Genomic DNA, 72089 nt, shown 5'->3' on the forward strand with positions numbered 1-72089 from the left:
AGATGCATGCCAAAAATCAGAGCAAACGGAGATGGTTAGGCGGTCTCGAATCGAGGCACACGACCAACGATCTCGAAAAACCGGGAACCAGACTCCGAAATGGGCAAAATGGCCTACGGCCACCAAATGTAGCCTACGACCACTGAGAGATGGTCTACGGGACCTCTCCCTCCCCTCAGGGAAAGAAACAGAGAAAACTGAGCCTGGTTCGCAAACCGAGACAAGGCACAAAAGAGGATTCGGAAGTCCGGAGGCAGGGCTCACGGCCGCAACTCTGAAACTTCTGAACGAGCACATTATGCAACATCACCAAGCGCTCAATCGGTGACGTCTGAGTCTTAAGGTCGGTCAAAAATGGGGTGTCTAACCTGTCCTTATTCACAAAGAAATGATTATAGGTTCCTATCTATGTCTTAGGCTTGAATTTGGTTTTCTTTATTCATTTAATTTGTTGGATTGTTGTAGATGGTTGTGTGATGAGGGTTGTGGCCTATCTACCTCCTCTTTAACTGTTCTCTGCAAAAAAGAAGAGGTAGAAAGGATGAACACCTCTTAGAAACTGTGCTTTTGTTTTGTTCTGTCCCTTCTTGCACAAAAACAGTGTTCGTCCCCGAGGATTGGATCAGCCGAACCTTTATTTGGTTGGCTGGATGATTTTGTAACTGGCCTAATAAGGCTTATTTCCAAGTAGAGCAGAGTAGAACATGACAGTTTCTAGGGGAGTGATATCATGGCATTTTGAGTTACTATTTCTTAATTCTTTGTTTATTTAGTATGATTTGTTAGATTCAACAGTAATTTAGCTGGATCAAATTCATTTGTTGTAATAATTCCAAACCCCACGTCTTATTTATTCATTTGTTGTAATAATTCCCCTAACCCCATGTCTTATTCATTCGAATTGTTGTAATAATTCCCAACCCCATGCTTTTCTATCCCTTTTATTTACATGCTTTACGTGGATGTTGTCTATCGTATCATGTTTTATTTATCATACCTATATTGTGCATCCATTTTTCATGCATATGGATTCAGTTCATTTGCATGGATGGATTTTATCAATTCAAAAGGTGGTTCTATACTCTATCTCATGTCTTGAAATAATACACATGTCATTTGATAGTAATTGAATCCCTAGTTGCATATTGTGCATGTACTGCATTAGTCATCTGTATATAGGATCACGTATGAGTTTCTAACCCATTCTTCTTACTTATCGTGGAGTACTAGGTGAGCATTTTTTCATTTTAGCATTTTGTGTGTACACATTATCTATCATACTCATTGCTATACCATGAGGTTAGATGCTTAATTGGAATATCTATATGGATGTTAATGGATGGAGGTCGTGTTGCTTGTGCTAGAATGTTGTTGACTCTTATGTTGCTGAGTTGTTTTTTTTAATATGCTGAGTTGTACAAAATGCTTTCCAAAATGCAGAACATCAAAGCATAACCAGAACAAATGACATAATCTATATTTGTATGCCTTAGATAGTAATGTTAGCATCGTTTAAAACCAGAATACGGATATATGAAGACTGTGAAAATAACATCATGACTTAGTAGAGGTTGATCTTTTGATCGCAAGAGTGGGTTGCTTAATTCGTGACCTTCCCCTCTCACACTTAAGTTCTTGAACCGAGATACTTTGGTTAAGACGGACTGTGGTCTTTGACACAAGTCATAAGTTTCCTAATTTTTCCAAAAGATTAGGTGGCGACTTTGAGATTTTGTGATGTAATCCATTTTTTAGAAAAAAATTTGTAGTAAAATGGATTTTCTGTACAAAATTGTCGGATCTGGCTATTTATGTTTCACATTGCGCTTGTAGAACTAGATTAGGAGTCCAGACTGTTGGACAATCCCGAAAAGACACCTCACAAGGGCTCATAATGTATATTATCCATGAAAAATTTTAGTTCAATATGATAATTGTAACTTTTTCATTTTATTATATTTGTTTCTGAAAAAATTGATTTGTTGTCCATTTTTTTGAAGACAAATACAATGAAATGAAAAAGTTATGATTGTTAGATCGAACTAATTTTTTTATGGATAATATACATTGTGAGTCTTACAAAATGAACAGTTCGGATCATTGAAACGAGACTCATGTTAGGCTTTACGGGCCCGTCACATTCTATCATATTGAGATCCTAACATAAAAGAAGTCTCATCCTAAATTATACTAAGGATCGACACAAACAATAAATAAACAAAAATAGAAACAAATAATAAAAAAATAATATCGCATTATATGATAATATAGATGATTACCTACACGTGGAATAGTGAGTCAAGAAACCACAAGTCATATAGATAATTTATTAGGACCATACTTCAGCCTACGAATAAACATAAATAAACATATATTATGACTGTATGAAGACTTGTAGCATAGTTGCTGTTTTAGATTTGCTTTTTTAATAATTTTATTATTAATTTATTTATGTTTTTAGTAAATTTTTTTTAAAAAGTTTTAAGCTTCTATATTTGTCATGACCCCATTCCGCCCCTAGTAGAATGGTGCCGTGATGGCCAGTAATCCGGAATTACCGAAGGCCAACCTCCAGAAACCCACACACAATCAAAGTATAAATATATATGGGGCTCACAAATACGGAAGCAATAATTTAAAAATACAAGTGGTCCAGAAGAGCAGTGCGTAAGTTACATGGAATGGCATACAACTTTACATAATATTACAACTTGAATACAAATATAATGAAGTACAAAATACATATTACATCTTGATCAAAAGGCTTCTCCAGCCAACATGTGCAAATTACAAGCATCATGAGCCGAGAAGCATAATTTTCAAGACTGCCGGCATGAATACAAGTTAGGCCGACATAACAAAAACCTAAAACAAGCTTGCGAGTCACACCTAGGCGTCACCGCCTTCCTGCTCATCACCTACATATACATATAGAGAGGGTAAGCTTGGATACTCAGTGAATGGTACAAGTAATAAAGGGTTTGCATGTATGACATCCGTGATCTTTAGCAAAACAATGCATAATCATAGCTTATGACAAACGTGGGATAAATCGTGTTCATCTAACAAATCTATCGAGCTTCATCAATCAAGGTCTTTCAAATTTCATGGGTGACATTAACAAAGATTGTGATACAAATGCTTATAGTCCCCTACCACGTACGGACTTTCAAGGATTGTGCTACAAATGCTTATAGTCCCCTAGCACGTACGGACTTTCAAGATTGTGCTACAAATGCTTATAGTCCCCTAGCACGTACGGACTTTCAAGATTTCCAAGATCGAAGCTAATACTTGATACACAAATAGGGATAGTCATTCATGCTTAGCAAATACTTTTCAAAACAAAGCAAAACTTTATAACGTAGCTTTATCAAAAATACCACTCACCTAGTTTTTCAACGTCGGGGTCAAGCGAGAGTCCAAGTCCTTAATACACGAATCTAACGGTTAGATCTCTAGGAATCAAGCTCGAAGATCCACTCCTCCACTCTAAAACTCCTTCTTCCTTCTAGAGCTTCTCCCTCTTAAGGCAAAGATATGATACAAAATGATAGGTTCTACTTACTGCCGGCTGATTTAACATTCAACTCGGACACGTGGCAACGGCTGGTTGGTTCTCTCCAAAGAGGAGGCTGACAGACCAGACAAAGTATGGCGAAAGGGTGTTTAACAAGTAAAGCGGCATGACATTCTGACAAGGTATTGACATCGGGTGAAAACATCGGCTCCGGTAGGTGAGGTACCTATGATCCCGGCTAAGACGGACAACACTTGGCCTAGCTGTGCCACACCTCGGCCTAGATGTGCCACACCTCGGTCTAGGTTACACCAATCCGGAACAAGATCACTTGGGTTCAAGGATAGCATCTCGACCTAGATGATACACCTCGGCCTAGAAAATGACATCTTGGCCAATATGCCAGGACGAAGGTAAAGGTCAACCAAAGTGGTTTCAAGGTGGTTTTGGCTTTAAGGTGACCTCGGCTAGACTCACCAGAAAGAACAAGACTCAACAAGTAAATTTCACATAAGTACAAACCAAGACAAAAATCTCATTCTAGTTAAGACAAGTCAAGAAAATTCACTACTGTAACTTAGCAAAACAAGATTATACAAATGCTCATGCCCGAGGCTAAGGTGGGGAATGAGGGTCACTACAATATTGGATGAGGTGAATTCAAAAATTAATATTTTTCTAAATTAAAAAAAAAAAACAGTTTAGAAATGACAATTTTTTATATTTTTTTTTAGTATAAGTCAACCGTCAATTTCTGTTAACTAGTTTAATTAAAAAATTATTCTACAATACAAATGACCCTCTTGTTATTTTCCTTGGATATTAATATAAAATAAATTAAAAATATATTTCATGAAATTTGTTTAAAATAGAATTGTTCTCTATAATTCTCAAAAGAAAAATGATTTTCCCCCCGATTTTGAGCCCCCCTGAACAGCCAGAATGGAGAAAGAGAGAAAGAGAGAAAGAGAAGAGAGAAAGAGAAGAGGGGAGACAGAGAGAGAGAGAGGGCCCCTCCTCCACCTCTGCCGCCGCTGATCGATCACAGATCGACCGACCGATCGTCGCAGCAGCTCGTCGCAACAGCTCGTCGCAGCCCCACCTCTGCCTCCGTCCCCTGCCTCGTCTTCGCCTCCGCCTTCAGCTCGATTTTGTTGGCCCCTCCAGTTCTTCTTCCTCCTTCTCTTCTCCTTCTTCTTCCTTCTCTTCTTTTGATTTTCTTCTTCTGAAAAAAAAAAAAAATCAAAACGACGAAACAACGTCGTTTTTGAATTCAGGGGGATTCAGGGGCCTCTCTTTCGAGCTACCAATCACTTCTGTTCTCAAAATTAGATTATGCCCATCAAAATTTTTAATTTCATAACAAAAGACTCTTTTTTATTAATAAATCATAAGGGATTTTTTTAAGGTCCCTAATATTAAGATTTTATAGCATAAAGGACATTCAATATTTTCATAATGTCTAAGGTTCCTCAACATTGATTCAAAGAAAATTCGAACCACTTTCCAGAGAAATTCTGGGAATTTCTCTAGACCTCCTAGAGAATTTCTCAGAGAAGATTTACACAATGGCCAAAATCCTAGAGAAGTTCTCTCGACAGAAATTCTCTCTAGAGAAAATGGGTGGGCCAAAAAGTGGCTTTGAGTCCCAATTCTACGAAGGAAGAAAGAAAGAAAAAAAAAAGAAAAAAGAAAAAGAAATGACATACTCAAGAAGCCAAACAAGCCTCCCAGAAAAGCCTGTTCTTTTCCATCTCATTCATCAACTCCATATTTGAATTAACACTTGATTTCTTGTGTAATCCAGCTTTAGCAGTGCTGCTCAACCCCACTTGCTCATCATCATCATCATCAGTCCAATCTTGATCCAATTCCCAGAAAATTTCTCTGGACTTCCCAGACAAATTCTCTATTTCTCTCTAAAGAAATGTTGATTTTGTTGAAAAAATCGCTAATGCAGATAAATCCAAAGTTAGAACCATAAATGCAATATAAACAATGAATTTGGAGTTAAAAGTAGAAATCAAACACAGAGGACATATCATAATACATATATGTTGTCATTCATTCTTAGAATTTTGTACAATAGTGAAGAAGAGAGAGAGAGAGAGAGAGAGAATGAGAAGAGTTTTGAAGAGAGAAATAGTACATGGGAGCAGAGTTGATATATACATTTATATATCAGCAACTGGAGAATCAAGAATGTTGACATGCGTAGCCAGTTCGAAGCAACCCGACAAGGAATCCTTCAATCAACCTCAACAAATTAGCTCCCATGCCACTATAAATACCAAGCTTGCCATCAAATCTCTCACTTCTCAAGCAATTCACCTCTCTCTCTCTCTCTATATATATATATATATGTACACACACATGCGTATCAAGTGAATTAGGGGAATGAATTTGGTTTTGTAGATCAAGGACATGGCATTGAAGGCATCGAGGGCGTACCAGAACTGCAATCTATGTACAACGACGACTTAGCAGCAGCGACACAACAAGGGCTACATGGAGTCGTCAGCGTCGGAGAGATTTCGGTATCGAAAGACGGCGAGCTCGAGCTCCAGTTCCACGACGTCGGGGCAGTAGGGAAAGGCAATGGAGGTGAGGTTCAAAGGAATTTCGAGTGGCCATTGAAGGGAGTGAAGTGAGGTTTGGATTTAGATATATATATATATATATAGAGAGAGAGAGAGAGAGAGAGAGAGAGAGAGAGAGAGAGAAATGAGGTTTGGTTTGAGAGAGTCAAATTTCTCTGTGATATATGGGTGTAGGGTTGAGGGACCTTAGATATCATAAAATAATATTGTGAATCTGTTCTATTACTAAAAATGAGAGAAGGACCTTAGACTAATTTTTCCTAAATCATAAAGTTAACTAATAATTTTTAATAATGTCAGAAATATATTTTAATTAATAATTTAGATAATGTTATTATTGTATAAAAGAGTAATTAGAAATTTTATTTTTATAATTAATTCTGTTAAATAAAAATTTTTAGTAAAGAAATATTTATAAATTTTTAAATCACAAAGAGTCATTATAATTTTTAAGTAAATTTGAAAGCGTATTTACAATTGAGAGTGACTTGTCTCTAGTTGAAATTTCAATTAGACTAAATTAGAGGTGAGTAGCAGATATACCAATTCGTGCAAACCGATCGAACGGATCCGATCCGCCGCATTTTAGATGGATGCGTGATGGCGAGCGAACGGTTGCGGATTGAAAAAATCAATCCGCTTAGTTTTGGACGGATGGCGGATTTGAGGTTCCTTTGGCCGTAACCGAACCGCCAAACCGCAAGCACCCCTAGTAATTTGTAAAACTTTGTGTTTCAATTTGTTTAGATATTCTATTTGTGTTTTCAATTGAAAAGAAATTTAAAAATTCTATTGAAAAATAATTTTCAACTTGAATATATTTTTTGAATTGAAAAAAATAAATGTATTATTTATCTATATTTTTTGGTTTTTAAATCTAACTCTAAAAATAATAAATAAAAAAGATGATATATGCTAGTTGATTTTTGTTTTCAAAAATAGATATAGATGTAACAATAAAGAGGCATACAATCTCTACTACTGTTCTGTTCATGTTTTGGTGGTTTGAATTGTTTTAATATTTTAAGAACCATAGATTGTAATACTTTATGTGGATGAGGCATGCTGTGATTGTAATATGTAGATGAGATATGCAGTGATTGCAATATTCTAAAGTTTCAAACTTTATTTCTTTGGATGAGGTATGCAGTGATTGTAATATTTTTTTAAGTCATTGACTATAATATATATATATATATATATTTTAGGAAGTACATAAGTTGAATTATGTTAAAAACTTATAAAATTTTAAACCGCCAAATCGATTCGCATCCATATACCAATCCGCCAATCTACTCAATCCATATCCGCTAGATTGGCGGACGAATGCGAATTGATTTTCTCCAATCCGTCAACCTGGCAGACAAATGGCGAATTAGAGGTTTCCGTGGCCGCAACCGATCCATGTCCACCCCTAGACTAAACAGTTGAGATCTATGATCGGTAGGAAATATTAAAAGAAAGGCTCTGATCTATAAGAGGCCTTAAACAAAAAACTTTTATCAATAAGAGTCTTTGAAAAAAATTTAACTAGGTCTTATTTTCATAAATTCTTATTAGTAATAAACTTTCGTTTAATAACTGTTATTAGTCCGAGATCTCAACTATCAGATCCAATTCAACTTTCAATTGGTGACAAGCCAAATCTTTTGCAATTTACCCTAATACTACTAAGTCCTTGTTTGGGAAGTGTTGGCTAGTTGACTTCTTAACTATTTTAACTTGACTAAAATAGTTATATTTGAGAAATTAATTTTTTTTAATAATTATAAAAAAAAGAAAAAATTAGTCTAAGGTCCCTCTCTCAATTTTAGTAATGGAAGAGATCCACAATATTGTTTTATAATGTCTAAGGTCCCTCAACCCCACACCCATGTATTACAGAGAAATTTGGTATAAGCTTTAAACCTTCACCCCTCTCTTTCTCAGACTCACGCCTCACCTCTTCCAAACCCACCACCCAATTCACAAATCCGATCCCACATTTCATTCGGAACCGGCACAACGGCCAATAACACGAGAGCTTATCAAATACTATAAAACTATTGTACAGTAGGTTTCTTCACCATAACAGAGTGAGAGAAGTGAAGAAGGTTCAATGGCTAGTCAAACCAAACCCAAACCAGCCCTTCCATAGAAGATCAAACTCTTACTCTCCGCCTACACCTTCTTCTTCAACACCTCTCGCCGCCTCAACGGCACCGTCAACCGCCGCCTCACCACTTTCCTCGACCTCAAATCTCCTCCCTCCGCCACCAAACCCATCCACGGCGTCACTATTTTATACATGAAGTTCATGATTGCTAATTGTAATTTGTGACTTCTATTAATTAGATTTAAATAATTAAAAAAATTGTTGCATGCTACTGTTTGTTTTCCGAAGCTCTGGAGCACCGAACCACCTGTAGCATATATGATATAGCCCACTGTTTCAATAATACATGATTAGGGATTTACATTCATTTAATTATTAATATTTGATTTTGCATGTTGTTTGGTTCCAGAGAAATTTAAATTTTCTCTAGTTTATAAATGAACCCAAAGAAATTTGAATTTGAACTTGAATTTAAATCTAAAGAAAATTGGTCAAAATGAATCCCGAGAAATTTGAATTTTCTCTGGATTGAACCCAGAAAAATTCTTTAGGAAGTCTAGAAATTCTTTGGATGAAATTTCAAATGAGCAATTCATTAAGAACAATGCCCACCAAGTGTTTTCAGAAAAGTACCAAAGCTGTGTTATTTGAAATTATGTCTTTAATTTTCTTTCAATGGACTGTTTGGCTTCTGAGAAAATTAGAATTTCTCTGGGAAGAGAATTTCTCTGGTGATGGATCCAAAATTTCTCTAGAATGGATCCAGAATTTCTCTGGGAACAAAATTTCTCTAAGATGGATCTAGAATTTCTATTTGTTACAGATATGTGACGTATTCTCAGCTGTGAATATGGACTGCTATAAGCGATTGCCTTTTGGAAGTGCTTGAGCTCGTAGATTGGAAGGAAACTTTCTTTTGCATGCCAAGGTGGCTGCTTAGAGTGTAATTTATGCTTTGCTACTGATATATCTACAAATAGGTTGCTGGAGTTGTGTCAAGCAGCTCTTGCTGTTGTTGCTGTCAATGGTAGCCCAATTTTGAAGGTAATTAGGTTCCTGACATTTTGTTTTATAACCCAATAGATAGGTGGTCCTCAAGACAACCTTGAATAACTTGGGGTTTGCCCTTGTAGATTGTACTCTTTTTTCAACAAAATCGAAATTTCTCTGAAAAAAAACAGAGAATTTCTTTGGACAAAATTTCTCTAGATCAGAATTTCTCTGGATCAAATTGAGGGACCTTAGACATTATGAAAATATTAAATGTCCTTTATATTATAAAGTCTTAATAACAAGGATCTTAAAAAAAAAACCCCTAAAAAAAATGAAATAAATATAAATTAAATATAATATTTTAATTTATTTAAAAAAAATGCTTCAAACCTCCACTGGGGGTCGACCCCTAATGAGGTGGCACGTCGTGATTGGACAAAAAACAAATCATTTTTTTTTTTTTTTTTTTTTTTGAGTTTCAGTCAGTAAGAACTCGCCACGTCACTGGAGTCTGCCGCATGTTTGCTTATTTAATCTTTAATAAACTATTTTAACCGAACTTTCTTTCTAAACACGTCCTACAATTATTTTGTAGGTTTATAACCATCTACTCCATCACAACTCGCCATGACAAGAGTCTCCATCATCAACACAATGGTGAAGCCTACACAGGATCATAACTCTTTTCTTTATTCCCCTACTAACCAGTCTCCGGCACATCCTCCATTGCCGAGCGGCGGCATAAGGCGGCTCCGTCTTTTGTCTCCACCGTCTGATTAGACGTCCGATCTCAGACCACTCATCGTCACCGCTTCCATTGAAGCCCTCGGATCTTGATCATCGCAGAGGCTTATCTCCATCTTCAATCAGAGAACTTGTGATTCCATTTTAGGGTAAACATTTTTATTTTCTCTGATCTTGATTCTTGTAACTTCGTTTTCTTGAGCAATTCCAACATGTGGCTTATATATTCAAAATTTTCCTGCGAATTCCCAACTTTAACCCATTTTTTGATTTCCCTTTTTCTGTGAAATCCACTTTGCAATTTCCCATTCTTTGTTTGATTTGGTGGTTGTTTTGATTTGGTGTTTCATACTACATACAACTTCGAAATTTGTTGAGATTACTCTCATACTATTATATTTTATACAAAGAGATTGCTTTCATTTATTAATTCTGATATGATATTTAAATCCAAAGTCTTCTTTTCAAAACCCAATAACCTTGTTAAAAATACAATTATGATCTGGAATGGAATGTGCTAGGAGATTAACTTGGAATAGGATCTTGGAACATGGGCTTCATTCCCATTATTATCTATTTGATGTGATTTAGAATTTTAAACTATGAGTTAGTTAATGAGAGGGAGTTTATTTGTTTGTACGTTGTATGTCTATGTAGTGTTCTTTTGACCCATATTACTCATTTCTTGATCTCCTCTTCACCCCGTGTTGGGTAATTGAATTTTGTATTGGTATTAGATGCAACTGATATGGGAGTGAAATATGGTTTGAGGCTTTCAAAATAATGGGAGGTCTAAGATTTTACTTTGGAGTAAATTAACAACTATGTTTCAATGAAAATTCTCCATGATTCTTTGAAATATGGAAGGTTCTTATAGTTTCTAAAACTTTGGAGGGTGACTTGAGCACTTATTCTACAGAACCATGCTAGCTACATATCTGATAATGGTTCTAAATCAATCTTGACCTTGTTGGGTGTTGATGTTGCTGCTTTTGTTGTGGGTTTAGGGTTTTTCCATGTAGGGCTTTTGTTGTTTTCATATGAGTGATGTGAGTTTTCTCTTTATTAGTTGCATTTTCCTCTCATCAGTTCTCACTCTCTACCAAACCTACACGCCATCATTTTTGGGTTTGAGGAACAACTTCTAATTGGGTATGTATCAAGCAGCAATCAATAACAGCTACATTCCTAATCTTCATGTGTTATAGTTTACAGAATATTTGCCGTCATTTGATACAAATTTTCAATGATTTTATTTGGGAATTTTTTTTCTCTCATTCTTTGAATTTGGAACTCTATTAATGATAGTCTTGTCAATATACCATCTTTGGCGATTTTCTTTCCCTCTTTTAAGTGTTAGTGGTGGTTGTCTTTAGTTTTTATAGAATTTTCCAAATTACATAGTTAATTTTGAATTGGTTTATGTCTTATTCACCCAAGTTTTTTTTTTTTGAATTGTTGAAAAGGATTGGTGATTCTAGCATCGATCTCAGAAGTAGAGCAAGGGCAATAGTTTTTCCTTATTTAAATATTTAGTTTCAATTTTATTCTTGTGGTTATTGTTTATCTTCTTGATTAGCCACAATGATTTGTAATATATGTTGTTGTTGGTCTTACGTAGACTTTTTACTCTTTTTGTACCTTTTAAAGATCCCGAAGAGCTTCCCAAGTGGAACTATGATGGATGTAGCATATGCCAAGCTCATGGAGAAAAGTGTTAATTGATCATATTGTATGTCATCTTGTTTTCACTTTTTTTTCTTATTATATTGATTGCTCTTTTCTGGTATTATTTTCCATCTTTTGCTAGATTTAAATTTAAATGAAATGGGTGCTTGCTTTTGTAATTTGGTTATATAACATGACAATCCTGAACCAATTTTTAAAGATCCATTCTGGTGGGGTAACAATATATTGGTAGTGGTGAATTAAACCTATATTTTGCATTCAATTTTGTTTGGTTTTGGGGAATTTCCATTATGATGTGGTAAACAAATTTTGTTTGGCTGTCTTTCTCATTATATTGTCTTCTTAATTGGGCATGTGGCAATATTTTTCTATACTCTATTTTATGTTTTCTTGCTATTCATATTCTAAGTCTATCATGTTTTTAAAAAAATTATAATATTGACTTTTTAAATACTTTTTTTTTTCCCCTCTCTAAGAGTTCTTAAACATGTTATAATTGTACACCCAATACACGTGGACGTCAGGATCATGCATCTTTAACAAATTATAGTTGAACAACCAGAATTTTGCTTTGGGTATTTATTTATGTAATTAATTAATTAATTAATTCTTGTATATAGTAAGAGGGAGTTGTCATTGCTGCACTGCATTGGCTCCCTTTTCCAGTTGCCAATTTTACTCTTGCTTTTGTGAGCTTTCCATGTGGACTTTACTTTAGGCACTTTGGACTGTTTGGTAAATTCACATGCTTTTCTATTGGCAGTTCGATTAGCATCTAATAAGATAACTGTTGGATTAGCAAGAGAAGTAACAAGGATTGACTGCTGAAAGACAAGTTCAATAGCGGGAAAGGCGAACTGAGCAATGGTAATCTCCATTGGCTACTCTTGATTGTTGTAGGTAAAATTTGGCATTTGTCAAACAACCAACCATCACGTGTTGCATCTATTAATCCGACAATTGTATATGATTCTTTGAGATTATCTTTTCACTTTTGCTCTTAGTGTTAATCTTATTGTTCTTTGTTAACTGACTCCAAAATTAGGGTTTTGTAGAGAGAATTGGGGATATTTTGGGATAAATAGAGGTTAATTTTACGTTGCCAGTTTGTTCTGTTATTCCTGATTTTTTTATGGGACTTGTTAAGTTGAAGTATTTACTAACATAAACACGTTGCTGTGCATAATTTGTTGATCATGTAGGCTTTAGCTGCTCACAAATGCTTTACCTACTTTTGTTGGTTTGTCAGTATAGAGGCATAACTTGTCACCATGCCACACATATTTTGGATTATACATGCTCAACACAGAAGTCATATACCATTTGCTAGAATGCTTATCTAAAGGAGAAAAATACTATTGACATTGCTCTTTAAAGGCTAATGGCTCACTTGGCTACATATGTATGCCACTATAACTTGTTAAAAGTATGCGAAGTTGTATTGCTTCCATTATTCCTGCAAATGGTTGGATTAACTTTTGAACTTTGGTTCTATTACTGTCACCGTTATATCATAACTGGTTTGCATATACCAATAGTGTCATTCAGTTCCTTGATATGTAATAATCACTTACTTCATGTAAAGTAAGCCGAAGCCGTATGGCATTCCCTCCATTTAATTGCAGATTTTTCATGGTATAACTAAGGTCATTTGTACACTGTAAAGATATTATGGCCTCCAAATATAACTAGTTACTTAGTTGCAAAGGTAAAGCATGAACCTGATCTCTAAGAGGCAAACCACCATAGTGCCACACCCTAGCATTGACCTCAAGAAACAAGGCACTATATAGATCTCTGGTGGCAAGCCTTGATGGCACCACAACATCTCCATTGATTGATATCTCCAAGGGGAGCCATCATAGTGCCACCATATCACCATAAATTGATTATTGAGGTTATGAGCCTAGCCTAATTGGGGGCACATAAACCATCAAGACTGCTATCTCTAACACGATAGTCATGAGCCTAGCCTAAGCGGGGGCACATGAACTACCAAGATTTCCATGCTAGCAATCTCCCATATTCATGTGCCTAGTCTAAATGGGGCATACAAACTATTAGGATCACCATGATAGCAATCTCCCACCAAGCCATGATCCCTCTAGGCCTTGTTTCTTTCAAAAGTGATCAACTAGTACGCTCGGTACTTTACTTGCAAGTCACTTACTCTAAAAAGAAGAAACAAATATACTACCTTAGATCTCCCCCATGCATCTTCCATCTTGGGTCTCAAACCATGAACCCTTGCCATTAGTACCTCCCATTGGTGAGCCATAGTGGCAACACACACTTCTAGTGATCAATATTTCCAAGTGGCAAGCCATCACAACTCCATGATGTCTCTACAAATTAATTGTTGGGGTCAAGAGCCTAGTCTAAACTAGGGTACATGAACCACCAAGCGTGATAGTCTGATCCACTAATGTGCTTAGCGCTTTAGTTCCTCAGCATTGAGCAAACTTTATGCTCTCCTTTGTGACAGAAACATTCTCTTACTCCTCTCCATAGTCAAGGGCAAGGCCATACTTTCGTTCATCTCCTAGATTGAGTCAACATATTCTCCCCAACAACTAGAGCTCAATTCCCTTTCAATTTCCATAAAATGTTAGTTTCGATATGTTTCTTGTAGTACAATTGCCTAGGATGTAGCACATGGGTTGAGAAGGAAATAAAGTGTGCAACACTAATTCAAGGAGATGTCTTGGCTTTCGCAAATCTGATGAGGTTGTGGTTCATCTGCCATAGCCCATTGTCTAACGTTGGTCTTGGTCATATGTCTTGGAAGAATAGGAGAGCATGTAAAACTAAATTGTGCTCATAGGGGTCATTCGTTGGTGGGTAGACTACCTCCCATAAAGCTTCTAGCACTAAGAAAGGAAGATAATTTTTAACTAATAATAGATCTTGTCGTAGATTATACAACAATGATCCTTGTCTTGCTCTAGCCATGCCCATGAGCACATAATCAAGATAAATGCATTGCCTAAATAGCATGAGAATGAAGCATCCGTCAACCAAGAACATTTTCACAAATTTTTCACTGCTTATTTCAATGTTCTCTGCATAACATGGTCGGACACTTTCTTCCAATTGTTCAAGTAAATTAACGAGTCTTTCAAAGTCTTTCCTGGAGGCAGTTGATAAATAAAAGCATTGAGGGTCTATTTTTTCAACTCATCGTTTATAGAATCCAAATTTGGGCTTGAAGCATGCAATGGGCCTATCAAAACAATTGTCAAATTGTAGTGTTTTTCATTGTCATTCCAGAGTTCGTTGGGAACCTTGAAGACATACGGAGATGTTCGAGGATGAGATAAATTATTTAAACTCTCGTTACGAAAAGTAGCAACCTTGAAGTATTTTTATGAGATAGATGATCATCTTCAATTTCATGTGTCATTGTATGTCAAAAATATTTTTGAGATGCTACAGCGCGTGAGATAGAAGATGATCATATGTCTTATACAAATATTTCAAGGTTGTTACTTTTTCTATAGGAGAGTTTTAAGTAATTTATCTCCTCGAACATCTATGTATGTCTTTAGGGTTCCCAAGGAACTCTGGAATGGCAACGAAAAACTATAGTCCGACAGCCGTTTCAATAGGCCCATTGTGTACTTGAAACCCAACTTTGGATTCTATAGATGTGGAGTAGAAAAAAATGGCTTATCGATGCTTTTGTTTATCAATTGCTTCCCGGAAATACTTTGAAAGATCTCATTATTAACTGGACCAATTGGAAGAAACTGTCAAACCCTGTTAGGCAGAGAACATTGCAATAAGTAGTGAAAAACTTGTGAGAATGTTCTTGGTTGATGTATGTTTCATTCTCATGCTATTTAGACAATACCTGGCTAAAGCAAGACGAGGACCACTGTTGTATAATCTACGACAAGATCTATTATTAGTTGAAAACTAGCTTCCTTTCTTCGTGCTAGAAGCTTTATGGGAGGTAGTCTACCCATCAACGAATGAGCCCTACGAGCACAACTTAGTCTTACATGCTCCCCTATTCTTCCAAGACATATAATTAAAAGCAATTTTAGACAATGGCCAATGAACCACAACCTCGTCAAATTTGTCAAAGCCACACTTTATTTCTTCTGTTACTTGAGAAAAAAAATTTCACTTAGAAAAAAATAGAAAAAGCGCCATCAGGTGAAATAAACAGATAAAATAAAGGAAAATAAAAAACAAAAACAAATAAGATAAAGATCATAAATTAATACAAATATATGCTCATACCTTGTGAATTAGGTTGTTTCTCTTCAACATGTACAACAAAATACCCCCAAAAATCCGCGACTTGTGGAACCAAACAAAAATTTTAACCAGCAATCCAGCCATGAGAGGAACTAACAAAGAAATAAGAATTCATGATTTTGTAGACTTGTAGCACTAATCCACAATACATAAATAACTCCAAATTATTGTATTCCAGATTTAACTGTAAATCTTAAAGTGAGAAAGAGTGAGGAGAGAAAATGTAAATTGAGTTCTGAATTAACCATAAATATGAAATCCAAATTATGTCCTATTGACACTTGAATTTATTCAAGTCTGTTCCTAATGAATATCAGTTGAATTAATTTCAAATATTTACTTAAAACCATTAAAATTTACAAGAAACTTTTCCTTTAGAACCAAGAATTATGTTCATTTAAATTCTCAGAATTTAATAAAAATAAAATTATGCAAATTTTTAAACATCAATGGACTTTACTGACAAAAAGAGATTGAATCCAAATATAAACATCAGTAAGTGATTCACATAAACAATACAGTTCAACAAGAATTCAATTCGTATATCTATATGTGTGTGTGATTGTGTGAAGGGGTACTAATGAATTAAAATGAGGCTTTATTAACTCATCAAACATACTCTTGTTTATGGTCTTAATTTCCAAGTCAACTAGTGGGTCAACCCAGAAGAATGCAAGGAAGGTTCAATGACTTTGAAATTTCACTTTCCACAACATTCAATTTCAATTATAAAAAGGCAAACAAATTGTCAATTCAACTTCAACAATTTCGTTTCAACATTTTGTCAAACACATGGTGAGCAAGAGGGTGGAAAACAACAACAATAAAAAGCATAGACCAAACAACAACAAAAAGCATAGAACAAACAACAACAACAAATAAACTACCAACAACAACAACAATAGCAACATCATTACACCCAAACTAATTGATTAAAAGAAAATTAGAATTGAATTGAAGTACGGTTAAGAATCATTATGTAGGACAATAGAAGAATGAATTGGATTTAATAGGGTGTGCTCCAATGGTTGAGAGAGAGAGAGAGAGAGAGAGAGAGAGAGAGGGGAAGAAGAAGGGGAAATACCAGGGTGTGCTCCAATGGTTGCTGCGAGCGAGAAATAGAGAGCAAAAACACTGCTCTTGCCACAAACAGATAGAAGAGAAGCTCCAACCCTCTGATTTATAACCAAAAAAAAAAGAAAAAAAAAATCATTTGTTATAAAACCCTAGAAATTGGGTGAAGATATATATATATATATATATAGAGAGAGAGAGGCCAAAAATACCTGGTGTGCACTGGAGGAGACACAAATCAAAGTAGCTACTGTTGTCTGTCGCTGGTGGGGAGGTGGGTTGTACTGTCGCTGGTGGGGAGGTGAGTGCTCGTGTGCGACAGTGGTGGACGGTGGCTGGTAGGAGGGTCGCTTGCGATGGAGAGAGAGAGAGAGAGAGAGAAGAGGGATGATGAGAGAGTGAAATGGAAGAGGACTGACAGAGTCTAATTAATGGACACAGTTTGATCAATGCTGACTAAATTTTTTTTAGTAGCCAAAACCTTAATTAACGGCGACTAAATATTATTTTAGTCGGTAAAAGTAGTAATTTGGCAACTATACATTTTGGTCGCCAATTAATTTTATAAATCCCTCTAAAATTTGAAATTTTTCCTCCAAATATTTTAATTCTTTGGTGACTAAAATATTTTTTAGTCACTAAAAATAAATTTTTGGCGACCAAATTTTGGTCGCCAAAGATAAAAAGGAAATTTTTATTTTTTATTTGGCGACAAAAAAATTTTAGTAGCCAAAACTAGCATACAGCGACAAACATTTTTAGTTGCTGAAAATAAATTTTTGGCGACTAAACTACCAAAAGTTTGAAAGTAAATTTTTGTTTTTCATTCGCCTACTAAAAAATTTTAGTAGCCAAAACTATCTATACAGTGACAAACATTTTTTAGTTACCAATTGTGCCATTTTTAGCAACAATTTTTTTTTAGTCACCAATAATCAATATTTCCTGACTAAAAAAAGTTAGTAACAAACTATTGTACTTTTGCTGACTAAAAAAAATTTTGGTTGCCAATTCTACAAGTTTTAGCGACTAAATTTTTTTTAGTCGCTAAATTTGGTCGCCAAAAGTGCATTTTGTTGTAGTGTAGGGTTTTATTATCTTTCTCTCCCTTGTAGAAACCCTAGCGTTGAAACTCCCATCCCCAACAACAACAATGACCATCAGCGTTGGATCTGCCATCACCGATCCGCCGCTGTTGCCCGTCGCGCAGCACCTCCTTCTGCTGCAGAACCACCACCTCGGTGCCAGTGATGGCAAATCTTGAAGGACGACCAAACCTTAGAGAGCTGCAGGTAATTCAATCGATTCTCACCATACTCGTTTTTTTATATATGTGAATGTAGATATAGGTATTAGCATTGGAATTTGAGTTAATTTTGTTGGAATTAGCTGAATCTACGAGTCTAGGTGTTGCAATTTCTGGATTTATTGTGCTTTGATTTAATTACTTACAAGGGATTGCAATTTGTATAGTTTTGGTAAGGAGGTGATTAAGTATTGTTTGTATGCAATTTCTGGATTTTTTGCTTTTTTATTTAGTACATGATTGTTTATTTGTTTGTTCTTCATCTGTGTGTGTTTTGTACCCCTTTTTCTCTATGTTCTGTTGCTATTTGTAATTCCATTCACTTTTATATTTTTATGTTGGTGACTGATGTGCTGCTAATCCGGACAAGAAGGTATGTAAAATTCTTGCCTTTCACTTTTCTGTCTTCTACGGAAGTGTTGAACTGAAAGACTATTTCATTCAATCCCTTTCTCCAGCCACTCAATATTTTAGATTTGGACTCGTTTGAAGAGTTGAAAGTGCTTCCAGCAAGGAAATCATGTTTCAGGTTAAATTTCAGTGGCCAAGTTATAAAGTTTATATGAACAAATATAAATAAAATATTGATGATTTTTTATTGTTTGTAAAGCCGGCACATTTACACTTCTATCTGCACTTCGTGGACTAGTAATTATGATCTGCTTGGAAAAATAATATTGCTCTTGCATATATGTTGCTTTTTATACTGGTTTCGAAAGTGGAATTCCAAAAGAAATCATAGCTTGCACCAACTTTAATATTATCAAGCTTTTATTTTGTTGTGTTCTTTGCCCAGAATGCTTAGTCAGTATCAAAACTCAATTATTTCCTTCATTGATAATCTACTTTATTCCTTCTGTCATTTTCAGCTTGTATGAAAAGATTGTGGAGGGAATCAGAGTTTAGCACTTAAACAATCTCCTTTATTAAGAAAGAGATAATGATAGGACTTCTGCAAAGGTACTTTAGTTGAACTTTATTTTTTGTGTGATTATTGTTGGGTCTTGCTTTTCCAGTTACTTCCACTGTTAGTATTGGCTAAAGTTTTGTTTTTCCGTAATCATTTGATGGCCAAGAAGATAAATGAAAGAAAAGAAGTAATTGGAAATTTACAATGGTTTCTCAACAATTATAAAAGAATTCTATTATTCTTCTTTTATTCAGGGGAAATAATCATTTCGAGAGAAGTTGTATATAATGTTTGTAAAATGACTGCAAAAACACCCAAAACATGCATTAGTTTCTTCAATTGTCATATTCTTTTATTAGTTTTTGTTTTTCTTTAAATATAAACGTTTTCATTACTCATTTTAAGGAAGGACTGTAGATTGTATTAGTGGACATGATGACAATTAATTGTCATACAACTCACAGGACACCCTACTTTCTTCTTGGATTACAGAACAGGATGCCATGACAGGGCACTAATATTCTTTAGTCCAAAAAAGCAAAAGATTTGGGTTGTGTTTGGTTAACACTTTAGAATTACAAATTACTTTTTTGTATACTATCAAAATGCCATTAAAACTGTCTCTGACTAGATCACTATCTTGTCGCTTCCTTTTTAATAATTGACTACATACTCCTAAGGCCAATCATGATGTATTGGACCAGATCTTTTCTTGTGATTCACCAAGATCAGAGGGTTTATCAAAACCCCAACGAATACATGGGCATGGCAGGGCAGAGAAGAAGGTGATGATGCACGGAGAGAGAGGGTTTATCAATTCTTCAACTATTTGTTTACAATGGTTCTTGTATTGCAGTCTTGGAGGTAAATTTTGCCTGTTAGTCCTGAAGTCATAGAAGGTGTATTTCTCATTTTGATTTCAATCTGAGAAATGTGTTAACCTTGAATTATTGTTTGTGTAGGTCACAGGTTATTATGCTTAGTAGAATCAACGTTGAGTTGAGAAATGAAAATGTTGATGCCAATTTATTGTTTTCCTGCAGAGAACGGATCCAACCCTACAATGGCAGTTGCAGCAACTGCTGCGGGTGATCAGCAATTGCAACAGACTGCAAATGTATCTGAGAGAGAGAGAGAGAGAGAGAGAGAAACAGAAAGAAAACATCAATAGCAAGTAACGACATTGGCACTGGAAGTGGCAAAGAAAGCCCCCATTTGCATGAAGAAAGTGATTTACCAGAAAGGTATATTACTTTTTGGATCAACAGAAGTGCAACCCATAATAACAATCCTCATGTTTTTAATTAGATTGTCCTAAATTATTAGCTTTTTGCAATCCCCTGGCTTTTCTGGGTTCATTCTACTTTGGGGTTTGAAATAATCTCTTTTTAAGTTGCATTTATTGTTTTGAAAATGTTGTTGTATTTGAATGTAGCTTGGAACACAATGTCCCTGATAGTCCCTTTGCATCTCCTAAAGCTGCTGTGGACTTCTTTGATGATAAGTTGGCCATAATTGGATGATTTAGTTTAGTTTTACAGGGATTTTTTGTGGCTCCTTTTCTTCAATCTCACTACTATTGTTACTCCTAAAGGTATGAAGAACTTCTCCTCATTCGTTGTTATTTAAATCCTTTTATTTTCATTTCAGCTTTCAATCTCTTACTCAATTCATTGTTATTTACATGGCTTATTCCAAATATCTGTTTTCCATAACTTATGTTGATTGCATAAAGTTAAGAAGCAAACTTTGGGCGATTGTCAGATCTAAATCAGCACAGCAACAGAGGTTAGGTGCTACTTCTCAGCTCATGGCTTCTACTTTCCCCCCTTACTCTGCTGTAGCCGCAAACAAATGCATGAATCTCCTCCTCCAGCAACAGCAAAGTGATACCCGAAGGTACATATATACATCATGTATTCTTTCACAATTTAACTCATATGTTACTCTCTTGTGAAGTGATCACTTGTACTTGCACTTGGTTTGCTCTACATGTTGAAGGGCCGCCACGGCGTTGATGATGGGTGAGGATATGCACAAATTCGGGCAATCCCGGCTTGATAGGAACGAGTTTCCGATGAACGGTGGGCTGGAAATGGTGAACCCCGGTTCAAGACAGATCTACTTTGACTTTTCCAGCTGATAGCACATTTAGAGAAGAGGATGTTTCCAATTATTCCAGGTATATATGTTTAGATTTGGCTATTTGTACTCAATTGAATGCCCTTTTAGTTTCTAAACGATTTCTTAATTGGTTTTTCAAGTATTTATGGACCAGTTCAAGATGTGAGGATTCCATATCAACAGAAGAGAATGTTTGGGTTTGTTACCTTTGTCTACCCAGAAACTGTTAAGCTCATTCTTGCTAAAGGGAACCTCATTTTGTATGTGATGCTCGGGTGCTTGTGAAGCCATACAAGGAGAGGGCAAGGTCCCTGACAAATACAGGCACTCCCTCTTCTCTTCTGTCTGTGTGTGCGTGTGTGAATTCTGTTTCTGTAGATATAAGCATTCTCTTGTTTTCTTTGTTAATGTCAATGGGAAATTGCAGGAAGCTGCAGCATCAGCAGCAACAAATGGAGAGAGGAGAGTTCTCAACATGTGGGTAGCCCTACTGGCTTAGATTCGAGAGACCCTTATGATCTCCAGCATGGTAAGCAAAAATGTGTATTGTTTTCGCTTCATTCACACATACATTAAAGCTACCAATGTCCTTGGTTTCATCCCTGATTGTTGCAAACCCAATCATATTATGTCACTGATGTTTGGGGTTTGTTTTTCAAATTCAGGAGCAAGGATGTTTGGAGATACTCCCAAGACATATTGTGGAGAAGAACTGGAGGAACAAGCTGACTTGCAGCAAGCCATTGAGCTCCAAGGTCAGAGACTAATGGGTCTGTAACTTCTTGATGTGAAAAGGCACAATCACCACCGTATATATTTAACTTTTTATGGTAGTGAAACTTTTTATTCCTTTGTATATACTTTTAAATATATTTAACTTTCATTTATGAAATATATGAGATTATTCTATTCAATATGTGGTTTTGATTCAAAGTATAGTATATAGTGTTTATTATATTCTCGAAATACGCGTACAAAAATAATATTAATTATTCTTCAAAATATGTTAAACTCTTTTTTTATTACACGCATTAACTGTGATATATAACATGTGATCTTATCTCATTATTAATTGCAGGTTTTATTAAGATATTAATCACACTTAAAAGATGTGATCTAAATGTTCATTATCACAGGTTTTATTAGTTATTAATCACACTTAAATATGTGATCTAAATGTTTATTATCACATGTTTTATTAGTTTTTAATCACATTTAAAAGATGTGATCTAAATGTTATTAATCACACTTAAAAGATGTGATTAAAAATGATTTTTTTTAATCACACTTCCAAAGATCACACTTTGACAGAACTTAAAAAGTGTGATTAAATAACATGATCATACAAAAAAAGTGTGATCTTTATCTGCTTTTGTAGTAGTGTAATTTTCTTCTTGAGGTAGATATGAATCTCTGATAAAATAATTGGGGTAAATTGTATTTAGTGTTTTTAGTTTTGATTTGGTTTGGATATAGTTGTATAACTCCTAGATATTTCTTGTGCAACAAATGTTTTATTCAAATTATATTATATAATGGTTTTCAATGTTATATATTAGAATTGTTAGACGACTAGATGGGCCATGCATCAAACCGTAGTTTAGTGGTGACGGTCTGTAACACCCTCAAAAAAATATGATAAACCTATCTCATAAGCGGAAATAAAGTTAAAATAAAGTACTTTCATTCATCAGAGTTAATATACAAAAGGGTGACACATGCGATATACATTCATAAGTAGCTCACCCTGAATCAACAGTATGTGTTATAAATAGTAAAAAGTAATGAAAGCTAAACAAATATTCATATGCCCTAAAGGCTTACATCTTTTTAAGTCACTGCTTGGTTACAACAAAAATGAGTTTAGCTCAATACAATCAAGTCCTTGGCTATGCAAAGTAAATACAATAAAAAAGAAGCTCTTGCTCCAAATCTCTCCCAACTACTGTCTTGGCAGAGGCATATCTCCAACACTTTAAAATGGTTTTTCCCAAATAGGGTGAGTCAAAGTCCAGTAGAAATAATTTAACACAATATATGAATCTTAACAAAGATATAAGTATGAGATGCATATTCAATGCCCATGATAAAATCATTTATAACTCTTTTGCAAAATCATGCCATGCCAAGCTTTATGTCTCAAATTAGGTTATCTTAATTCGTGAATCATTCACCATTTTATCTCATTTCATGAGTCATTCACCAATTCATTCAGTCAACCAGACTGAGGGTACAACTGAATGGGTTTCTAACCAACACAACCATCATGCAATCACTTCCATTTTCCATTTTACGGATATTTTGTCCGTAGGAATCGGCACCCATGTATATACACGGTTTTCGAAACTTTCACCCAAGACACACAGGCCAACTTAATTCAATGGAGTCCGTCTCATTTCTTCTCTCAAACATGGAGTACATCACATTTCTCCTCCCACACATCATACATTTACAATGTATTAAAACATAGGCATATTCAATGACAATGGATAAGAAATTAGTTTCAATTCACCTAGTCCTTATACAATTTCTACAACAACCATAGATATCCTCCATCGATAGCCCAAAACAGATATTTTTAAACAGATATACAATCTTCAAGACAGATAAATTATCTAAATTTTCATAGGTGAGAGATAATATATACCCAACTCCACCATTCGTATAAACATCCATCCAATTTCATATTCCCAATGTTAATTTCATGTTTTTATACAAAATAAATATATGAGACAGTTAGGGCAAAATTTCGTTTTCTACCGAAATCCACCCCGGGTATCAAAATCAACGAATTTACCACAACACAATCTCACATCTACTCCCATAACCAATTTCAATGCATACATTTGAAAACACCTTTTTGATTTTAAGCCAAAACCCTAGGTTTGTTCAAAATCATCTCAAGTTCCAATATTTCTTACACATTAACAAATAACTAAGTTAAAACTCATAGAAGAGTGTAGAAAGTCCCTATCTCAAGTTTAGAAGACCAAAGGAAGAGATGGAGAGACTTCAAAAATGCTGAAACCAAGCTCTATTCGTATCAAAACGTAGCCCTTAAAACGCTCTACCTTTTTAACAAAGGCACACTGTAGCTTAACTCTTCATGCTCCTTTCGGATACGACTGGCCTTACAGTTCGGACTCCGTGGTTTTGAATCTGATTTCACAAGTGCAATGTGAAACAGTGAAAACACAAAAAGAGTCCAAATTCGATAATTCTTTTGGAAAATCGATTTGAATCAAATGCCAAAAATGAACTGTTTTACCAGATTACAGTGTCGCCACCTAAATATTTTGAGAAATTTAGGAAACCCGAGACTCGCGCCAAAGACCACTTATCTGTTATCACCAAAGTGTCTCGGCTCGGAAACTTAGGTACGAGAGGGGAAGGTCATGAATTGAGCACTCCACTCTCTCAATCAAAGATCGGCCTCTACTAATCATGATGTGATTCTTATTTACATTATATGCTCTTGTTCTGATTTATTAGGCTATCTTACTATGTGACGCACACAAGTATAAACTAATTTGTAAAAATTGGAACATTTGACTCCGTGTTTGTTTGAAAATTATTTTGAATATGTACCACTTGAAAAAACGATCTTATATGTATATTCATCAAATACCCCAATTTAAGCAATTAGTCTTCATTCACAAGCATTCAAAATAGGTATATTGTAACGTCTCAAATTTCTAGCCCAAATGATAATATAACAATCATGGCTCTTTCAAGGAAAATCGAATATAAATCTCCAAACTTACATTACATGATACAATAGTTCTTCATGCAACAATACATTAATCCAACAACAAGAAAATAAACAAATAAATACGTCCAAGGGTTTATAAGTTTTCAAGGCTTGAACCTGGTTACACAAAACGGTTATTCAAACCCACACACACACAGCCCTTGGCTTACACACAAAGTCATAGCAAAATGAGAGTCTCGTACTCTCAACACACATTTCCTCGCCTTTAGTTAGGCGGCATCACATCTTTTCCTGCACAAAAATCCCGTAAGGTGAGCATAAAGCCTAGTAGGAAATCCTTAACAAAGTATATAAATTTTATACAAGTCTCAAGAGATGAAATGCACATGCCATGCTATGCCCTTTTGAAAGAAAATCGCATCTTCATCTTTGAAAACCATCATGCTCAATGATGTCATGCAATTTCAATTCTTCAAAACTTAACAATTCATTTCAAGAGCGATAAATACAACTCTAGTAATCCCTAGGTCGGTGTCTGCAAGTAAACTATACAAGTGCTACTAATTTGTCATTTTTACCGGTATTAATTGGAAGTCTCAACACCTATCTGTGCGGGTTTTCGGTCTTTCACTCCGGACTCTCAGGTCAACTTATTCAATATCATCTACACCACCTATCAAGACTTACTAACGTATTTACCCCAAAATCATTCCATGAAAACTTGTTTCTCAACATTCTTTTTTCAATACAAGTTTTCAAATCAACTTTCAAAGTTTAATGTAATCAAATGAATTGATATGCCAATAACACAAGATGAATATAAATACTGTTATTCCAATTCATCGTCCAAGGAATAACATAATTTCCTCTTCTCAAGTATCCTCAACAATTAGTCATTTCAAGACTATTTCAACGTTTTGAACAATAATTTTCCAAAATTAACAATAATTCTCATATTTCCTGAAATTTATCATTTATATAAATATAAATAAAAAAATTTCCAAAGATTCATTTATTTTGACACACAAAATAAATATAACAATATCATTCATGGATTTTTAATCTCTTAAAAAAAATTCCCAAATTTTAGGTTTTCTCACCAAAACTATATAACTCAAATCTTTTGAAAGAAAACTTTCCAAAATCATCTTTTCTTCAATCAACGAAGATCAAAACCCATAAGATTATTTTAAAAGAACAAGAGACAAACTTACTTTCAAAATCGCTCAACTTCTTAAATCAACAATCAATTTTCAAAGCTATCGAAAGATGATTTCGAAAATCATATAGATCTTGCAAAAGCATATATATAACTCTAAGAAAATCTCTACCTCAAGTTTTGAAGAAGAAATGAGATGAAACCCCCAAAATCAACGATGTCAAAACTCGATTTTCACTGCACACAACGAAGCCCTCGAGATGATAACCAACTTTGGTGAAAAACTTAGGTCTAAATCCTAATGGATTTGGAGAAATCAAAGAGAGAAGATGACTTCTAGAGTGAGAAGCTCCCGATCTGGAATTCTAGAGAGTTTTAGAGAGAGAGAGAGGACTAAAAAAGTGATCTAAAATATCAGATTCACGAATTGATATAACATGGTCCGCTCGAGCGTGGAAAGCCCCGTTCGAGCGTCAAATACACTAACCCAGTACTTTTGTAGACAGGTCAAACTTCTGAAATCAAACATTCTTCGCTCGAGCACATAAACGGCCTGCTCGAGCGGACAAGCAACTTCGAATGCATTTTGCATTTTTGCTTCGGGGGTGCTGCCCCTCGACCCCGCCAGGGCGTTGCCCTTGGACCCGCCAAGGGGCGCTGCTTCCTCGACCCCCGCAAGCTGACCGGGCAGCTTGATCCCCGACCGGCCCAGTCGAAATGGCAAAACATGAAAGAAGAATCGAAATTGGGATCGCTACAACCTTTCTCCCTTAAAGAATTTCGTCCTCGAAATTTCAAATCAAACTACCCAAACAAAGGGGTTTCTAGCGATCAAGCCACGCTATTTCATTTTCAAATCACAATACTAACTCTCAACCAAATTCCACCATTTCCACCATGGTTATCTCATTAACAACAACCTCCCAAATATGCATAAACATGAAATTTCCTAAAAAGTAATGGCAACTCTCAACAACCTTATGCTTAAAACAACGCACATATCAACATGTGGTTAACAACTTTAAATATGTTTCCCTCAACACTAGGGAATATTACAAAGAAAAGCAACTTAAGCATTTTCAAACAAATCCAGATATTTGGAGTGGACTTCCGCCTCCCTTTCCCACGTCGCTTCTTTAACCCCATGGTGTCTCCACAACACCTTTACCAATGGTATAGTTTTGTCCCGTAGCACTTGCTCCCGGTTATCTAATATTTGAACCGGTCGTTCTTTGTAAAAGGCATCCTTATCTACCTCCAAGTCAACCCAATCAAGCACATGAGAAGGGTCGGGTTCATAATTTCTAAGCATAGCTACATGAAATACGTTGTGAACTCCCGAAAGTTGTGGCGGTAAAGCTAACAGGTATGCCGCTTCCCCAATTCGCTCTAACATCTCAAAAGGCCCAATAAACCTTGGAGATAATTTGCCACTCTTGCCAAATCTCATCAAATCCCGCCTTAGTGAGATTTTTAGAAACACATGGTCACTAACTTTAAAAGATAAAGGTCGTCTCCTCTTATCGGCATAACTCTTTTGTCGGCTTTGGGTCGTAGCTAACCTCTTCCGAATGAGAACAACTTTCTCGGTTGTCTCTCTAACAATTTCCAGACCCAGTAACGATGCATCACACACTTCGGCCCAACAAACTGGTGATCTACAAGGTCGGCCATACAAGGCCTCAAATGGTGCCATCCCAATACTAGCTTGGTAACTTTTGTTGTAAGCAAACTCAATCAATGGGAAGTGCCTTTCCCAAGGCCCCTTAAAATCAAGAACACAAGCTTTAAGCATGTCCTCCAAAATCTGAATGGTAAGTTCCAACTGTCCATCGGTTTGAGGATGATAAGCAGTGCTAAGAGTCAACTTAGTTCCCAATGCCTCTTGAAGGCTTTGCTATAACCGGGCAGTAAAACGAGGATCCCTATCCGACACAATAGTCACAGGGACTCCATGAGGTCGAACTATCTCTCTAATGTACAACTCTGTCAAGCGTTCAACTAAGTCGTTGGTGCACATCGGAGTGAAATGGGTAGACTTAGTTAACCTATCAACAATCACCCAAACGGCGTCATTGCCTCGTTGTGTTCTAGGAAGCCCAACTACAAAATCCATGGTAACACGCTCTCATTTCCACTCGGCTATCGGTAAGGGTTGTAACAAACCCGCTAGTCTTTGGTGTTCGGCCTTCACTTGTTGACAAGTAAGGCACTTCAATACATATAAGCGACATCCCGTTTCATGCCCCTCCACAAAAACTAACGACTAAGATCATGATACATTTTAATGCCTCCCTGGTGTACCGCAAGGCGTGACTGATGGAACTCTCGAAGTACTTCCTCTCTACAAGATTCTGGTACAAACAAACGGTCTAGGTAACGTACACTCAGATCCGAGTGAACGTTCAAACCTTTCTCTTCCTTCCCGTTGGAAATCTTAACACGGATTGTGTCATGACCAGAACCCGTCCCTATAGATTAAGGTCATAACCGGCCAGTAATCATGAGATTACTACGGCTTCAAATCAGATTAGAATTTACTCCATCAGAGTTAAGGGGCCAAACATAAACGACTTAAAAATTTTGTCCAATGAGCTATGCTTACATGGCATATCAAAACATTTCACATGTATTTAATAATAACTCACACCACATATCAGTAGTTAACATCTTGTATACCCAGGATCATTCAAACACATAGTCAGCTAAACCAAAAGCTTATACACATAAACGGTCTATCATGACCAATAGAAATAGCAAAAGATCATAAACAAAGCCTCTTGCGTAAGGCACCTAGGCTGACTTCACAAAAGTTGGGTTCCTTCTTAAATTTCACTAAGGCTGGGGTTGAACGTCCCTTTGCTCACCTACATACATATAAATGAGAGTGAGCTAACGTCCAGTGAATAATATCAAAATAAAGAGGTTAATGAATGAGATTCGTTCATAAATGAGTCATACTTATAATGTACATATTTGGACCACTATTCTCATTCACACCAGATGTACAAATCTCAACAAAGCAAAACGACCTTAGGTCCAACACATCATGTCCATATGCAAACGACCTCAGGTCCAATTCTTATATAAAACGATATGACCTCGGGTCCATCTATACGAAACGACCTTTGGTCTAACCAACTCTCTATTCAAAACGACCTTTGGTCCAATTCGAACAAATCAAACGGCCTCGGGTCCAATTCAAACATATCAGGCGTATCAAACGGCCTCGGGCCCATTCTCTTTATATTCATATCCATACGTATTTCATATTCATGATCATGATCCCTTTCATTCAAACGGCCTTTGGCCCATCACTGTATTTCAACATATCAAATGACATATTCAAATGGCCTTTGGCCCATCTTTGCATTCATGTCTAACGGCCTTTGGCCCAATCATTCATGTCTGACAGCCTTTGGCCCAATCATTCGTATCCGACGGCCTTTGGCCCAATCATTCATGTCTGACTGGCTTTGGCCCAATCATTCATGTCCAACGGCCTTAGGCCCAATTTAGTCATGTCCGACGGCCTTAGGCCCAATTCAGTTATATCAAACACATCAACGGCAAACGGAAAACGGAAAATGGAAAACGACAAACAGAAAATGACAAAAGGCAAACGGCCTTAGGCCCAATTCAGATATATCAAACGTCCTTATGCAAAATTAGGCATATAGAATACTCATTCATATTTCAAATCAACAAATCTATGAAGCTTATACAGAAGTAGCATTCAGAAAGTAACATACTTGAAAATATCTTTACTAAGATATTATTCATAGTGTTTCGCCGGTGGATTTGCCCTCGAGCTCGACCCTACACATTGTATAACACATATGGGTTACAAACGATTCAATCCATTCTTAACTAATGCATTCCTCTTAGGCCTTTTTATTATCTTCTTAATCCATTTACAATGTTCAATGCATGCCTAAGAGTGCTCAGAAATGGAAGAGAACGGAAAATGAAACACAAAACATCTTTACAAACTTCTTGAAACAGGGCTCCCCGCTCGAGCGTGGCTTTGGCCGCTCGAGTGGACCCCTTTGGTTTGCAAAAGTACTGGTTACTTCATTTTTACGCTCGAGCGTGACTTCGAACGCTCGAGCTGAAAGTCACACTACATGGCTCCCCACTCGAGCGTGAATATCTCCGCTCGAGCGGACATCCATGTCTGCAAAAGTGCTGGAAACCAGCATTTTACGCTCGAGCAGCGACTCCCCCGCTCGAGCGGACATGCCGGATTCTGGGTTTTCCAGCAACCACTTTGAGCTTCAAACTTGCATTCAAGTCAACATATCTTGCATTTTATGACTCATAGTTCTCATATACATCTACTAACATGATGCCAACACCAATTCACCACATTATGAAGCTCAAATCACATGAATTAATTACATGCATGCTCCAAATTACACCAAACTCATTTCCAACATAACAAATTCATGCATTCAAAACTCATACTCTTATGAATTGTACATGCATGTGAGATATAGCTCTCATTCTCAATTAAAATGATGAAGAGATGATCAAAAGCATGAACTTCAATCAAAGATTCAACATGGATCATGTATTTCATGCTCAAACATACAAATTCATGGCAATTCCTTTCATGCATGCATTCTTTGACTTCAAATTCAACAAATTCAATTCAAATTATGTTCTTGATCACAATCAAACTTTGAACTCATGAAATTACAAACTTAGGCTCATAAATCTTTGCTTGATTACTCACCTAGGAGCTTCAATTCTCACAATTGTAGTTAGATCTTGAATTGGTCTTCAAATTATTCAAGCTTCTTGCTCAAATCTTCAATTGCTTTCCCCCCCCTCTCTCTCTAGCCGACCCTCTCTCTCTTTCCTTAGAGAAATCTCAGCCAAATTGAATAAAACGTGAGGAATTGAGTGTAAATGACCCCTTTTATAGGCTCTCTCTCAATCATACTTCATTATTACTAATTAATTGAGCACTATACCATCAATTTAATCTATTTAATTTTATCCGAATCAATTTTTAATTAAATTTCACCGTAGGCTCTCAAAAATATGCCAATCACAGTGGCGTAGTCAATTTCGGTTTCTGTGGCTGATAAGACCTTCAATTTAAATTCTGAAGCATATAATCAAACAGATTTTCCTACGGTGAACAGATAGAAATTCAAAACCACATATATTCATATAAATGACACTCAAAACCATAGCAAACACATAATCACAATCATAATCAAGATTAATTAGCATAACACGGACCAAGGTTATCACAGATTGATTCCACATCGCGATCTCCTCGTTGTGCCTCTATGACCTTACTAACCAAGATAGGTTGAGCATTCAAAGTAAACAAGGTAGCACTCTCTCCGGACTCACCCAAGTGCAAATCAAACTTGCCAATAACATCTAGCATATCCTATTCTCGAATGGCCACACTTGCCAAACTACTCACAGATTTTCGACTCAAAGCATTGGTCACCACATTGGCTTTCCCCAGATGATAGTGAAACTCAAAGTCATAATCCTCCATAAATTTCATCTACCTCTGTTGTCGTAAATTCAAGTCTTTTTGAGAAAACAAATACTTTAGACTCTTATGATCGGAGAAGACTTCAAACTTCTCACCGTACGAGTAATGCCACCAAATTTTCAAAGCAAAAATCACTGCTGTTAATTCTAGATCATGGGTGGGGTAATTTTTCTCATGAGTTTTCAATTGTCATGAACCGTAGGCCACAACGTTTCCCTCTTGCATCAAGACACAACCAAGTCCATCCCTGGACGCATCACAATAGACAGTGTAATTCAAACCCCTTCTGGAATTATCAAAACCGATGCAGTAGTCAATCTAGTCTTAAGCTCTGGGAACGACTTTTCACAAGCCTCATTCTGTACAAATTTGATGCCCTTTCTAGTCAACCTAGTCAAAGGTGCAACTAGTCTAGAGAAGTCCCTTACAAAACGTTGATAATACCCCGCTAATCCCAAGAAACTCCGGATTTCAAAAACATTCTTGGGTTGTTCCCAATCCTGTACGGCATCTATCTTTGAGGAGTCCACAGTCACTCCCTCTCTAGACACTATATGTCCCAAAAAACTTCACCTCTGTTAACCAAAATTTGCATTTTTCAAATTTGGCATACAATTGGTACTCACTAAGTAAAGCCACTACTACCCATAAGTGAGTCTCGTGTTCCTCCTCGGAGGTTGAATAAATCAATATGTCGTCCACAAAGACAACCACATAACGGTCCAAGTATTCCCAAAAAATTTTGTTCATCAAATCCATAAAGGAAGCAGGCGCATTGGTTAACCCAAAAGGCATTACAAGGAATTCATAGTGGCCATAATGCGTATGAAAGGCCATTTTTTGAATGTCCTCCTCCCGAACTCTCAACTGATGGTACCCCGACCTCAAATCTATTTTTGAGAAGCAACAAGACCCTCTAAGCTGGTCAAACAAATCATCTATTCTGGGTAGAGGATACTTGTTCTTAACTGTAACTGTATTCAATTTGCTGTAATCAATACACAAACACAATTATCCACCATTCTTCTTCACAAAGAGAGCCTGTGCTCCCCAAGGTGATGTACTAGGACGAATGAAGCCCTTATTTCAAAGCTCTTAGAGTTGAATCTTCAACTCATGTAATTCGGTGGGTGCAAATCTATACAGTGATATGGAAATCAGTGCCGTGCCAGGCACTAATTCAATGGAGAACTCGATCTCCCGGTGAGGTGGTAAACTAGTAAAATCTTCTGGAAAGACATCCGAGTATTCACAAACTACCATTGGTAACTCAACACGAGCCCCGTCACTCTCACTATCCAAGAGAGTTGCAAGAAGGCCACTAAGCTTGCTTCTACTACGAGGGTTAACAATTGGCGACAAGGTCCTATCAACTCGGTTTCCCAAAAAGTAAAAACAATCACCACTCGAAGTGCACACCGTAACTCTCTGACGGTAACAATCAATCACAGCTTGGTAAGAATACAACTAGTCCATGCCTAAAATGACATCAAAACTCAACATATCTAGCAACACAAAAGCAAACGGAAGTCGACGCCCGGCAACTTCTATTTCATAATCACGACAACCCCGGTCTAAATCAACTGTACCCCCAACAAGTAACTCTATTCTGAGTGGAGGCACTAACCGTGCTACCTCTAACCCCAATGCAGAAGCAAATGCAGTAGATATAAATGAATGAGATACACCCGTGTCTATCAATACATTAGCCAAAGAATTACACACAACAAAAATACCTCTCACAACTGAGGATTCTGGCAACTGCTCTGGCACGGTAACAGCATACACACGCCTCTGTGGCCCCTGATTAACTTGCTCCCCTCTTGGAGCATAGGCCTGTTGTACTGACTGAGCCGAAGTGGCTCCCTGATTAACTCGCGAAGCTTGTATTGATTGAGCTTGCTGGTGGCTTTGAGTCTGTCTCGACCTTAATGCGCCAGATGCACCTCCCAACTGTGGGCAAGTTCTCTTCATATGTCCCGGCTGACCACACTGATAACAATTAAACCTTGACCTTTATTCTGAGACTGAGGCTGACATTGAGATCGGTTAGGTGGTGGTAACATTAACTGCCCTCCTCCCTTCTGTGGGCATGAGAAGGATTTGTGACCCGGTTAGCTACACTTGAAACACGAGAAGTTACTCAATGCACTTTTTCCCGGACCCGCACTAGGCAAAGAAAAAGTGGATCTAGACTGTTGTGGTTGGGACTGGGATGGATAGGTGTTCCTGCTCTTCATGTTCTGCCTATAGTCTCCTTGAGACTCTTGGCCCTTAGACCTTGAACTTCGAAAACTCTTCTCCTCGGCTTGTATGGAAATTTCTATGTGTGTCGCCATCTCCACAAGACGGTCATATTCTCGAATCATATTTCTGACAAGCTTGAACATAATTTTTGTTTTCAATTTCTTTTCAAATTCAATGCAACGGCGCTTTTCTGTTGCCACCAACTCTGGTGCAAATATGGACAAACTAGAGAAGACCACCTCAAACTCGGCCACAGGCATGTCGAGTTGTTTGAGGTCTTTAAACTCTTGCCTCAATATCTCCCTAGCAGTGGGAGGTGTGTACTTATCTTGGAAAGCAACCGCAAAGGCTTCCCATGTCGGCTTCACTCTACCCTTGGCATATTTCCACCATTGACCCGCGTCTCCTTTAAGGTAGTAACTCGCTAGAGTCACTCTTAGTTCACTATCTTCGATGTGAAGCATCTCAAATGTCTTCACAGGTTGTTCGAGCCACTCATCCGCTTTCTGGGGCTCGGGACCACCATGGAACTCATCCGGTTTGGCCCGCAAGAACTCTCTAGTAAGGAAACTCGCCCTTGACTCCGCGGTGTTCTCTCGGGCTTGATTCTCCACCCTCAACAAGTTCATAGACTCTCTTAAAGCCCCTGCAATTTCTCGAGCCAGGGCCCCCATTGCGGTTGACCCGCTTGTCCCACCTGCTCGGCCACATTAGCTTGGCCTACTTGCTCGGCCACATTAGCTTGGCCGAACCCTTCTTCTTGCACCGGAACCCTATGGACCGGTACCTCATGCACACCTCGGCGAGCCCTACCATGCTTCCCCCCTCTACCACCACGGACTTGACCCCTTCCTGACATTCTAATAAAGGACACAAGAGAAATAATTTAGCACATTAACATATGTGCTCGTAACTTGACTCACACGTTCGACTACAACAATTCTATATATTTCTCTACCATATGCACAATTCAATTTCACTCCACATAAGCACTTAGTCATGTAAACACATATGGACTATGCTTTTACGATGAAATCCATCCCACGAAAAATCAAGAATTCTTAGTAGAACGAGTATTGGTCAAGTACCCTTCTAATGAGACCTCAAGGAATTTAACAGGCGCAAATAACATCTCAAAAGTCCAATCCCATACCCATTTAGTCACATAAGCATGTTATCACATAGTCACAAAATGCATAACACTTCCTAAGCATGCTAAATGAACTCATTATGGTTAAACAACCACTTCCCACGAGCTTCAAGTATTCAAACCCGGTAGCTCTGATACCAAGTTGTAACGCCTCAAATTTCTAGCCCAAATGAGGATACAACAATCATGACTCTTTCAAGGAAAACAAAATATAAATCTCCAAACTTACATTACATGATACAATAGGTCTTCATGCAACAATACATTAATCCAACAACAAGAAAATAAACAAATAAATACCGGTATTAATGAATAAACAAATAAAATAAACAAATAAATACCGATTATAAATTTCCAAACTTACATTACATGATACAATAGGTCTCAATGATGTCATGCAATTTCAATTCTTCAAAACTTAACAATTCATTTCAAGAGCGGTAAATACGACTCTAGTAATCCTTAGGTCGGTGTCTGCAAGTAGATTATACAAGTGCTACTAATTTGCTATTTTTACCGGTATTAACCGGAAGGCTTGACACCTATCTGCGCGGGTTTTCGGTGTTTCACCCCGGACTCTCAGGCCAACTTATTCAATATCATCTACATGACCTATCAAGACTTACCAACGTATTTATCCCAAAACCATTCCATGAAAACTTGTTTCTCAACATTCTTTTCTCAATGCAAGTTTTCAAATCAACTTTCAAAGTTTAATGTAATCAAATGAATTGATATACCAATAACACAAGAGGAATATAAATATTGTTATTCCAATTCATCATCTAAGGAATAACACAATTCCATCTTCTCAAGTATCTTCAACAATTAGTCATTTCAAGACTATTTCAACGTTTTGAATAATAATTTTCCAAAATGAACAATAATTCTCATATTCCTTGAAAATCCTTGAATGATATTGTTATATTTATTTTGTGTGTCAAAATAAATGGATACACAAAATAAATATAACAATATCATTCATGGATTTTTAATCTCTTAAATTTTTTTTTTCCAAATTTTAGGTTTTCTTACCAAAACTATACAACTCAAATCTTTTGAAAGACGACTTTCTAAAATCATCTTTTCTTCAATCAACGAAGATCAAAACCCATAAGATTATTTTAAAAGAACAAGAGACAAACCCACTTTCAAAATCGCTCAACTTCTTGAATCAACAATCAATTTTCAAAGCTATCGAAAGATGATTTCGAAAATCATATAGATCTTGCAAAAACATATATATAACTCTAAGAAAATCCCTACATCAAGTTTTGAAGAAGAAATGAGATGAAACCCCCAAAATCAACGGTGTCGAAACTCGATCTTCACTGCACACAACGAAGCCCTCGAGATGATAACCAACTTTGGTGAATAACTTAGGTCTAAATCCCAATGGATTTGGAGAAATCAAAGAGAGAAGATGACTTCTAGAGAGAGAAGCTCCCGATCTAGAATTCTGGAGAGTTTTAGAGAGAGAGAGGATTGAAAAAGTGATTTGAAATATCAGATTCACGAACTGATATAACATGGTCCGCTCGAGCGTCAAATACACTAACCTAGTACTTTTGCAGACAGGTCAAACTTCTGAAACCAAACATTCTCCGCTCGAGCGCATAAATGGCCCACTTGAGCGAACTAGCAACTTCGAATGCATTTTTCATTTTTGCTTCGGGGGCGCTGCCCCTCGACCCCGCCAGGGTGCTGCCCCCTCGAACCCCACAAGTTGACCGGACAGCTCGATGCTCGATTGGCCCAGTGAAGTGGCAAAACATGAAAGAATGATCAAAATTGGGATCGTTACATATATCATTCAAGCACTTAGCCTCATGGTAATCATGCTTGACATGGAAACAATCACACGCATGCAATATGCTAAAGAAATAAATGCTCACCTAGTACTCCAAGGCAAGCCAAAAGAAATAAAACAATTAGAAAAATGTATGCTCTAATATGCAAGTGACTAATGCAACACATGCGATATGCAATCATAGGCTCGGCTACTAGTATGGCATGTGAACCAATGTGATAGCATGTGGTTTAAACATGTTTTCAAAGAGTTTAAGCAATAACAATGCTTTGTTTAGAATGATGAATTGAGCTTTGATGCATGCAAGACGAATGGATGCAAATTGTGAAAAATGCTAAGGAAACATGATATTTTATGCTACTATCATAAGCAAGTAAATAAAAGGGAGAAAGATATGGGATTGGAAGGCATACACACTTATTATATGTTTTGCCCTCATGCAAGAGGGTCTGAATGGGTGTCCAAGCTAATTATCGAATTAACTAGCTATTACAAACCAAATGAAATTAATTAACTACACTAGCTAATCTAAGTTATTACAACAATCCAATAAATAAACCAATGATTGCGCATAATGTTCCTTAGAAACTGCTTTGTCTGCCTTGCTAAGAAACTGCCCTGTGTTCACCCTCAGCCATTGCTCTGTATTTCTCAAAACTGCTTTGTGTACCACACATTGGAGCCCGACCGGCCCCCAATGAGGCCCGGCCGGGTCCAAACAAGGCCAGCCGTGCCCTAATTTCATGCAAAACCTATTTTTGTGTTCTAGGGTGAAAATAGTGCAGACAGAGCAACTTTAAACCATGTTTGTCCATTTTGCTCTTCTCTATTATGGGGAACTTCAAGAGAAAAACAGATTTGGTTCCAAAATCATCAACAAGCACATTGATGGCTTGATGAGTTCAGACACGATTTGGACAAAATTAATAAATGCAATAAAAGACAACCACCCATCCTTCCTCTCACGAATGTTCAAAGAGAGAAGTAGACATGTCTCAAGATTCATCAAGACATCATGAATTGATATGTGATGACTCTTGACGCGATAGACTCGGCATAACGTTTAGCCAAATCCAACCCATTTTATTAATCTGTTTTATGTCGGTTTGATTAATTTTAGCCTTTTGTTAGCTTTTTTTATCTGACCTTTCCATTACTTAATCATTTTGTCCGAAAATGAGAATTAAGTCCACTAATGAAGAGAGGTGTCAAACAAGAAGTTGTTTTGGCATGAGAGAGATGTAATGCCCTGATAATGAACCTTCAAAGAGATTAAACCATTTAGCATAGAATGTCTCTTTATTAAGCTTAAACAACACTCGTTTGAAACAACACTTACAAACAAAGAGAAAACCAAGAAAGGAGGGAGAGTGCAGAGATGATTATGCAAGATTGATTGTTGGACAAGTGGGACTCTTTACATGGAATTAAGTAAGAAAAGCTATCAACTCCAATAACTCGGTGTCTAAGGCCTAAACAACTGAAGCCATAAGGACGTACAATACAACAAGCAAAGTATTCAAAGCATAAATTAATTAAATGAATTAAACAGCCCCTAAAACCAAAAAAAATAGTGACGAAACAACCACAAAAACAGGCTGAAAATAGTTTGAAAAGCTAGAAAAACTAAGCAAAGATTAAAGAGAACAAAACTAATAAGCAAGCCTAAGGAAGGGTGGCTAACCCCTCCACTTTTTACAACTTCAAATTAGATATTTTAGTCTATAAAAATAGTCCAAAAACAGCCCAAAAACAGTGACTAAAATCATGTTAAAAGAGCACAAAAAATAGGGGAAAACAAAGAGATACAAAACTAGTAAGCAAGACTTTTTGAAACTTTTAAATCACATTTTTCAACCTTTACAAACTCTGAAAATCAGTATATAAAGACAAGAAAAATAGAGGAAAATAGTAGTAGAAGATGAAAGAAGAATGTGCAAAATTATACCTCTTGAAAAGAGAGGTAAAGTCTTAGTTAATAAACTCGATTCCAATACCCTCAAGTTTCTGAACTTTAGTTTGAAATCTCAACAAAAAGCTCCAAGAACAAGCTCCAATGGTGTATGTATTGTGTATGTATAGTTAAGAAGGTTTGAAGGTGAAGAAAGCTTTTGTAAGGAAATTATGTCTATGCTCCTACAAATATCACCTCTCAAGGTTCTGAAAATATGCCTTGAATTCTCTACAAGAAAGCTTTAAATCCAAGCTTTAATGGTGTATGGAGGGTGAAGGTTGATTTGAAGAACAAAAAAAGCTTGAAGGTTCAAGAGCTTTCATCAATGTCTAAGCCTCTTGAAAGGTTTTTCTAACCTTAAAATCTGAAGTAGGAGGTCTTATTTATAGAATTTGAGCCAATTTGGTTGGAAATATCTTCAAACAAAGCCAGCTGTCCAATTCCCGCCAACTGTCTGTTTCTCGCCATTGAGACTCGGCCGAACCCCAAAACACACAGTCGGGCCCAAAAACACATAGTTGGGCCTAAAAAACAACTTTGGAAAAGTTTTTATTGAGAGCCAGTAGGGTCTAAATGGGGCACGGTCGGGTCTAAAAGACTGCAGTTCAGGTCCGACTTCAAATGGGCATATCTCCCTTATCCGGAATCAGTTTTAGGTGATTCTTGAGTCTAAATTGAAGCCCTGAAAGTCTACTTTCCAATAGTTATGGCCTTACCTCTAAATTCTAAGTGGTCAGAGAGATATGCCTAATTTAGTGAAAGTTGCTCATTCTTTCTCAACGGTTTGATGCCCAACCTCTTCCCTAACTAGTTTTCTTCCCTCTCCTTCTATTTTCTTCAACTCCAAACCTAAAACTAAAATGTTTTTAAATATTTTTCAAAGAATTCACATCCCTTCCATTTATTCCACTTTGTCCTTACTCGGTTTACCAAAAAGTGCAATATTTTAAACGAAATGCGAGCCTCAGAACATCGTAGAAGCATTTGGAAAAATATTTTGAAAAAGAGGATTTTTAAAGTCTAAAATAGTTTTAGTCAAAATGGGGTGTAAGGTTGGAATTAGAGTTTGAATCCAAATTTCTTCGCTGAGAATTCAAAAGATTGCATAGTGTAATTTTCATCATTGGGTGTTCGGAATAAAGCGTCCAAGTCTTAAGAGAGGTAAAAAATGGGGTGTTTACAGTTGCTCCTCTTTAACAGAGCTCGAAGTCATGAAATGATGTGAGTGAATATCAAAGCCCGAAGACGACTCATTTTGACAAGGCCGTAAGACTTGGGCAAACAAACAAAATACAAATGCAGTTGGTTGAACTTGAGAGTTGCTTACGTATCCTATTGCAAGGAATCAAAGCAGCGTAGTTCAGGGACAGAATGCAAATAATACACAGTGCAATGCAATAATATAATCAAACCACAAGCAGTGCTCACCACATAAATATCATAAAGGAATGGGGATGAAAATCAAATTACGTTTTATATAGAAAAGAAGTGTAGGCATGAGTCGAACGACACCTAACACGGGCTAAGTGCCTACATTCTCAATACTGGCCTTAGCGCAACATGGATGCTTACACATAATAGAACCATGTTTTAACGTGAAAGGGGTGCGAGCACCTACAAAACTATGTTTTTCGTAGAAAGACAAAGAGTACAAGTAATTGGGTGGTATGATATAAGTGAGGAATGATCTGCTGGGAAAAGATAATAATCCTAAATGCTAAATGCAACAAGAAAAAGTGCAATGCAATGGATGCAATGGATGAAGTGAATAAAGGGCGTAGGTCGAACCACATTTTACCTAGAAAAGGTATGGATACAAAACAGACCACGTCTAACACAGAAAAGGTGCCGACACCCTCAATATTGGCCTCAGCGCAACATGGCTACTTACACATGACAAAATCATGTTTCAACGAGGGTAAGGTATGAGCACATACCGAACTAAGCTTAACATAAAAAGGATGCAGGTGATAAAATGATATGATGTAATGAATGCGATGGATAAGGTGACATACTCCAACCACGCTGGAATCGTGAGAGGAGGAAGAACAAATCCTAAAACAAGCTGCAATCGTGTGAGGAAGGGAACACTCAAATCATGTTGAAATCGTGATAAAAGGTCTTGAAAAAACCGCTCAGGGTCGTGTTCCATGCGTCCTGAGATAAATTCCAAACACGCTAAAATCATGTGAGGAAAGGAACACTCAAACCATGCTGAAATCGTGAGAAGAGGTCCTGAGAAAACCTCTTAGGGTCGCATTCCACGCGTCTTGAGAAAAATTCGAAACACACTGAAATCATGTGAGAAATGGAATACTCAAACCATGTTGAAATCGTGAGAAGAGGTCTTGAGATGATGCGATGGATGCAAAGAGTATGATGAGATTGTGCGATAGATGCACAGGAAATGCAGTAAACAAAGCGGCACTTTAGAAAGTACCTCATAGGGTGAGTGGCGATGAACCGCTCTACTCAGATGGGAATCTCCATATTGTGTTCTTCGAACTCTTACCTGCAACGCACAGTTCAAAGACCCTCAAATGCTGACCAGGGGTAACCTCTGCATGTAGAAGCCATGAATGTCACTTTTCTTCCTGATCATATTCACAACTTTCCCTATTCTCCAGTAGGGTGACAGACTAGGTTAGTTTAGTATCCAGAATTGAGGTGCATACATGCTACCTCAACCTATGGGGCTACCACACAGATTTCAAGTCGATGATACACTTCTGAGTATTTAAACCAGACTTTAATCTCAGAAATTCCAAACCTTTGTGTTCTAGGCATCGCCATTCAAACTCTAGTTTCTGCCGTCGCAGTTGGTCTTCTAGGAACTCATTCAAACATAACTAAGACACCTCTGGCAAGGAAACAGTGTTTGGGGAGAGCACTTCTGATTGCTATTCTGATTTGAAGCAGGTTTTGAGCTTGAGATCGAGGTACACTCATACTTTAAAGAAATGGCAAGGTTTGAGAAGGTGCATCCGGAATACAAACCCAAAATTTGTTAAAGTTGAAACAAACTTAGATGCTCTAATTTTCCCTCTTTTCTTTTGCTTTGCAGTCTGGAACCTATGTAGCTTCAGATAGGTCCTTGTTCTATTGCTCCCTCTTTTGATTGGGGTTGGACCTTGTAGTTTGTGAAAGGAAGAATCCTATTTTACACATCATGTTGGGAATGACACAGCACTTTGAGCACAAAACAATTTATTTTGGCAATTAAAACTAAGAATGAGTTCTTAACTAGGTATTGAGCCTAGGACTGACCACAGTACACCATGACTCAATAAAGGAAAAATGAAGTAAAAACAACCTAAACGCATCGATTTACACCTACCAAAATCAAAATGACTCAAAACAAGAATCGAGACAAACAAAAACAACAAACACAATACATGGATATTTACCACCGGTGGGAGACCTCTTAGTTCACGGGGAGCCCCATTACTTCTCCAGGCATTGTTTCTCATCCTTTCTCATTTGTGATCCTCACATCACTTTGGCACTCGATCTTTATTTTCTTTGAAAAGCCCTTTCTTTACTTTTTTTCTCAACGCACATCTCTCTATTCTTTAATCTCTCTTATTTTTTTATCTCTCCCCAGGGTGGTTAATGAATAAGTTGGAAGTTGTTAACCCTATAAAGGGGGGGTCGAATATCCTACTCCATTTCTAGTTTGTGCTTCACACTTGGCTCGATACCTCATTGCTTGAAGGATGAGAAAGCCTTTTGGCCCTTGCTGCTAGCTTTAGTTGTGCCCTTTCTAGCGAGTACGTTGACAACGAGGAAAAGACAGAAAACCTGACTCGACTCTGCCCCTAGTTCATCATTTTGACCATTTTTATTTTTTTATTTTTTTGGCTTTCTGCTAAAATAATTTTGACCAACATGAGAGTTAGATTAACATGCTTATTTGACTTTCTGCTTTGAAATCATGTAAGTTAGGCTATGAGCACTGAAAATTTTCCTTTTCTGGGTCCAGGAAATGGTCCAGTTTTGAAAAAATGAAATAATTTTTGAGAAAATTAGTCAACTTTACTAAAAATCCTCAAAAACTGTTTTGGCAAATTGCCACTTCTCAACCATCATGGAATTAACTCTTGAGATGCACAACCTCAGATTTGAACTCGATTTCTCTTGCAGCTGAATCTTTTAACGGAATATGACAATCTATTTTGAACGAAGATGAGCCAATTTGCACATGGATAGGATAGCTGAGTTGAACATGCCAATCAACATGGATGAGACCAACAAACCGAAAATGGATGAGGCCAAACTTCAGGATGAAATTGCCTACGTATCCAAAAGATGAGAATAAGGTCGTACGTAGTTCCCGGGGGTTAAGGTGCACTTGGGTATTAACACTCTCCTTTCGCACTCTAACTTTTGCCAAAGCTGCCCTTTCAGGTTTTCAACCTTGCGAGCTCTATTTTTTTCTTTCTCTTTCTTCTTCTTTTTTCTTTTTCTTTCTTTTTGTTCTTTGTTTCCATTTTTTCTCATTTTTGTTCTTTTCTTTTTCTCTTGCTCTAACTTTTGCCTGGGTCACCCTTCCAGGTTTTCGGTCCAGCGAGCCCCTCAAGGATAGAAAGGTTTAACTTGTCCATGTTGATTGGCCGTAGGATCTCTAAGCCATCTGAATTCACGAGAATGACTATTGTTCTTGACTAAACAGTCTTGATGATGTAAGAGCCCATCCAAGTGGGTCTGAATTTGCCCCCAGTGTTGTGGATAGGAACTCGATTGTCCTTCAGCAAAAATTTTCTTCTCTCCAATTATGGGATTTGGCTTCCTTGCCAGTCTCTTTTGGTTTGAGCAATGACCTAGTTTTGAATCTTCGAGCATATCTGACATTTTTTGCCCCTAGTTCAAGGGTTGCTTCTAATCCAGCTATGCAAGCTTCCTTTGATGACATCTGACTTTCTTGCCCCTAGTTCAAAGGTTGCTTCCAATCCGACCATGAAAGCCTCATAATTTGGTTGATCGTTGAAAGGTTCAAGGTTTGAAAGCAAAGGCGTCGAGTCTCGAGGCCGAGAGTGATCTTATGCTGCACAATCTCAAGATCAATTCCAAGAACGTCTTCATGGGACCACGCAAAAAAATATTTTTTGAAATCTTTTAATAAAGCGACCAGTCGCTCGTGCTCTTCTGAAGACAATGTAGAACCAATATGGATCAAGCCAGGATCCTTCTTAGTACTCACATTAACAGACATGATCCCATCCATTAAAGACTTAGCACACCTCTCTTCCTCTTAGCTGATCAAATTTTGTAAATCCCAAGGAATTCCTTCCTCTTTGTTTTCATCACAATTTTGGAAACAATTTTGGAAAACTTTGGTCAATGCAATGATTTAAAGTCATAGACAAGTAGGTGAAAATAGCCGTCGTTCCATTCAGATCTTCTGGCTCAATTGGCTAATGATAGAAACAGACGCAAAAGAAAGAGTGAAAAGGCAAACAAAAACAAACAGGGAAGTGATGTCCAAGTTAACATGCCCGAAATCGCCTAACCTTAACACAACAAGACTGACTCAATACAACAAGACTGACTCAACACCCAAGTTTGAAAGTAAAAATAGAAAACGTTTTCATTAAACGAAAGGTTTTGGTAATTGGAAAGTAAGGATTTTGTTGAGAAATCAAATGGATTTGAAAATACATTTGGCCATATTGTATATATGTATTGCATCATGATCATTTATGTTGTTGGAACATGTTTAGTTTTTAAAATATTCTCTACTGGGCTTTATGCTCACCATACGTGGCTGAAAATGTTTTTAAGGTGCACATGTGGATGTGAACTGTGACCTGAAGTTATTTTCGAAACCATGTAGGCTGGTTCAGTTATTTGTAGGCCATGGGTCATTTATGTTATTTATTGGTCGTGTGCCATTCTTGTAAGGGTTACACGCTTGTGTATGATGTAAGTCACAGGGCGTTCAATTTAATTTATAACATCTGTGTATATTTTTAGTTACAAGACATTCGTTCGACTTAGATGTTGTAGTTAGGAATGTATAAAACTAGATAAACACATGTATTGTGTGACAATATTATATTCATTTGCATGAGAATTGTTATCTATTGTTCATCATTGGGTAGTTTATTCATGTTAGTTGGACCGTGTAAATCCAGGGCATGACAACTTGGTATTAGAGTTAACCGAGTTTGAAAACCTTGGGCTCGTGGGAAGTGGTTAGCCATAATGGGTTTATCATGCTCGGTGAGGACATTTGTATGTTGTGTGCTAAGTGATAACATGCTTATGTATTGCATTTTATGTGGATATAGTGTTGAGACTCATAGATAGTATTCGTTGTCTAGTTGACTAACTTGAAAGTCTTATTGGAAACACGTTTGATCAATGTTGTTTCTAATGGGAAATCTAAGCGAGCATTGGAACAGATAACTATCTTTGTAGACTTAGCACGATTATATGTTATGTGTTATGTAGTAGGTGATGTGTGATTTGAGTGGAGTCTCAATGTGGTTGTCCGAATAATCATTATGTAATTATGTTAATATTTTGGGGGAGGGTAATAGTGTTATATATCCTAGGTGGTGGGTATTCTCTATTTTATATAGACATCTGAAAAAAGTAGTAAACTCGGAGTGGATACCTCAGTGTGTGCTATACTGGTTGTGTATTAGCATTGGTTGTGAGTTAACATGGATTACCTTGGTGGCGGTTGGTACGTCTTTGAGAGACGGTAGTGTTTTCGAGTCCTTTGTGACGGTATGTAAAGGTTGAGTTCTGATGCTCACTTGGGTGGTATTGTGTATGTTTGGTGTTGGTTGGTAATCTTTGGACTAGTACGGTTTTGGAATTAGTCATGACCTCGGCTGGTAAGGTGTAAGGGATGTAGGCGGTGTCAGAATTTTTAGAACACGAAGAGTTAGGTTTGAACTTATATGTGTTTGTAGTGGTGGTGTATGGTTCCGACTTTAGTGTTTGTAACCTAGAAACCCGTGTTGTGGGGTGTGGTTGGTTGGGATGCAATGTTGTGGTTTGACTTCCCTCGGGATTGGTGAAGTTAGTTGGGCCATTTAGGCCATGAGTTGTTTATTATAGATGATGTATGATTGGTTGGAATAGGTGTGTTTGTTTCCTGTAATTGGGTGAGGCAATTAGTTAAATACCAGGTAGAGTTATTGTTGTTGTGGGCAATTCGGTAAGGCACGAGGTGTGTTAGGAGATCGTGGATGGTGTGATTGATTTTGAGTTAGTGTTTTGGCAACGGGTTGTTACGGTGGGCTGATCTAAGGTTGACCTAGTGAACTGGTACAGCGTAGTATAGGGATGTATGCAAAGGGGGAGTATTCCTTTATTCTGGGTATAGAAAGACTTCAGATTATTCATGTTTTGAGAATAGCGTATAGTTTCTTTGGGTATAGACTTGTACCTTAATGGTAGGTAATGTTAGTAGATCTTGGTATTATTTGGTTGGTTGTTTCTTGTGAAGGGATATTAGTCCCTTATCGTAGTATTGGTTGTCAGTGTTTGGTTGGTGGTGTGTTCTGAACACCTTATGTTGTATTTCGGCCAGTGGTACTGCGGACGTTTCCTAGTTTTAGAATTTATTTGTTGTATTTGGGTGCAAGAGATGTGGACCTTAATTCTGGTTAAGTTAAGAGATGTTTTCGGAAGGGTTGATCGGGTATGTAACCCATGGTTGGTGCGTGACCTATGTGTAGGGTCACAATGGTTTAGTGTTTTTTGGTCGAGGTTTGGATTAACAGTGATGAGGTGATTGTCTTCGGAGATGGGCCATGTTTTGGCTCATGTAGCGTTCTAGGTTGGTTGAGAGAGTAGTTGGGAATGTAGTGACGTGGGTGGAGGAGGTTGAGAACTTCTTTTGTTCTTTTGTGGAGTTAGGATAGTATGACCTTGAAAGCCTTGTAAGTGTCATGTGTATGTGTCGGGGTTTGGTTCAAGGCAATTGTTTGGTAAGTATTAGCAAGTGGTAGATTGACTAGGGGACTTAGTGTTTTGGTTGTACTTATATAATGGGTGATGGCATAGAATGTGGATTAACGAGTGACTTTATTGGTCACTAATGGATGGAGGTGTTGTGTTTACTTGTTGTTCGGTTTGGGTTATTACGTGGTGTCAGTGGTGTTGTATCGTGGTAGGCTTTTGCGAATTAGTTTGGTACGGGAGAATAAATATGTGAAACTCGTTGTGAATTTGGTCGGGATTGTGAGTACATTGGCAGAGTGAGGGCATTAGTGTTGAGATAACCCATTTGGGGGTTTTGCTTGTGTGGTGTGTACCGGTGCATGGTTGGGGGTTGTTCGATGTTTTGTCGAAGGGGGTTGGTCATGGGACTATCCTAGAAGGTTGCCTTGGTGTAACAATAGTTTGTTTAATGTGTTGTTAAGAGTGGTCTAATGTTCAATAGTGTTGGGTCACTTTTTGGTTTAGATAGTGGAACTCCATTTCAGAACCAGGTTACTCTAGGTTAACTTTGAGGAATCCCGAAGGATTCAACGAACATGTGAGGTTGTGTATGGAACTCCATTTCGGAGTTAGTGAGGTTGGGCAAGGTGTTGGTGTTGATTTTGGGTTATGTGAAGTTAATTTCTATGTCGGTGTTTGGAGGCTGGTGCGAGATAGTGGTGTTGAATAGTTGATTGGTTAGTATTTGGGTTGGTTGATATATAGTCACCTTTGAAATAGGTTGGAATTGAGGGTTATGTAATTGAACGGTGTCTTGGTGTGGCATGTAAATCCTGTATGGATAGTTGGGAAGCTGTTTTGAGTTCATGGTAACTGGTTTGGGTTTACGGTTGGGAACTTTGTTCTTATGTTGTGCTTTTGCATCATTATGTGATTGGTGGGCGTGAAATTTCTTTATCTTGTGTTATTGCATTACTGGCATTTCAGAAATTTTTAGGGATTCTCATCGTGAAAATTTTGTTTTGGTATTGTGGCATCACTGTGGGTGTGATGGGTTTTGTTGGGTGACTGTTTTATGGTTCACCGGAGGAACGCTAAGGAATGATTTTGAGGTTCGCTGTGTTTGGTGGAGCTCTAGAAATGTGATTCCAGTCCTTGGTTTGAACGTTATGTTTGGTTTGAGCTCTGGAAACATGATTCTACAGTCACTTTTGAAAACACGTGTACCCGGTCATTCTCCCGGATGTCCCCCGGATGTCCGACCGTGTTTTTTTTTTTTTTACAATTGGCACCCGTTATTTTTTTATATTGTAAATAAAAAATATTTTCAGAATTTAAAAAAAAAAATTATAAGCTTTGAATAGAATTTTAAGTTGTGTGTTTGGTTATGAGTTGTAAATTTTTAAATCAAATATCATATGTCACATCAAAAATTTCAAACTCAATTCAAAACTCTTTTCAAAACTCATAACGAAACAATTTTTTCACACTCAAATCATAATTCCAAAACTGACAAACTCAAAATACAACTCTATTCTCAAATCATAATTCCAAAACTCTAGCAAACGTTACCAAAAATTTTCTTTTTGGTGTTGTGGCCTTGTGTAGTTTTCTTGAACAAAAACGGTTTTGGTTTGAAATGTAAGTTTTTGGTTTAATAAAAAGTTGAATCCAACAAATAATAATAATAATAATAATAATAATAATAATAATAATAATAATAATAATAATAATAATAAAATTTTGAAAATGAAACTGATTTTGGTGTTATGAGTAACACTTGTGGTTTCGGAAAAACAGTTTGAAAATCCCTGAGTTTTATTATGGACGGTTGAAAATGTATTTGGGTTTTGACAGTGCGAGTTTGAACACCTTTTGGGAAAGCAAAGTGTTTTGAAACAAATAGGGAAAACAAGAAATTTTCTTTAACTTGAATGGGGCATCCTATATCCTGTATTGGGAAGTCGGGTTTTGACTTGGCCTGAGTTGTTAGTTACATGTTGTATGTTTATTTTGCATTGGCTTAGAATTGTTGGGCATCAGTAGGCCATAACATTGTTAGGTTAATTGTGTTTTGTTCTATATTCTTGTGCTACGAGAGAGTTGATTGGGAGCTTTGTGTGCTAGTAGCTTTCTTATTCTCCGTGTCCAAGCGTTGGGCACTCGGTAGCAATTTGGGTATTGTTGGTAGTTGAGGCGTAGATGACGTCTTTGAGTCCAAGGAGTTCTTCTTGTTGCTGTGGTGGTGGTGGTTATTATTTCTTGTCTCGTAGACTACGGCGAGTTATATGGATCGAAGAGTCATCCGTGAGATTTTCTTACCATTCTTGGTGTTCGGATGTCTTTGGAACCCCGAGGAGTTGGACTGGGATCTGGGAACTTATCCCCAAATGGATCTGAGCGTGGGTGATGTCGTGTTCACCAGTACCATTAGGTGGCCTTTTTGGTTTTTGGCGTTTCTTCAATTTCAAGGTCGAAAGTTTCTAAGGTGGGGAGGTTGTAGCACTTGTGTCCTTTAAACTATTGGAGAGTGTATTTTATTCATTTATTTTCATTTTTGTAGTCTTTGTAGTTGTTGTATCTTGATTTTTGAGGAGTACAATTCGATTTTGACTTTTTGGGATTGTTCGTTCGCGCTTGTTTACATTGAAAAGTTCTTTGAGAACCTGGAAAATGTGTTATGGTGTCAACGCTAGTCTTTTTGGGGTTGACACCACCTTGCTGCCTTGGTCTTAGTGTCTCTGCTGGTTTATAGGGTTGACAACTCGGGTCCCATGGTCGATCCTTGTCTATTGTTGTGTTCTGGGTGTTGCTACTGAAATATAGGGTTGACACAACTAGTTCCTAGGGTTGATCCTTGTCTGCTGCACACATTAGTGTCTCAGTTTTTCTTCTTAAGGGTCAACACCACTGTCTTGAGGGTTGACCCCTGTGAGTTATTTTCAGAAATTTTGGTTCGATTTTGGGCCCAACTTTTGGGGGTTTTGACTTATTCTTTTCGTTAACTTTGTGGCTATTATTCTATTATTACCTAGCCACTATAAATAGGCTCCAGAACACTCTTCCCTCATTATTTCTTTTCTATTTCCTTCTCTTTTCATCTTTTCACCGTGAATCTCTCTTTCTCTCTCTCTCTCTCTCCCCCCTCTAAACTCAACTTTTTCACTTAGATCTCTAGATCTATTCACGTAGAGGCATCTTTTCACCTTGGTTGTCACGACCCCAAACCGCCCCTAGTAGGATGGTGCCGTGATGGCCAGTAATCCGAGATTACCGAAGGCCATTTACAAAATTCACACACAATCAGAGTATAAATATATGGGGCTCACGAGTACGGAAGCAATATATACAAATCTAATTAGTCCATAAGAGCAGTGCATAAGTCAAATGGAATGGCATACATCTTTACATAGCTTTACAACTTGAATACAAATAAAATGAAGTACAAAAATATATATTACATCTTGACTAAAAGACTTCTCGAGCCGACATGTTCAAAATACATAAGCTTCAAAATTGCCGACATCCTCACTGCCGACATAACATGCATACAAAACACACATCTCGGCGTAGCCGACTTCTTGCTTGTTACCTACATATATACATAGGGAGGGTGAGCTTGGATACTCAGTGAATGGTATAAGTAATAAAGGGGTTAAATGAATGATACCCGAGGTCTTTGCAAAACATACATATCATATCTTGTACAAAACGTGGGATGAATCTAGTTCATCAACTTGATCTTACAAAACTTGCTTACTTACTTGGATGTTAATAACATCTACATAATACAAGGGAAGACATTCCGGACTTACAAGACCCACACGGCAAACCTCAGTGGCAAAACAAGACAAAACAAGGGAGATATCTCAACAAGGGTGCTACAAAAGTTTAGAGTCCTCTAGCACAAAGGACCTATGTTACGAAGGCTCGTAGCCCCCTAACACGAGAGTACTGCGAAAGTTTAGAGTCCTCCAGCACAAGGGACCTATGTTACGAAGGCCCGTAGCCCCCTAACACGAGAGTACTGCGAAAGTTTAGAGTCCTCCAGCACAAGGGACTTTCAAAACAAGATGTGCAGTTGCATTATAGTCCCCTGACACTAAGGACTTTCCGAGAATGTCATCAAAACAAAACTTACTTGATACATAAAAATAGGGATAATCATTCATGCTTAACAAATACTTTTATCAAAACAAGGCAAAGCTTTATCAAAACCTTAAAACATAGCTTTATTAAAAATACCACTCACATAGTTCTTGGGACGTCGGGATCAAAGCAAAGGTCCAAGTCCTACAAACACAAGGCAAAGTCTACTGAACATACTTCTCAAAACAAGTCTTACATGCATGCAAATGATCTCGGGAAAACATGCTGGAAGTCAAAACACTATTTTACATGTCAGGAAGACATGCTGGGTACCAACCAGGTCTTTGCCGAGGTCCCACACCTCCTGGCCGAGGTGTGGCTACCTAGGCTTCGGCGTGCGGCTGCATGCCGAGGTGCGCACAAGACAAACTAAAGGTGTAAGTGATCATGCAAGGTAGGCCAAGGTGAGATACGATGCTTGGCCTAAGTGTGAGGTCTAGGTAAGAGTGATCTCGGCGACTACACTTAGGGAAGTGAGGTCTGGAGATCTGGGTTTCCACTCGTGAAGAACAAGAAGAACATGAACATGAAGATCATGAAGAACATGAATGCTAAAATCATAACATCTTTATTACAAAATTTGGGATTTCATGCTATGAGTTCGAAAACATGGACCTGGGTACCCATACTTGAAAATCATATGAAAACAAACACAAAAACATGGATCTAGGCATGAGCTTTCGGATCAAAACATGACTTTTCTTGAAGAACACATGAATACTATTTTCTCTTTCTAAAACCGAACTTCAAAGCAATGCATGGCTTACAAATCATATTCAATCATGCAATGCAATAACATGAACATGAAGAACGACAAGAGCAGATCAAGAATCTAACCTTAGAACACGGATCTAACGGTTCGATCTCTAGGGATCAAGCTTGGAAATCTACTCTCCCTCAAGAACTCTTCTTCCTCTCCTAGAGCTTCTTTCTCCTCTTCAAAACAAAGATATAGAAATGATAGGTTTTCTCTCTCTATCGGCTGACTTAACACTCAGCTCGGACACGTGGCAACGACTGGTTGGTTCTCTTAAAAAAGGTGATAGATTGAAAAGACAAGACTATGACAAAGTGTATCTAACAAGCTACTCGGTAAGGCACTCCGGCAAGTGATGACATCGGCTAAGGACAAAGCTTCGGCAACTAAGGTGATAATGACCTCGGCTAGGAACGACAACACTTGACTAAGCTGTGCCACACCTTGGCCTAGATGTGTCACACCTCGGTCTAGGTCATACCACTCCAGGACAAGATCACTAAGGTGCAAAGGTAACATCTCGGCCTAGATAATACACATCTCGGCCTTGGTGATGAACACCTCGGCCTAGATAATGACATCTCGGCCAATATGTCAGGGCGAAAGTGGAGGTCGAACAAAGGGGTTCCAAGATAATTCTAGACTGAAGATGACCTCGACTTGGAATGATCTAGGCTTAACATGACCTAGGCTTGGCATAGCCTAGGCTTAACATAGCAGGGAAGGGACAAAGCATGCAAGCAACACTTAGGCAAAACAAGACAAGATTCATGAATGCAAACTTAAGATGGCAAAACATATAAATGCATGCAAACATGACTAGGATATGAATGTGGGTTGTTACATCCTTCCCCCCTTAAACAAGTTTGGTCCCCAAACTTCACTTACCTTGTTCCCAAAACGACTCCGGATGTCAAGTTCTCATCTCTTTCTTATCATCTCTAGCCTTTACCTTGGGACAATCCTTAATACGATGACCTCTCTCACCGCATCCGAAACATGCTCCAGTCGCTCGAAGACAAACTCCAAAATGTAGCTTCTCGCAACTTGCACATGTCGGCCAAGTACCACCTTTCGGATTCGAGTTGTCGGGACTGTCCACCTTTGTCTCCTTCTCGGCATCAGTCGGGTCTGCCTCTTCTTCGCGATTCTCATAAGTCTGCCTCTTCTTCTGATTCTTCCCCGAACTGTGACTTCTGTTCAGGTTGGCTTCTACAAGGATGGCTTTATCTAACACTCCAGCATACGTCGGCATGTTGAGCAAATTAACCTGATCTTGTATTGGCCCTCGAAGTCCACTCTCAAACTTCCTAGCTTTCCTGTATTCGTTGTCGACCATGTGAGGTGCATACCGTGCCAACTCGGAGAAAGCACGATCATACTCTGCCATTGTTTTGCTGCCCTGTGTTAACATCTGGAATTCTGTGGTCTTGCGATCTCGGACACTGAGTGGGAAATGCTTGTCTTAGAACAGCTCCAAAAATCTGGCCCAAGTCATGCCTGGATTACCTTCTCGGATCATCATCCACCATCTACGAGCGTCGTCTTCCAATGTAAATAATGCCAGTGACACCTTCTGGGCGTCGTGCTAGGAAAAACTTCGAACAACGTCTCCATCTCGAGAACCCATGCTTCTGCCTTCATCGGTTCTATACCTCCATGGAATTTCGACGGTTTCATCTTCTTGAATTCTTTGATCAGGGTCAATGTGTCATCTCCATACAAAGCTGGCTACAGAGGCACTTGTGGTACTGGCGGTGGTGGAACTGCATGTCGGCCATCTGTCTGCGCGGCCTGGATGGTGGTGGTACCGGTGTTCTGCTGCCTTGCTTGCCTTAACTCATCGGCCAAACGCTCAACAATCCTTTCTAATCTGTCCAACCTGTCTTCGGACTGATCTCGGCCAACTGGGGTCTACCTCTTCTCATGATGCTAGGAGTATGCAGGATGTGACTCTTAGAACAAAATGAACAAATGAACATGTATGCAAGTGAACATGATCATGCCGATGTAACAAATGCTCATGCCGAGATGATGCACACCTTGTCAAGTAGCAAGCAATATAATGCAATCCTAAGATCATTCTAAGGGACATCCTATGCTCTTTAGGACTCAAAGTGTGTGAATAACGTACTATAAGGAACGCGTGCTCTGATACCATTCTGTCACGACCCCAAACCGTCCCTAGTAGGATGGTGCCGTGATGGCCAGTAATCCGAGATTACCGAAGGCCACTTACAAAATTCACACACAATCAGAGTATAAATATATGGGGCTCACGAGTGCGGAAGCAATATATACAAATCTAATTAGTCCATAAGAACAGTGCATAAGTCAAATGGAATAGCATACATCTTTACATAGCTTTACAACTTGAATACAAATAAAATGAAGTACAAAAATACATATTACATCTTGACTAAAAGACTTCTCGAGCCGACATGTTCAAAATACATAAGCTTCAAAATTGCCGACATCCTCACTGCCGACATAACATGCATACAAAACACACATATCGGCATAGCTGACTTCTTGCTTGTTACCTACATATATACATAGGGAGGGTGAGGTTGGATACTCAGTGAATGGTATAAGTAATAAAGGGGTTAAATGAATGATACCCGAGGTTTTTGCAAAACATACATATCATATCTTGTACAAAACGTGGGATGAATCTAGTTCATCAACTTGATCTTACAAAACTTGCTTACTTACTTGGATGTTAATAACATCTACATAATACAAGGGATGACATTCCGGACTTACAAGATCCACGAGGTAAACCGTCAGTGGCAAAACAAGACAAAACAAGGGAGATATCTCAACAAGGGTGCTACAAAAGTTTAGAGTCCTCTAGCACAAAGGACCTATGTTACGAAGGCCCGTAGCCCCCTAACACGAGAGTACTGTGAAAGTTTAGAGTCCTCCAGCACGAGGGACCTATGTTACGAAGGCCCGTAGCCCCCTAACACGAGAGTACTGCGAAAGTTTAGAGTCCTCCAACATAAGGGACTTTCAAAACAAGATGTGCAGTTGCATTATAGCCCCCTGACACTAAGGACTTTCCGAGAATGTCATCAAAACAAAACTTACTTGATACATAAAAATAGGGGTAATCATTCATGCTTAACAAATACTTTTATCAAAACAAGGCAAAGCTTTATCAAAACCTTATAACATAGCTTTATTAAAAATACCACTCACATAATTCTTGGGACGTCGGGATCAAAGCAAAGGTCCAAGTCCTACGAACACATGGCAAAGTCTACTGAACATACTTCTCAAAACAAGTCTTACATGCATGCAAATGATCTCGGGAAAACATGCTGGAAGTCAAAACACTATTTTACATGTCAGGAAGACATGCTGGGTACCAACCAGGTCTTTGCCGAGGTCCCACACCTCCTGGCCGAGGTGTGGCTACCTAGGCTTCGGCGTGCGGCTGCATGCCGAGGTGCGCACAAGACAAACTAAAGGTGTAAGTGATCATGCAAGGTAGGCCAAGGTGAGATACGATGCTTGGCCTAAGTGTGAGGTCTAGGTAAGAGTGATCTCGGCGACTACACTTAGGGAAGTGAGGTCTGGAGATCTGGGTTTCCACTCGTGAAGAACAAGAAGAACATGAACATGAAGATCATGAAGAACATGAATGCTAAAATCATAACATCTTTATTACAAAATTTGGGATTTCATGCTATGAGTTCGAAAACATGGACCTGGGTACCCATACTTGAAAATCATATGAAAACAAACACAAAAACATGGATCTAGGCATGAGCTTTCGGATCAAAACATGACTTTTCTTGAAGAACACATGAATACTATTTTCTCTTTCTAAAACCGAACTTCAAAGCAATGCATGGCTTACAAATCATATTCAATCATGCAATGCAATAACATGAACATGAAGAACGACAAGAGCAGATCAAGAATCTAACCTTAGAACACAGATCTAACGGTTCGATCACTAGGAATCAATCTTGGAAATCTACTCTCCCTCAAGAACTCTTCTTCCTCTCCTAGAGCTTCTCTCTCCTCTTTAAAACAAAGATATAGAAATGATAGGTTTTCTGTCTCTATCGGTTGACTTAACACTTAGCTCGGACACGTGGCAACGGCTGGTTGGTTCTCCTAAAAAAGGTGATAAATTGACAAGACAAGACTATGACAAAGTGTATCTAACAAGCTACTCGGTAAGGCACTCCGGCAAGTGATGACATCGGCTAAGGACAAAGCTTCGGCAATTAAGGTGACAATGACCTCGGCTAGGAAGGGCAACACTTGACTAAGCTGTGCCACACCTTGGCCTAGATGTGTCACACCTCGGTCTAGGTCATACCACTCCAGGACAAGATCACTAAGGTGCAAAGGTAACATCTCGGCCTAGATAATACACATCTCGGCCTTGGTGATGAACACCTCGGCCTAGATAATGACATCTCGGCCAATATGTCAGGGCGAAGGTGGAGGTCGAACAAAGGGGTTCCAAGATAATTCTAGATTGAAGATGACCTCGGCTTGGAATGATCTAGGCTTAACATGACCTAGGCTTGGCATGACCTAGGCTTAACATAGCAGGGAAGGGACAAGGCATGCATGCAACACTTAGGCAAAACAAGACAAGATTCATGAATGCAAACTTAACATGGGAAAACATATAAATGCATGCAAACATGACTAGGACATGAATGTGGGTTATTACATTGGTTCTTTGAGAAAGGTTGTAGATCTCACCAAGTGCTTTCTTTTGATCCAAGAGTTTCATGATTTCACCAACTTTGAGTTTTTCTGAGTTCTTCTCTTCGCTTCAAGAGGTAGGGTCTATTTCCTAAACTTAATATGAGTTCAGTAGTATATATGTGACGTATTTTGTTCTTAATATGTGGTAGTCATTTGGTTGATTTTGAAATGTTATTTTGGGCTTGAGGGTTTTGTGAAATTGGGAGATTGTTAGGCTATGATTTTGCTACTACAGTTATTTTCGGTCATAAAAAATGCGTATAGATTTCTAAAATTGAAAAAGGCCCAATTTGCAGAAAAACCCTAAACCATATTGTTTTGGGCATTGGGTTGATTTTGGTAAATGGTTTGGTTGGAAAGAGATGGAAATGAAATGGTTGTAGGATTTTGAAAATGAGTGTTGTTACTCTTTTGGAAAATATATCTATATTGTTATCTTTTAATTATTGCATTAGAGATAACTGTTTTGGCTATTGGTGGAAGATAGCATTGTCGTGTGTTAGAAATTACATATGGATTAGGAAATTTGAAATCATTCATACCATGGAGCATGTAATGGATTTTTATAACTCAAAATTGTATATTTTTATTTGAAAGGTTGTTTAAAGACTTTCATATTATGTTTTAAAAATATTGATATCTCTCTGTTGAATGAAGTAAATACTGGGTAGAATCTGGGTAGGAGGTGAGGTTATATTAAATTAAGTTGGCCTATGTGTCCATAGTGAAAGTCCAAAAACCCGCGCGTAGACATGGGTGTCGATCCCGCAGACGATATTTTCGTGAAATGGAAATAGTAGTGCTTGTATAGCCTATGTGTACATGGGTGCTAGTTGCGGTTTCCTATGGATGAAATTTCGATGAAATGTTACACTTGCCTAGAGTTTCCAGTGTCCATATTTACCATCCTATTTTCTCTTGAAAAGAATAATACGTGATTTTGGAAATTTGAAAAAGGTTTTAGCAATATATTTGTTGTTGTTTAGCTATGTATTTGCATTTGATTTAGCAATGTATTTGTTGGTTGGTATTGAGATACCTGGATCAGTTTTTGGAAAGAGATTTTATATCAAACGAATGATTTGAACTCAGAAAACGTTTTGATTAAACATAAGGTTTTGGTAATTGGAAAGAAATGATTTTGTTGAGAAATCAAATGGATTTGAAAATGCATTTGGACATATTGTATATATGTATTGCATCATGATCATTAATGCTGTTGGAACATGTTTGGTTTTTGAAATATTCTCTACTAGGCTTTATGCTCACCCTACGTGGCTGAAAATATTTTTCAGGCATATATATGTAGATGTGGACTATGACGTGAAGTTGTGTTCAGAACCGTATACGGTGGTTCAGTTATTTGTAGGCCATGGGTCATTTATATTATTTATTGGTCATGTGCCATTCTTGTAAGGGTTATACCCTTGTGTATGATGTAAGCCTCAGGGCGTTTAATTTAATTTATAACATCTATTTATGTTTTTAGTTACAGAACATTCATTCGACTTAGATGTTGTATTTAGGAATGTATAAAACTAGATAAACACACGTATTGTGTGACTATATTATATTCATTTGCATGAGAGTTGATGATGTAGGCCGAAAGGTATCACATTGAGGACACTTAAGTTACATTTTTAGTATTTCAATATTGTTTATTTGGTGAAAATGATGTGTTTTGTGCACTTATACAGATTTGGCAGGTAACACGCAAATTCAATAAAAAAAAGGGAGCGAAAGCAGATTCTCCGTACAAGGAGCGAAAAATCCCAGCCTGCCACCTCACCACATGTGCGGCCCACATAGGCGCTTGAGCGGCCCACCTAGGGTTGTGTGCATGAAATTTTAAGGCTCTTCTGCTGGGAATAAAAAGGAAAAAAAAAAAGAGACTAAAGAGGGGTTCGAAGATTTTTGGGAGAAAAAGGAGACAGAGGCTAGGGTTTGGAAGAAAATAACTTGAAGCTTGAAGAATGTCTCCCATGGTGGCTTCTTCCTCCTCCACCTCTTCCCACTTCTCTATGAATGGCTACGCTACTATTTCTATGGTTTTGATGAAACCCTAGCAAAGTAAATAGGGTTTTCTTTTTACTTTTTGAACGTGGTGGAGAAATTTTTAGAGGTTTTCATGGATGACTTCTTCGTGTTTACGCCATCTTTTGAGGAATGTCTCCAAAACTTAACTAAAGTACTTACTCGATGTATGGAGACAAACCTTGTTTTGAGTTAGGAGAAGAGTCATTTTATGGTTCGCAGGGGTATAGTGTTAGGACACATTGTGTCCCCTTGAGGTATAGAGGTTGACAAAGTAAAGGTTGACCTCATTGCAGGCCTTTCTCCACCCACTTTTATGCGTCAAATTAGGTCTTTCCTAGGACATGCCGATTTTTACCGTCGATTCATCAAAGACTATAGCAAAATATCCCATCCTTTGTATAGTTTACTTGCTAAGGACACACATTTTATCTTTGATGACACATGTTTGAAAGCGTTTGAAACACTTCGAGCAACCCTTTCTACTGCCCCTATCATGCAATCTCCTGAGTGGTCCCTTTCATTTGAAATCATGTGTAATGCATCTAATTATGCCCTTGGTGTCGTCTTGGGCTAAAGGGTGAATAAAGTGCCCCATGTTATATCTTATACTGGTCATACTCTTTCTGATGCTCAATTAAACTACACTATCACTGAGAAAGAGTTATTAGCTGTTGTCTTTGCACTTGATAAGTTCTGGTCCTACCTCCTAGGGTCTAAAGTCATTGTGTTCACTGATCATGCTACTTTGCGGTACTTATTGTCCAAAAAAGAGACCAAACCTAGGTTGATTAGGTGGATTCTACCCCTTCAGGAGTTTGACCTAGAAATTCGGGACAATAAGGGATCCTAGAATGTATTTGCGAATCATCTATCCCGCATCTTTATCGAGCACACGAGTGATCCCTTAGCCTTGCACGACTCGTTTCCGGACGACTAACTTCTTGTGGTATCACAAGTAACCCTCTAGTGGTTTGCTCACATAGTGAATTACTTGGCGGTTGGTCAAATTCCTAAAACTTGGTCTAAGCAAGACAAAGACTGATTTTTTTCACAAGTCAAGCACTATTTCTGGGAAGACCAGGAATTTTTCGAGTAATGTCCGAATCAAGTGATTCGGCGTTGTGTGCCTGAGAGTGAAACCCATAGCATTCTCACCTTTTGTCACTCTCATGCATGTGGTGGCCATTTCAGTGGGCAAAAAATGGCGGCCAAAGTTTTACAATATGGGTTCCACTGGCCCTCTATCTTCAAAGATGTCCATAACTTCTTTAAAGCTTGTGTGCGTTGTCAACGCATGGTCTCTATGTCACGACGAGATATGATGCCAATGACCCCCATTTTGATTTTTGAGATTTTTGATGCTTGGGGCATTGATTTCATGGGTCCCTTTCCACCATCTTTTGGATTTGAATACATTTTGGTGGCTGTGGGCTATGTCTCCAAGTGGGTTGAGGCAGTGGCCACCAGAACGAATGACCATAAAGTTGTGGTTAAATTCCTACATGAAACCATTTTTTGTCATTTTGGGTTCCCACGTGCCATAATTAGTGATGGTGGCAAACTTTTTTGCAACCGATTCTTCGAGGCATTAGTGCGCAAATACATGATCACTCACAAAGTTGGCACTCCCTATCATCCCCAAACTTGTGGTCAAGTAGAGGTTTCTAATAGGGAGGTTAAACACATCCTCGAGAAAACTGTGAGGCCCGATAGGAAAGATTGGTCTACTAGGTTGGTTGATGCACTTAGGGCCTATCGCATTGCATATAAGACACCCATCGGGATGTCTCCATATAGGATTGTGTTCAGGAAACCATGCCATCTCCCTGTTGAGTTAGAACACCAGGCTTTGTGGGCCATTAGGAAGTTCAATTTTAATATGGCCAAAGCCGGTGACCACCGGAAACTCCAACTTAATGAGTTAGAGGAGCTTCGCAATGATGCATGTGAGAGCTCCAAAATTTACAAGGCTAGGACTAAGGCATTTCATGATCGACACATTTCTCATAAGTCGTTTGAGCCTCACCAAAAAGGGTGGCTGTTCAATGCCAAATTACGTTTGTTCCTGGGTAAACTCCGGTCTCGGTGGGATGGCCCATATGAGGTTATTAAAGTCTTTCCGCATGGGGCTGTTGAGATTAAGAATCTACAAGATGGTACGACCTTCAAGGTCAATGGCCAAAGATTGAAACATTTTGTGGATGGTATTGAGAAAAGGGAGATGATTGAGGTTATCCACTGACGGACCCAATATATCTTCCATAGTAATTGCTTTGAGTCTAGGAGACTTTAAATCCTCTAAAGGTGTAATTCCTTTGGTGTTTTCCGTGCCCGAACGGAATCTAATGGTCTGGTATAGCCACCTAATTATGTTTGTAGTGAGTTCATAGGAGACCAATTGAAACGATGGAAACTAGAGTTCGAATGGCAAAGCCTATAACGAAAATGCTTGAAATTTCTGAGACTAAAGTCTGGTTTAAATACCCAAAGATGTGGAGATTGCTTCAAAACCACCTCGGCTTGAACTTTGTATGGCAGCCCCATAGGTCGAGTTAGCTTTATGCACCTCGATTCTGGATACCGAATTAACCTAGTCTATCACCCTTTTGGAGAATAGGGAAAGCTACAAATATTGTTCGGAAGAAAAGTAGTACCTATGGTTTTTGCGTGAAGATTATACCATTATTGAACATTTAGTTTTTTTTTTTGAAATGCCATATTTATTTCAGATATGAAATGAAGGTAGAATTGGTTTGAAAAGTTTTTGGATTGTAATTGGGGTTTAAAAAAAATTTTACAACATATCACACGTGCGGCCCAAATGAGCGCACGAGTGGAGAGTCCATGCATGGGTGCTCGAATGAAGGGCCAGGCCGCTGAGTGGCCCAAGACCAAGAGCACACTGCGCAAGCGCTGCTAGAGCGGCCCAATTCCGCCGCTGGAGCCAACCAAAATTCAATGCTCGTGCGGCTCAAATGGCACACGAGAGGTCCATGTCCATCCAAATAAAATAAAATAAAATATTTGAGCGCACGAGCGGAGGCCCAGGATGCACGAGTGGCCAAGGCCCAAAAGCCTACTGCTTTCACGCCGTTGGAACGGCCTAATTCTGCCGCACAAGTGGCCCATAATTCATCGCACGTGCTGCCCACATAGGCGCATGAGCGGCCTACTTAAAAAAAAAAAAAAAGAGACGGGCAAATTCTTTATTATATTGACTTATTTTTTTATTTCTTCAAAAAAAATAAAAAATAAATTTGACTTCATTAAGCCAAACCCTAGACCCACCTTCACCGTCACTTTCCAATTATTTTCTCTCTCTACCTCTCATCATCTTCTTTGCTCACTCGCTCTCTCTCTCTCTCTCTCCCTCTCTAACTCACAAACTCACAACCCCACAAAGTCCCACCATCACCAATCCTTCTTCCATCAACCTTCACTTACCTTTTTCTCGCCACCACCTTCCTACTGGAGCATCACCATCTTCTCCGACCAGTGACCTTCCGATGGCCATTTTTTCCAGCGAATCTACATCTTCTTCTTCCTTCTTTTTCTTTCTTTTTTTTTGTATAGATAATCACCCACTTTTTGTTTAGATTAGGGAAAATTACAAACACCCCCTGGAGGTTTGGTGAAAATACAGATTCCCCCCCTGAGGTTTGAGAAATTATATCCTGCCCCCTTTTTCATAACAAATTGCCCCATGAAATTTTTATTTTCATACAGATTCCCTCCTAATTTGTTATGCAAATTTGACCTTCAGGGGGCAATTTGTAATTTCTCAAACCTCAGGGAGGAATCTGTATTTTCACCAAACCTCGAGGGGGGTGTTTGTAATTTGCCCTTTAGATTTCTTAGTTTTCACTTGTAATATTAGTCCATTGGTAGTTTAATGGTGATTTTTTAGCCTTGTTCATCATCATTGTCCATGATCTTCATCCTCATTTTAAAAAAAAAAAAAATAAAGTTGCTTAGCATAAACCGACCACCACATGTGCGGCCGACGTCGGCGCACGTGCGGTTCACCCTACAATTAAAACAAACAAACAAACAAAAAAATCTAGGCTTGAACCACCACGCGTGTGGCCATCTTCGGCGCAAGTGCGGCCCCAAAAAATTTAAAAAATAATCGTTAATAATAATAATAATTTAGCTTGTTGTAACCTATTTTTGTATAATGTAGTTGTTTAATTTAACGGTTTAGTTAGTGGTTCTTATTTCTTCAATTTCAATTTAATTGTTTAGTTAGTGATTTAGTTTTATTTTTTATTTAGTGATTTAATTGTTAGTTTAATTGTTTAGTAGTTTAGTGTTTTATTTTTATTTTTTGTATTTTTATTTTATTTTATTTTATTTTATTCTATTCTATTCTATTTTCTTTTCTTTTCTTTTCCTCTACTAACTTATTTATTTGTTTATTTTATTTCATACTTTGGTTTGCCTATTTTTATTTAAGTCAGGTATTTATTTCATTTTTATTTTCTTTAAAAAAAAATTGAAAAAAAAAATCTGGTAATGGGATGACAATGAGGTTTTGAGTGATTTGTGCATGCGTGCGCTATTTGATGAGTGCTGATATTATAGTTCCACATTTTTGGTTGTGTTGGTTGTATTATTTTGTGCAGATATATCTACATCATCCCACCGAGCACCCAAATGGCCTCGCAATACTAACATCGCTGCTAGGGATGTACCAACCGACACTTGGGCCAACAAACCAATTGCCTATGACACACCTTTGGATGTGGAGTTCTTCTACCGCCATCAACCCACTACATGGAGTGTCCAACAACTTGAAGACTGGGGCCTCCTCTGCACCGTCACTGAACTGGCATATCCTCGCATTGTGCGAGTCTTTTATTAGAACATATACATTAGTGCTGAGGCCCCGGGAACTCTTTTGTCCATTGTTGACAGGGTGGAGTTAGTGGTCACACCAACTTCCATTGTCAAGGTTGTCCATTGTTCCATGGACACTATCAATGAAGAGTAGATCTCGATGTTCACTCGGGAACTCACAGTCCCGGCACTGGTGACCGAATTTTATGACGGGCGACAGGATGATGACAACTGAACTAGCATCCAGCCGGCTAACTTACCGTGCCATCTCCTCTTCCTTGATGTGGTTCTAAAAAAGAATGTCATCCTTCTAGGCCACAAGGAACAGTGGCGAGGGGATTTCCTCCGTGCCTTGCATAAATTTGACTTTGGGTTTTAGGTCAACATCCCTATTTTGATCTTCAACCAGATGGCCCGTATCCTTCATGAAATCAAGTTCCGCAATACCCGAGGTAGTTCTACATAGGACCTCCCTTTCGCCAACCTCATCATTGCACTCATAAATGACCAATGGATATACCCACTCGAACCCAATGAGGTTCAGCTTCCGCCGCCAACGCTTTATGGTAAAACCCAATGACGCCAAATCACTGCTCGCCTGTCGCCTCCATTACTCCTCCCCGATGCCCCAGCCAATCCTAATGATGTTCTGGTAGAGCCCGCTGCCGTGCCAGCACCACCGCCACTGCCATTCCGTATGACGCGGGTGTAATAGTAGGCTCTTTTGGACAATCAAACCACTATTCAGCAATCTGTGGTTGATCTCCGGGCCAACTATCAGGTATATCGGGATTACTCGCAGATGGCATTTGATGGGTATCAATAGTCAGTTGCATCTCTACAAATTGACTTCTACCCATACTAGGAGTCGAGCTAGAAACGGTTTGATCAACTTGGCGCTAGGGTTCATGATGAGGCATTCGAGACTCGGGTGATGCATGCCCTATTTGAGCAGCATTTTCCACCATCGCCGGATCCAAATCAGTGATATCTGTTATATTTTCTTTGTTTTATTTCTTTTTTTATTTTTGTTTTGTTTTATTTTATTTTTCTTTTTCTTTTATACTGTATAGTCCCCCCTCCCAAAAAAAATGTGTGTGTGTGTGTGTTTGGTGTGTCCTTGCCTCGCTGGATGTATGCCTACGCCATCTGGTAAGATCCTCTCTCTCTCATTTTACTATGTACTTTCCACTTGCTCATATTGAGGACAATGTTGTATTCCAGTTGGCGGGTGAGGGTTTTTATAAAAACAATTCATGTTTGTACTTGCTGCACTTGATTACACCACTTCACTTGATGTTCACTTTGTGCCAGTATGGTAGTGATATGAGCGTATGTTAATTGGGGAACATAGTGGACTTGTATGAAAATGATTTATTGGGTAGATACTTGCATGTGAAGTTTGCACAAGGAGAGTTGTTTGTATTTGTAGTATTAGTACACTTGTCATGAGTATGCCTTGATTCACATGAACACACTTTCATAGCGATGACCTCTCTATTCTAATCCCTGGTGTACATCATTGATAATTGCTAGTGTTGCAGGAAAGAATAAATGAGTAGCCTTGATTCTCAAAAAAAAAAAAAAAAACCCTTGACTTGTTTGGGTTTGTAGCCTCTTTAACTCGAGTTATTAAGCTCATAGGGGTGTCTCTACACCTAGTGCCCTAAAACCGTCTGATTTAGGAGTCATTGGCCCAATACTTGTTACATGGGTTAATTAGAAAGCTTAAGGGACCTAGACATTGCACAGTTAAGAAAATAATAATAATAATATTATTATTATTATTATTATTATAATAAATAAATAAATAAAGACTTGTTTGGGTTTGTAGCCTTTTCAGCTCGAGTTATTAAGCTCGTAGAGGTGTCTTCACACCTAGTGCCCTAAAACCGTCTTGTTTGGGAGTCATTGGCTCAATGCTTGTTACATGGGTTGATTAGAAAGCTTAATGGATCAAGACATTGCACAGTCTTTCAAAAAAAAAAAAAAATTGAGAATCCTGGTTGCAAAAGTTTAGTTTTTCTGTATATGTTGGATGTTATCATGAGTTACACTGGGTTATTATAGTGTACAGATAACTAGTATAGAGATTGCACTTTACCCCGAGGGTACTGATGATGTGTCTACTAGCATTCACAAATACATGGAACTTAATTTTTGTAATACTGAATTGTGGTGTTTGCTCAATAAATTTCTTCATGCTTGTCCATTGTGCCTTCAATGACTCATCATGTCTTAATATCACACTGTAGTGGCACATAGGTTGATTGTTAGGTGGAGTAGTGTGGTTAATTATTGTTGAGCAAATATGAATATGTTGATATTTGTCGGTATCATTTCTAGAAACCCTCACAAGACTATACTCATCCATTTAGGGTAACCTTATGGTTGAAAGGCTTGTTGCATATGCTAAATGCAATTGTGACTCCTATGAAAGTGGCTTAGAGTTATTTTACTTTTTTTATTTCTTTTGTTTTGCTCAAGGACTAGGAAAATGTAAGTTGGAGGATGTGATATAGGCCGAAAGCTACCACATTAAGGCCACTTAAGTTACATTTTGTCTTTCAATATTGTTTATATGGTAGAGATGATGTGTTTTGTGCACTTGTACAGATTTGGTAGGTAACACGCAAATTCAATCAAAAAAGGCGTGAAAGCAGATTCTTCGTGCAAGGAGCAAAAAATCCTGGCCTGCCACCTCACTGCACGTGGGCCCACATGGGTGCTCGAGCAGCCCACCTTGGGTTACGTGCGTGAAATTTTAAGGCTCTTTTACTGGGAATAAAAAGGAAAAAAAAAAAAAAAAAAGACTGAAGAGGGGTTCAAGATTTTTGGGAGAAAACGGAGAGAGAGGCTAAGGTTTAGAAGAAAAGAACTTGAGGCTTGAAGAATGTCTCCCATGGTGGCTTCTTCCTCCTCCACCTCTTCCCACTCCTCCATGAGTGGCTAGGCTACTATTTCTATGGTTTTGATAAAACCCTAGCCAAGTAAATAGGGTTTTATTTTTACTTTTTGATTATGTAAAGGTTTGAACAAATTATATGGTGTTTAAGAAGTTTTAAATATATTTTTCAGTATTCTCTTCAAGTATTCTTCTTTCTGTAATTGTTGAATACTTTCCATACAATGGTTTTCTGTGCTTTCATGTTTAAGGTATGAGACGAGCCATACTACGAGGGACGAGTTGTGTTGCTATCTTAGTTTAGAGCGAACGACTCGTAGTACTTGAGATGGTTCATGCCTATACGTTGAACGTGTTAATTTTCTTGTTAAATGCTTCAAATTTGTAGTTGCGAAGTATTATTTAGTTCAAACCGTAATATAATTGAATCTCAAATTGAAGCCTTATTTATGTAACTAGTGGTAGACTCATTACCCTAGGTTTTTCCCAAAAATCAATAATCCCAATTTTATTTATAATTGATAGTTTAATCCCTTTGTTTATTATTAGTTTATGACTCCCTTAATCCTTTTATCAAAATTAATTTAGAAATCAAAAAATTAAATTAGTTTAATTTCCTGTTTGTCCCTGTAAATCGATACTTGGACTTACCACTATTCTAAGGAATTTGGTATAGTTTAGTATTTATTTTTTGTGTGTGATCAGTTGTTATCTATTGTTCATTGTTGGGTGGTTTATTCACATGAGCCGGAGCGTGTAAATCCAAGGCGTGAAAAAAATTTATCACTGAATATATATTTGATTCTTGTGCTGATTTGTGACGGTAATGAAATGAAATTGTAAAAAACTGAAATTGTAAGTTTGACAACTATTTTAAGTTTTAGTTACAGGCGGTGAAAATTGTAAAATTTTACAATTTCAGTTTTTTGTGTGCTGAAATGAATCATGCTTTAAAACTGTAAAATTTTACAATTTCAAACTTTAAAATTTTGCAGTTTCATAGGATGTTTTCCAGTTTGATTAATAAGGATAAATGCTTAATAGAATCATGCTTTGGAACTGTAACATAGTTTCAAAGCTTACTTTTCAGTTTGACCAATATTGGAGATTATTTGCTTAAACCCTACAAAAATTGAAAAATAATATATAATTTTTTCCATTGTTGTTTGTTATTATTATATATATGTGTGTATATATATATATATATATATTTTCCTTATCAATATTTTGCTATATTTTTTCACTATAATTTCTCCATTTATTCTTTTTTTTCCCCAAACAATATTCTGGATATTTTAGTGAGTCCCCGATGATGTTATTGAAGTTCAACGAACATTCTGGATATTCCAGTGACTTCCAGTGACGTTCAGAACACTCTAGCGATACTCCAGCGACTTTCCGGTGATGTTAAATATTTTGGCGAGTTTTTGGTGACCGTTTGACGAAAGTCCAGTGGTAGTGGGATGTAGCAGTGTTTTTAAAGTTATAAAAAACAATTTAAAAAAAAATTTTTTTTGTAACAATTAAAAATATGTAAGACTAATTGGTGCAAGTGTTTTGTTTTGGGATTAGATCGATTTTGAATTTTGTGTATAGGACTTACTTGGTTGGTAAGTGTCCCTTTAAAATGTATTAGAAAAGGAAATTACAATAAAAACTTTTGAAATGCATTGCAACAGCTAAAAAATCATGAAAAATAAAAAAATAAACTTCATTTATTGAAATACAAAATTACATCAATACATGTAGTATGTTATTAAAAATGCGTATGTACACAAAGAGAGGGAGAGGGATTAATATCCATTATTTATTTGGATCTAATATGGCCTCATTTCCTTGATGTTTTTCATAAACCAAATAATTGAAACCTCCAATATTCCAATCTTGATACAATAAACTCGAGGATTATCTGGGAAGCCTGCTTTTGCAGTATTTAGTGGAATTTGTGGCTTCCAAGGAACAATATTATTTTCAGTCAAAGGCAAGTGAATTGGGACAAGTTGATTGATGTGATCAAACTTCAAGTTGCATTCTGAATTAAATCAAATTTGGGTTTGAAGGCTTCTTCATTAGTGATTTTATGTTTCACATTGAAGAGGTCAGAAAAATCAAATCTAAGAATAAGAGCAGGTGAACCCCTGTTTAGTATCTTTAATTAGCCCCTTGCTTTCAGGCATCTTCTGTGTGTTTGTAGCAAGCACCTTGCTCGCTTTTTCTTGTGTTTCGCTTTGGGACTACGTATGATTTTGTTTGCTTTCAAGTGCTAACGTAATGGAGATGCAATGGCTAAGCCTTGATGCGGTTTTTCCAATAGCTTGATCCGATTGTCGTTTTGTTCTTTCATCAAACAAATGTTTTTTTTTTTTTTTCTGACAAAAAAAAAAAAAAAAAAATCTTGATATCATATGCACCAAATGTTCCATCACTATGCTCTCCTCAAATAGTAACATCACCCCATCAGTCATCAATTGGGTAGGGGAGAAGATTGTAGGAAATACACGGGAGGAGAGGGAGGACTTTCAATCCAAGAACAATAGTCCTTGACTGCATTACCATACAAAAGACTATATGGCCCATATCTGAAAACCTCACCAAAGCATGCACTACCAAGCCCTTTGATTGCTTTGCAACAATCAAGACCTAACCTAATTCGTCGCTCATTCAACGATCTCCGTAGATCCTCATGACATCCTTCAACACGACTCACATATCGCCAGCATTCGAAATGGGGCCCTTCTACTTGTCGTTTTGTGTTGCGCGCCATAGCAGTGGTGGGTATGCTGGTTGTGGCTGCCAATGCCATTGTCATGACCGTGAACACCATGGTTTGTGTGAGACACCATTGTTTTTTTTTTTTTTTTTTTGTGTGTGTGTGTGTGTGTAAATTTTTGTCTTATGAAATGTTGATGGTTTGATGGAATGGAGGGCTTGTAGGTCTGTAGGGTTTGGGCTTTAAATCACGGAGTACTATATATAAGAAACTGTTCTCTATTCATGCACTGTTGGTGTAAGGTATAGACATGTAATGAATGTCTTTTTTTTCGTTTTAAGTTGGGATTACTATGCTATTAATGTCTCACATCAAATGTTGTCAGAGTACTTTAGTTCATCGTTTATAGGTAACTATTTAGTAGTTTCAGAGAGTTATATAATATTATTTATGTAGTATTAGAAACTCGTGTAGCAAAAAATTTTAGGAGTAAAATAGCAAGACGAAACCAGAATTTCATCTTTGAGAGGACCAAAACACGATGAAAAAAAAAATCCAATTTACTGTGAATGAATTTTTCTATAGCTCTCCTGTGATGTAGTTGTTGGGTGCATGATCAATCAGGTCACACCATATAATGACCAAGAATTTCCTATACTCAAATTATTTTTCCCGTTGTTTGATCAAAAGAGTTAATTATTTTTCAAACAAACATGATCCAATCAGTAGCTCCCGATATCCGATTGACCTGATTTTTGGTATGCTTGATTTTTAAAATGCATTACAAAATGAACAATTTGAATTATCAAAACAGACCCAAATTGTATCAACAGTACACTAGAGTGGACCGTCTAATTAAATATCTCAATTGAAAAGCATCCAATCCTAAAGAAAATAGAATCATCCTAGCATTATTCTCAATGAATGAATAAAACAAGTCAGTTGAAAATCGAAGACCAACAAACTTTTATGGGTAATCTACTTTATTCAAAATAAAATTGATTTTTGATTATACAAATAATAAGTAAAATAATTAGTATCAATTTCTTTCTTTTCTTTTTTAAGATTTAAAATCCTGGCATAGGATGTAAAGAGCAAAAGACAAGTTTTATTGTTGTTTTTGTTTTGTTTTGTTTTGTTTTGTTAATTAGAGGCACCAGAATCTCCTATTTGTGAATATTTGGATGAATAAAACAGAGGTTAATTTGTAGGGGGGTTTGATATTCGGATGGGTTTGATATTCTATAATCTAAACAATTATATGAATCATGGTTCACATATACACACACAAACAAAATGGGAAATTGGATGGCATATAGAGTTTAGAAAGACAGGCAGCCTTGGGATATCTGGCGCAGCTCTGGCCTTGTCCGATTCATGTCAATATGATGGAGCAGGCTTGGCATTTGAAATGAGTTTGGAGGATGGTTGCTGGTGGTGATGGTGCTTTTCAGGGCGAGTTGTGCCGGTTTTGTGGTAGGGCACTGAGTCAGGACCATTTGGATACTAAAAAATGAGATTGAAAATAGAAAAAATTGGAGGAAATATATTGTGGTAAATAGGTGATTGGATCTCCAGTTTTGCCTGCTGCACTGCGACAAAGCTCCTTTTTCATTGTTGAGAGAGAATGGTACTTCTACTTGCACAAGGTAATAAACAAGGGGTTCAGATCCTCTCTGAAGAAATTGTCTATCAACATCTGCTGGAGCTTTAACCCAGAGATCACCACGTTGTTATCTGAGGATTCAAAGGCTGAGAAGCATGGAAAATAAATGGAATGGTGCCATTTAACGAAGGACAACAGCGTGGCTTCAAAACCACATCATTTCAACTATTAACAGCAGCAAAACCTTGCCTCATCTGTTTCTTCCTACACAGACTTCATCCCTCTTGGCTGGGGATCCATATACAGACCCAAACTTCTCTTTTCGCCCACACCTAGCTTCATTCATCGCAGCCCCTCAAGGAAATTAAACCCTCATAAGAATAAAACAAAGATAATACTGTACTAAAATGCAACAAGTGGATTGAAAGACCAAAATGAGAAATCTCTATGAAATTATGTTACCTGTAAATTGTTATACGACAGGGTACTTCTATAATTTACACTACAAGAATTTAAGGTACTAGCTAGTCTAGAAAACTTTTTTAACTAGACTTCCAATAAAAATGTAACTTCTTTTTTTTTTTTTTTTTTCCCAAATTAATCATATAATAGCAACACATTTCTATAAGCATTATAATCTATTTTTGACATTTTGTCATATCAAAATTTCACTCACCTTAGATTTTAGTTTATTATATTTGATTTTTCTTTTTTTTTTACACCTAAGGGAACCTTAACGAAATACATTGAGAAAAAACTGTTGAGATCGATTTGGATTGCTAAATTTGCCGTTTTGGAACGAAAATGTACCATGTTTCCAAATGTACATTCCAAAACATAGTTTGCTAGGATATCAACGTTTTCTGGTTAGCTACTAAATACTGCAAACAATGCGAGTGTCTGCTAGGTGGTACCTCATTATAATTTTTCTATTGAGAAATATCTATTTAATTGTGATGATGTTTGCTAGCAGTAGAACTTAGAAGCACTTGCAATGAAGTTTTCTCAAGATATGTATCAACTTTATATATGTTGCAATAACATTTAAATAGCGGAGATAAATATCTCTACTTTTTTATTAAGTATTTCTAGCATGGAAAATTTAATACAATATAAATGAGAACTTACACTACCAAAATTAAGCATTTTTAGAGCAGTCCTCTGGGTAGAAAAGTAGTCTTTTCGTTATACAATTATAGATGAACCATTGATTCATCTGTTGGTGAGTTTCGGGTATGCTTTTACGGTCATCTATGGCATGGCCAAGCACATATGGTCATGACCATTATTCGATTGAGATCTATGCACTACTTCAAATGACCCCTCAGGCTTTAATAACCAAATTAGCTACCACAGTATGCCAACTTGCTTTGAGGTGACAGGTGATCATAGAAAGGTTCACAAACCCTTCTGCCTTGCCTTGCTCATAGCACAGATCAAATTTCAATGGATTTAAATTGGGCCTCTTCAGGTACAACTGTGAGAAGTACTTTTGCAGTTATCTTTCTAAAATATCATATGCAGGTTTGATAATACAAGAATATCTTATACCAGAGTCAACTATGCACCC

At 37.6% G+C, this 72089-nt stretch overlaps 1 protein-coding gene across 42 annotated transcripts; it reads left to right on the forward strand.

The window, feature by feature from the left end:
- Positions 1 to 9764: 9764 nt before the first annotated feature.
- On the forward strand, positions 9765 to 22235 carry LOC114277651 (uncharacterized). Of its 42 annotated transcripts, none has more exons than XM_082904103.1 (14): positions 9876 to 10101; positions 11419 to 11458; positions 11603 to 11684; positions 12405 to 12508; positions 18746 to 18816; positions 19157 to 19247; positions 19902 to 19982; positions 20160 to 20441; positions 20739 to 20791; positions 20933 to 21096; positions 21199 to 21379; positions 21462 to 21645; positions 21749 to 21850; positions 21987 to 22235. In XM_082904103.1, the coding sequence occupies exons 8-11, from the start codon at positions 20417 to 20419 to the stop codon at positions 21338 to 21340; spliced, it is 384 nt and encodes a 127-aa protein (XP_082760229.1). In that variant the 5' UTR covers positions 9876 to 10101; positions 11419 to 11458; positions 11603 to 11684; positions 12405 to 12508; positions 18746 to 18816; positions 19157 to 19247; positions 19902 to 19982; positions 20160 to 20416; the 3' UTR covers positions 21341 to 21379; positions 21462 to 21645; positions 21749 to 21850; positions 21987 to 22235. The 42 variants fall into 42 exon arrangements, 15 of the variants coding, with proteins under 15 accessions (XP_082760234.1, XP_082760227.1, XP_082760233.1 ...); XM_082904104.1 differs by having other exon boundaries at positions 18762 to 18816; XR_014349987.1 differs by lacking the exon at positions 11419 to 11458 and having other exon boundaries at positions 9822 to 10101; positions 12405 to 12541; positions 19902 to 20061; ... (1 more) ...; positions 20633 to 20791; positions 20962 to 21096.
- The last annotated feature ends 49854 nt before the right edge of the window (positions 22236 to 72089 follow it).

The sequence above is a fragment of the Camellia sinensis genome, chromosome 14 (genome assembly GCF_055761805.1).
Source record: "Camellia sinensis isolate YWXY chromosome 14, ASM5576180v1, whole genome shotgun sequence".
Lineage (NCBI taxonomy): Eukaryota > Viridiplantae > Streptophyta > Magnoliopsida > Ericales > Theaceae > Camellia > Camellia sinensis.

What these genes read in the sequence shown, in the direction of transcription:
- LOC114277651 (XM_082904108.1), top strand. Translation starts at nt 20,417, where the DNA reads ATGAAGAAAGTGATTTACCAGAAAG. An exon ending in GAAAGTGATTTACCAGAAAG is followed by an intron (nt 20,442 to 20,738) that starts GTATATTACTTT and finishes TTAGTTTTACAG; the next exon opens with GGATTTTTTGTGGCTCCTTT. An exon ending in TACTATTGTTACTCCTAAAG is followed by an intron (nt 20,792 to 20,932) that starts GTATGAAGAACT and finishes GATTGCATAAAG; the next exon opens with TTAAGAAGCAAACTTTGGGC.